Raw genomic sequence first — 72089 nt, 5'->3', positions numbered from 1 at the left:
GAGAACATCGTAAACTGGGCCTGAAAGTGACTTTAATGGTCATTATAATCTCCTCTCCTCATTTTACAGGTGATGAAACAGAGTTAGAGAAATCATGTGATTTGTCCATGGTTATACAGGTAATCCTGTGGCAAAACCGAATGTTGGAAATGGAATCATCTGACTTCTTGTCCAGTGCTTTCATTTCAATTCTGTCCCACTGAATAGAATTCAAAATCCACAAAGTTATATTTTGGGCAGTTAAGTGACATAGTAGATGGGGTCCTGGACCTAGAATCAGAAAGATTTGAGTTCAAATCTTGCCTCAGACTAGTTGTGTGACTCTAGGCAAACCACCAAGCTGACATCCACCTGAGCTTCTTCATATGTAAAATGAAGAATAATAATAGAACCAATCTCTCTGAGCTGAGAGGATAAAATGAATAAATATTTTCAAACATTAAAGTATTAGGTAAGTGCCACCCATTACTATAATTGTTATTATTGCTGTATACCTCAACTATGGAATAGGGTTTAAATGTAGTTCTTATTCTCAAGTAGTTTGAAATTATTTTCTGAGATTTCCTTTCTCCTTAACTTGATCCTAGATTTGGAGAAGGAGATTTGGGTCTGAATCCTCACCTTTGCCACCTATTAGCTGTGTGACCTTAAACAAATCACTTAGCCTCCATAAGTTTTTGTATACTGTGGTGTGCTTATAAGTCTTACAGTGCAATATAAACATGATTATGTTTTGCAAATTCAATATGAGTTAGGGAGTATGACACAGTAGTCAAGAAACCTAATGCAATTTTAGACTTTGAAAGAGGTCCAATGGTTTCCCAAACTAGGACGTTGATAAACCTCCTATATCCTATCTTGATCAGGTATCATCAGTTCAATTCAATTCAATTTTATTCAACAAACATTTGTTGTTTAGATAAAAGAAAGTTACTACCTAGCTCTGGCTTTAGTTTAGAAAAGCTTTTATGGTCATTTCCATATTTTTTAACAATATTTTATTTGGTCATTTCCAAACATTATTCATGGAGACAAAGATAATTTTCTTTTCCTCCCCCCCACCCCATAGCCGACTTGTGATTCCATTGGGTATCACATGTGTTCTTGATTCGAACCCATTATTAAAACCATATGGTTTTAATGGTATGGGACTTCAATTTGTTTTCATGGTATAAAATGAAAACAGACTTCTACAGATAAATCTTAGTGTATAGGAAGATCATTGGAAAGTCATTCCTTCTCAATGACTGGGAAACTTGCCAGTCTATAAAAGAATTTGACAGTAGTAGGGGCTTTACCAAGAAAATTGTAAGAGAGGAGAGAAAAGCCCCCCCAAAATAATTCCTCTTCCTTCTCCAGAATTCTCTCTCCTTCCTGCCCTTCCCTCGCTCAAGATGGTCTTCCAGCAGGCTGAATTTGCTCTCCTCTCTTACAAAACCTATATATTACCTATTGTGGAGTTAGTTGGATTCCTGATAAGAAGAAGCAAAGGAGTGACTGATTCAGAGAAGAGCTTAATCACCAGTTGCAGAGATCTAGATATTAGCTCAGGAGGTGATGGAGTTTTGTGAGAGAGCTTGAGAGTTTGCATCCACTAAAGAGCTGGAGGACTCGTCCAACTAACTGACCAAAAGAAAACTTGTTTCAAATGGAAGGAAAGGAGTAAAGTTCAATAAAGATCGCTTCTGCTTTATAGTCCAGCTGTGGAAGCCTCTTCTTCAGGAAGAGGGGCCTTCTCTAGGTACCAGAGTCTGGGATAGGCAGCCTGAATCATTTACAAGCTCAAGAGTCAGCCTTTAGCCTTGGAAGGTGTCTGTGTAATGAAGATCAACTCCAGTCATCCATAAGCTCAGAAGTGCCAAGCCTTTTCAACCAGAGTTCAAGCTTTAAGTGTGAGGCTTCCAGAAAAACAAGTGACTGCCCATTTAACCTGTGTCTGAGTTGATGTAACTTGTATGTAACCTCAATGTATGCTAAGAATAAATAAGGAGAAAAGCACTTATTAAGGTGCTTACCATGTATCAGATGCATGCTAACCACCAGGGGTAGAAATACATAAGCAAAAAGAATTCATGCCCTTAAGGAGTCTATAATCAAATTGGCAGAAACAGCACAAAGAGGGAAGAGATGGTCAGGTAGGAATATTTTAGTTTGACAAGTTATAGTACTGGTGAGTGGAGCCATAAAGGAGTAGACTGACACTCTCTTGATTGTCACATAAAATTATTGTTTGGGGGCAGCAAGGTGGATCTGTGGAGAGTGTGCCAGGTCTAGAACTGGGAGAACCTGAGTGCCAGGTCTAGAAATGGGAGAACCTGAGTGTCAGGTCTAGAAATAGGAGAACCTGAGTGCAATTAACCTCAGTCACTTTCTAGATGTGTGACCCTGGGCAAGTCACTTAAGCTCAGTTGCCTATACCTTACTGCGATTCTGCCTTGGATCTGATTATTTGTATCAATTGTAATATAGAAGATGAGAACAAAAAAAAAAGAAATAGAAAAGAAAGTGCTATTTTCAGAAGAAACAGACTAGCTGCTATTTATTGATCTGTTCATAGTCAATGATTTACCACAAGCAGTGGTATAACAGTTGGGCTACTCTGTGACTTTCTGAAAAAAATTAAAAAAAATTATTTGTATAATTAATATATAGAGGTGATGCAGTGGATAGAGTACTGGGCTTGGGAGTAAGGAAGATCTGTGTTCAAATCTAGTTTCAGATACTGGCTGTGTGACACTGGGTAAATCACTTTACCAAGTGTGCCCCATTTTTCTCATTTGTAAAAAGAGCTGGAGATGGAAACAGCAAAACACTCCAGATTCTTTGCCAAGAAAATGCCATGGGGTCACAAAGTCAGACATGACTGAGTAATTTTACTAAAGCTAATAATCATCTTCATTTAGTTTCTTTTAGTTCTCTGTGGTTTTTGAAGGTATCACTCCTTTTGTAAATGTATAATTTTCTTTTTTTTTTCCTGGTGTTCATACCTTTTTCCCCCCCATCTTATTGCTGTGCCTACCATTTTGATGACTATGCCCCCAAGAAAGGGGGAGTAATAGAATACATATGACTGAAAAATGACTAAACAACAAATGTAAAAACCCTTGCTTTAAAGCATCTCTAGACCTTGCACACTATCCACTGATCGACCTTGCTGCCTCCAAACAATACTTTCATGTGACAGTCAAGGGAGTTATGTCAGTCTACTCCTTTATGGCTCCACTCACCAGAACTACAACTTGTCAAACTAAAATATTCCTCTCTGATGACCTCTCCCCTCTCCGTGTTGTTTCTGTCTGTTAGATTACAGGTTCCTTACGAGCATGAATTGTTTTTGCTTATGTAGTTGTATCCTAGGTAGTTAGCCCTGCAACTGATACATGCTTCTCCTTCATGCACAATGGACTCATTGCTATGGGATGTGCCCAGAAGCATGTCCTAGGGTCATGACTATGCCAACCTGATTCTATCTGGCTTGAAATCTCTATTTGCTCAGAAATATTGATGAAATTAAGTAAACTGTTTTCAAGATATTATAACCTAAAATGGCTTGGGTTCAAATTGTGAGAACAGTAAGATACTAAGAGCCACAATAGAGTTGTCAAAAAGAATTTTTGTTGAATAGGATTTGTTAAAGATCTTGTGAAATGACTAGTCTATAAATGAACCTCCTGACACCACTGGCTCAATCTGGCTAGAGGCTTCCATGGGTCAATGAATGTCATTCTTTTTGATTCTAATCACTCTCATGTATAAAACCTACAAAGTAATTTTGTTAAAATGATGCTTTATTGTTTAGATTAATGTATAGACATGCTGGTATATAATGGTGGTCAGAGGGCTCAGAGGTAGGATTGTGTAGAAATTGTATTTTTTTCTGGACCCCCTGATCATTTCCCCACCTTCTAGTCAGTATATATGTTTTTAAGTCACCATTATAAAGGACCAACAGGAGGAACTATGATTGCAAAGGGGAACCTAGAAGTCATGTCCAAACTTTCCCAAAGATCAAAGGAGCAGAGTTTGCAAGTTGTATCATATAGTATTCAAAAATTGTATTCTGTTAATATGTGTTGAATCAACAAAAGCCATCTGGGCACTGCTGTCAAGATTTTTGTTCCTATGATATGTATGTACTAGACAAATTCGAGCCCTTCATAGTTCTAGATCAGTAGAACCCCCAAAAGGGCAGATAACTAAAGTTTTACAGATAACTTTGAGATAATTTGTTTATGTTAATGAACTAATTAGCCCCAAAGTGGCAGATAGCCATTGATCTGTTTCCAGAAAAACCCCTATAAAAATGAGACCTCAAATCCTTGCTCTTTAGCAGTCTTCCTTCTCTATCATGTTGTCTCCCTTCACTATTCCATCCCCTGTTCTCACTGTCTGCCTCTGTATCCCTCCCTGTTTTTCACCATTAATCTGTATTTTCTATGCTATTTGCCCTCATACCTTTTGTGATTATTAAAATTGGACTGCTGCCTGACTTCCCACTACCAATTGTGGTCTTTTCTGGTGAGTACCCAAAGAACTGGAATGCCTATCCCTATTTCATAATTTCATAAACTAATTGATCAATTCAGTCCATATATGCCCAACCACTTACTATAAATAAGGAGGTTGTATTGCCTGGCTGGGTTCTACCTACAGTCACTCTCTGGTGGAGGAGGTCCTGACAATCCCAGCGCTAGTAAGTACCAAAGTAAGAACTAATCTTCTTCTAATGCCTAGTTGGTGGTGTGGTGATAAATGTTTAACAACCAGGTATCTGAAAAAAAATATGAATGGAATGTTTTAAATTATGCATTATTTAGTGTTTTCTCCATCACTTTATGTCTAGACAATTGACAAAACAAATCAATCCCTGCTTTGGAGTATATTTTGATTTCTGAGATATGAATGCTCACACTGAAGACTTAACAGTTGATTCTCATGAGTCAGTTAGAGCTGGCTGGAGCTGGTTCTGACATACCTCTGCTCCTAGCTCAGTATATGTATTTTCTCAGTAGCACAGTAATTAGGGAAAAAGAGAGGAAAAGCAACAGAGGAGGGAGAGAAATGCTAATAGAGTGAGGAGAAATGGACCATGACTAAATGAGTTAACATATGTAAAGCACTTTGCAAACCTTAAAATATCTTAAAAATGCTAACTATAATTATTATTAACTACTTTATTGTACTATTCACCATAGTGAATTAAAGTGTTGGCAAAAGAACCATAGGCAAAGTTTTTATTTTTAACTCATATTTTCCATTAATGTCTGGAAGAAAGAACTGCCATGGATGAGGGTTTGCTTTTTTTTTTGTCAAGATATTAAATTCTGCCATTTGGAATGTTGGAGAGAACAGGACAATGATTTGGAATAGTGAAGCTAGGGAGCACCTGCTTATAAGTGCAAACTTGGTGACTGTCCTGTAACTCATTCTCCCAGAATCAGGATGGCTACATCTCTCTCTTATGGTTCTAGATTACCTTGAGGGGTTGGTGAGGTCTTTCCATAATTCTATATCTCCCACTGGTTATGTGCCCCCTACTATTAAATGCTAAAAAGGAGAACTCCGGGTTCATGGAATCACTGATTATCAATTAGCTTTTAGAAAAAGTTGTTTATGTGAAGGAGGCAGGTAGATGGATGGCTCAGTGGATAGAACGCTGGGTCTGGAGTTGTGAAAGACCTGGGTTCAAATCTGAAATTTTAAGATATAGTAATAACCAAAATACAAATAATTTTGCCCAACACCTTGGGTATAATACTCTTCTCTGACTTCTGTTTGGGGGGAATGAAGCTCAAATTTAGCTTAATTCCTACATAGTATTGATCCTACCAAGTTCACGTCGAAAGGCAGCAACCCATTTACATGAATTTCTGTCTGGGGGTGTCCCAGAAGTCATTGCTTCTTTTTTTTTTTTTAAACCCTTACCTTCCATCTTGGAGTCAATACTGTGTATTGGCTCCAAGGCAGAAGAGTGGTAAGGGCTAGGCAATGGGGGTCAAGTGACTTGCCCAGGGTCATACAACTAGGAAGTGGCTGAGACCAGATTTGAACCTAAGACCTCCTGTCTCTAGGCCTGGTTCTCAATCCACTAAGCTACCCAGCTGCCCCCAAGTCATTGCTTCTTATAGCAAATACCGAAGTAGGCAATGAGCCGGGGGCTATATTCTTAAGGTCCCATGCCTGCCTCATGACTCACACCTTTAATATTTCCAGATTCTACTTCTCATTTGGTTAATGTGGATAATGCCTCCACTGATACAGATTTCAAGCATGGCTGTTAAGCTAGTTCTTGAAGCCCAAACATAGTGTGATGCTTTTCTGAGCCTCTTCCAGGTAAGTAAAACTTGCTCCACACTTTTTTCTCCATTGGTGTGGCCTTCAAAGATGTCACTGTACAATTCATAGAGATACTTTATTTGAATTCTTATTGTCTATGAGGAATGTGATCTAAGATTTAGATGTGGAAATGAAAAAAAACTTACTGATTATGAAAACATCCAGAAATTATTTTTCTCCTTTATTCATTACTCAACTTGGCATATTTGCTGTCATTAGGCAAAGAAGAGTATGTTTATTTTCTTGACTCGAAGAGATTCTCTAGGCAGTTGTTCTGGATCACACTTGAATTTAACTCCATTTGACTTCTCATACACACCAGAACTTATTTATAGTGGCTGAGTATTTTAAAAAATGAGAGCATTCCTCAAATATTGGCTTCAACATATGACAACCTAGGCTGCTCTTTTCTTTTTTTTTTTCCAAGATGCTTTGTCCTTCCTATCATTCTCTTTATATAAAATAGATAATGGACTGCACCAATAATTTCACCTACATAGCAAACTTCCAAATAAGGAAATTTCTATTACCTATGTAGTAAGGAGCTTTTTCTGCAAACTATGATATTAGTTTTTGATTTTCAGTCATTTTTCAGTCATCCGAGTCTTAAGTTTGGTGTTTTCTTGGCAAAAATATTAGAGTAGTTTGCCATTTTCTTCTCCACCTCATTTTACATATGAGAAAATTGAGGCAAACAAAGTTGAGTGACTTGCCCAGGATCAAACAGTAAATATGTGTCTAAGAAAGGATTTGAACTTGGAAGATAAATCTTCCTGACTGGTACTCTATCCTCACTACCACTATTTGCCAAGAAATTTGCCATTCTCACATATATAATAGTGTAATATAATATTGTATTAAATATATAAGATGTATGCCATGCAGTCAAAATATATGTTTTAAGACCCCAAACATTATCTGTATGTCATATATCTATATTATATATGTTTATATATGTTTGTATATCTGTCTACTTTCTTTTTTTCTCCTTTGGAACTCACACTCATAAAATATAATAATATTGAATTTGTAAGAAAGTGTTAACATCTGAGACAGTTCTGATTTCTCTTCTAAATACTGAATTCTAAAGGCAAGTCAAGGAAACCTTCTGGTACAGCTTATTTGCCTCATTAGAGAGAGTTGATTTTAAAATAAGATTTCTTTTGGGGTAAGGTGACCTTAATGTCTACTTACCAACAGATAATTTAAAACATGGAGTCCAGAAATTGGAAATGGCCTACGAGTCTTAAACTATAATCTTGTTAAATACTTGAAGTCTAAGAAAGTCATTTAGAGCACTTAGCTGTTGCATACTTATTAAAAAAAATTCCCTAACATAGAGAGTCAATGTTGTGAACTAATAGTCAGAAAACCTGGCTCCTATTATCACTGTTACTTGTTGCCTTTTTGTCCTTGGAAGGGTCATTTAAGATTTTGGCTCTGGTTTCTTAACTGTAAAATGGTTATAATCATCTTGGTTAATCCTAGAGTGAAGCTCAAAGAAAATAATCCCTTCAAATGTAAATAAAGCAATGGAAAGATATTATTGCTTAGCACGATGGGTAGTCTGGAGAAGGATAAGGATCTGATAAAATGCAACAAAAAAAGCATTTTTTTTTCTAGTAACAGCAACTCTGGGGTCATGAGGATTAGTTCAGTAGGAGTTGAGAATATCTCAGACATTGCATGTTCACTCAACATTCATTTAATAAGTCCTTATTAAGTGCAAGGCATTATATTAAGTGTTGTTTTTGTAATTCATTTGTCTCATAATCCAATTTAGAGTTTTTCCAACAAAAATACTAGAGTGGTTTTCCATTTCGATCTCATTTTACAGATGAGGAACCTGAGGCAAACAGGGTTAAATGTCTTGCCCAGGGTCCACAGCTAGTAAATGTTTAAGACTGGATTTGAACTCAAGTGTTCCTGACTCCAGGCCCAGTGCTTTATCCACTGCACCACATAGCTGCTCTCTCATTCTAGGTGCTGAAGATAAAAAAGGTAAGAACATCAAATGCAAGTTGATCAGAGCAAGGTAAAGGAAATGGCAGGTGGTGAGATAATATGTTTAGGGTGATTTTAAATGGAATTTCTCTTTCTAATTCTTGTTGCTGAGATGTGTTAGAAATATATATATAAATGCTGATGACTTATGTGGGTTTATTTTGTATCCTGCAACTTTGCTAAAGTTGTTGATTATTTCCACTAGCTTATTGGTTGATTCTCTAGGATTCTTTAAGTAGACCATCATATCATCTTCAAAGCATGATAGCTTGGTCTCCTCCTTGCCTATTTTGATACTTTCAATTTCTTTTTCTTCTCTTATTGCTACTGCTAGTGTTTCTAGTACAATGTTAAATAATAGAGGTGATAATGGGCATCCTTGTTTCACTCCTGATCTTATTGGGAAGGCTTCTAGTTTATTGCTATTGCAGATGATGCTTGTTGATGGTTTTAGATAAAGACTATTATTTTTAGGAAAGACCCCTTTATTCCTATGCTTTATAGTGTTTTCAATAGCAATGAGTGTTGTATTTTGTCAAAGGCTTTTTCTGCATCTTTTGAGATAATCGTGTGCTTTTTGTCAGTTTGCTTGTTAATATGGTCAATTGTATGGATGGTTTTCCTAATATTGAATCATCTTAGCATTCCTGGCTTTGGAATCAGTACCATATTTGTGTCATAAAAGGAATTTGGTAGAATTCCTTCTTTGCTTATTCTGTCAAATAGTTTGTATAATACTGGGATTTGTTGTTCTTTGAATGTTTGATAGAATTCATTTGTGAATCCATCTGGTCCTGGAGATTTTTTCTTAGGGAGTTCTTTGATGGCTTGTTCAATTTCTTTTTCTGATATGGAGTTGTTTAGGTATTCTTTTTCTTCCTCTGTTAGTCTAAACAATTAATATTTTTGTAAATATTCATCCATGTCACCTAGATTGCCATATTTATTGCTGTATAATTGGTCATAATAATTTTTAATGATTGCCTTGATTTCCTCTTCATTAGAGGTGAGATCTCCCTTTTCATTGACCATTACTTTGTCTATTTTACTTGTTTTTCCAAAGTACCCGCTTCTAGTCTTATTTATTAAATTAATAGTTCTTTGACTTTCAATTTTATTAATTCCTCCTTTGATTTTTAGGATCTCTAATTTAGTCTTCTTCTGGGGATTTTTAATTTGTTCACTTTCTAGATTTTTAATTTGCATGCCCAAGTCATTGACCTCTGCCCTCCCTAATTTGTTAATATATATACTCAAGGATATAAATTCCCCCCTCAGTACTGCTTTGGCTGCATCCCATAGGTTTTGAAAGGATATCTCATCATTGTCATTTTCTTTAATGAAATTATTAATTGTTTCTATGATTTGTTCTTTAACTGATTTTGGAAAATTGTATTGTTTAGTTTCTAATTAATTTTTGATTTGCCTCTCCATGTACCCTTACTAATTTTTATTTTCATTGCATTGTGGCCTGAGTAGGCTGCATTTATTATCTCTGCTCTTTTGCACTTGTTTGTAATGTTTTTATGCCCTAGTATATGGTCAATCTTTGTGAACATACCATGTAATGTTGAAAAGAAGGTGTATTCCTTTTTGTCCCTAATTATTTTTCTCCACATATATACTAACTCTAATTTTTCTAAGATTTCATTCACTTCTCTTACCTCTTTCTTACTTATTTTTTGGTTTGATTTATCTAGTTCTGATAGAGGAAGGTTCAGGACTCCCACTAGAATAGTTTTTCTATTTCATCCTTGAGCTCCACTACCTTCTCCTTTAGAAATTTGGATGCTATGCCATTTGAGGTATACATGTTGAGCACTGATTTTCCTCATTTTCTATACTGCCTTTTATCAGGATATAATTAAATTCTCTATCTCTTTTGACTAGATCTATTTTTACTTTGGGTTTGTCAGATATCATGATTGAGACTCCTGCCTTCTTTTTATCAGTTGATGTTCAATAGATCTGGCTCCATCCTCTTACTTTTACCCTATGCTATGTCTACCTTCCTCATGTGTTCCTCTCATTGTGTGCTGGATCTATGGGTTTCGGCTTTCTCTGTCAGCCTTCACACTTGGAGCTTAGTAAGGCACTCAGAACAGTCTGTGGGGGCAGAGTATTGGAGTTTGACCTTTGTAACATTTAAAATAGTTGTCTGCCATAAACTGTAATAGTCAAAATAGTTAAGATATAAATTGTAGTAGATATAAGAGTGGGTGAGTAAATTGTGACCACAGAAAATATGTTTCACTACAGTATCTTGGTTTTAAATCAAATATAAGGTGGTCACCAGGGAAATATTCTTAATTATGAATATACCCAAGTCAACTGGGTTTTATAGAGAATTTAATTGATAATACAATGAGGAATTAAAGAAAAGAGAGAAAGAGAGAAAAATGAAATAAGTATGAAGGGCCTTAAGCCAACATGGCCTAGATCTGAGTCTTTAGAGAGAGAGATCAGTCAATCTTTTATCACTCACCACAAGATCTGTCTAAGCAAGGATTCTAGTGACAGAATCTCCTCAGAGAGAGTTCCAGCCAGAGTCCTCCTCAAAGAGCCTTCCAGCCAGAGACTGTTTCAAAGGGCCTCTCTCAAGAGCCTCCAGAGGGACAGAGTCCCCTCAGAGGAGCTCCAGCGAGACCTCCTTAGAGATTGTCCTCCAAGAGCTTCCCTTCTCCATAGCCTCTCTCAATAGTTTCTCCAAAAGGATTTACTTTCAAGAGATTCTGCTTTTTCTTATATAGGGGGTTTTCTCCTATGTCACCTCCCCTAAGTTCTTCCATCTACCAATCACTGTAGTCTAAAAACACTGCTGGGTCGACTAATCCCTTTAGTAAGTTTGTACCAGAAAAAACTTCTGAATAAATTTTCACCTCTTTGCTCCTGGCAAGTTTACAAGTTGCCTGATCTTTAATAGGTACTTAGCACCCCATTGTATTAATTCTAAAAATAGGCATGGCTTAAAGAACTTTTTGCCTCATTATAAGTATGGGTTAAAGTACTTTCATTGTTTAGCAAGGAGTTTTCTCCCCTAAAGCAGTCTTAAGTATGGGTGGAGTAGAGGTCCTCCCATTTCTGATCCAAGTAGAGTTCTCACTGTCCAAATGGGGAATGTTCCCAGTAGGGAATTGTTCCAATGGAGAATTCCCCAATGTGGAAATTTTTAACATTCACAAGTCTGAGAAATTTCAAGATTTACACCTTCCCTGCCCTCAGAATGCTTGATGAGATTAAGCCCAGCTGAGTTGAAGTTGAAGAGCTGGATGTGTTCTCAGGCCAAAACCTCTGGAAATGGGGGGAGCAATATGGAGTGTCTCTGCTGCTGCGACTAGGCTGATTCCTCTGTGCTTCTCCTCAAGCTGCCTCCCAGCTGCCTGTATTCAGAGCCCTGAGCCTGGCAAAGCTTTGCCCACAAGGTACTCCCTCCAGACTAGTACCCTTGCCTGCCCAGAGATTCCAGCCACTGCTGGAGGCTCAGTATTGTCAGTGGGGGAGGGTTCCTGGGACCTTCCTTCTTTCTTCCCCTTAAACTCGAGTATTCTCAAATTCAGGCTTTGGGGGGTAGGTGTACCTTTTAATTTAGTCTAGCAGGAGGGTTCCTTAGCTCTGTCCTGTTGTTAGATTTATTTTTCAGCCCCTAGGATCACTTGATATTTAATCTCTGAGGAAGGGTTTTCAGAGGTCTAAACTTTCACTGCCTCTTCAAGGACCATCTTGACTCCACTTCTCAAGACTTGTTATTTTCTATAAATGATTACTTCATCTTATGAGAGAAAGATTTCTTCATATAAATGCATTCAAACTCATCAAGAGGTACCTTTCCAGAGTGCTATTTACACGGGTTCTTAAAATTGTGATGTTTTTCCTGTGTTCTTATCAAAATAGTGACTGTCCATTTTTAGACTTGTAGCAGCCTTCATCATTAGTATATTTGGACTTATCATGGTGAAATGTTATGTGCACAGCATGTCCTGAAGTATCTTGATAACTAGGATGTATAATAAAGCTTCTAAGGTTTTGGAAGAATTAAATACATTTCAAATTTTTCTTTTGTCTTATGCTTTTTAGAATAGTTCAATACTCTACAAAAGCTTTTACCATCTACCTCTTTGTTATCAGTGATAAACACAGGAATCACCATCATGCTTATCATGGTGATTTATAATTTCAGTGCAAGTTACATCTGAACCTTCCTGAGAATTAGTTACAAGTCAAGTGAACAAATCAATAGATATTTTTAAAATATTTACTAAATGTTAGGTACTGTGCTAAATGCTAGGGCTGGGGGGGGGGCAGAGAAAGCCCCAAACTTCCCTCCTCCCAACAAGGAACAACCTTTACCTTCAAGCAACCACTGTCTAATAAGGAGACAAGATACAAATAACTATGTACAAATAAGATATAGAAGTGATAATTTGGAGATAATCAAAAGAGGAAAGGCACTAGCTTTATAAAAAGGATCAGAGAAAGGTGCAGCTAAGTGGCTTAGTAGATAGAGAGACAAGCTTGGAGAAGAGAGTTTCTAGCTTAATATTTAGCCTCAAATAACCATGTGACCCTGGGCAAGTCACTTAACCCCAATAGCCTAGCCATTCTTTGTTTTTTTGTTGTTGTTGTTGTTGAATCAATATTTAATATTAATTCTAAGACAAAAGGTAAAGGTTTGTTTTTTTTTAAGTTCAATACTTTTTTATTCTTCCTTGTCTATTCCATTGGTCTATTAAAAAACAACAACCCAGTACTGCATAATCTTGATGATTCCTACTTTGTAATATCTGTTGAATTCTAGAACCTCTACTCCCAACCTCTCTCCTATCTTTTTAATTATTCTTTTATTCTAGATCTTTTGTGCCTTCAAATGAATTTTATTATTTTTGCGGTCCAGAGGGTAGCTATCTTCCCTCTGATAATCTGGTTGCTGTAACAAAAATTTTTTGGATGCATTATTATTTTTATCATATTTGCATAGTTCAGTCATGAATACTGAAAACATCTCCAATTAGTTGTTTTTTCTTTTCTTTCTTTTTTTTTCCACTTTAAACATTATTTTATTTGGTCATTTCCAAACATTATTCATTGGAAACAAAGATCATTATCATTTCCTCTCCCCCAACCCCTTCCCACCACCTCTCCCATAGCCAACACACAATTCCCCTGGGTATCACATGTGTTCTTGGTTTGAACCCATTTCCATGTTGTTGGTATTTGCATTAGAGTGTTCATTTAGAATCTCTCCTCAGTCGTATCCCCTTCCCTCCTGTAATCAAGCAGTTGCTTTTCCTTGGTGTTTTTATTCCCATAGTTTATCCTCTGCTTGTGGATAGTGTTTTTTAGATCCCTGCAGATTGTTCAGGGACATTGCATTGACACTAATGGTGAAGTCCATCACCTTTGATTGTACCACAGTGTATCAGTCTCTGTGTATAATGTTTTCCTGGTTCTGCTTCTGTCTCTCTGCATCACTTCTTGGAGGTCGTTCCAGTCTCCATTGAATTCCTCTACTTTATTATTCCTTTTAGCACAATAGTATTCCATCACCAACATATACCACAATTTGTTCAGTCATTCCCAAATTGAAGGGCATCCCCTCATTTTCCAATTTTTGGCCACCACAAAGAGAGCCGCTATGAATATTCTTGAACAAGTCTTTTTCCTTATTATTTCTTTGGGGTACAAGCCCAGCAGTGCTATAGCTGGATCAAAGGGCGGAAAGTCTTTTATTACCCTTTGGGCATAGTTCCAAATTGCTCTCCAGAATGGTTGGATCAATTCACAACTCCAACAACAATGAATTAATGTCCCTACTTTGCCACATCCCCTCCAGCATTCATTACTTTCCTTTGCTGTCATGTTAGCCAATCTGCTAGGTGTGAGGAGATACCTCAGGGTTGTTTTGATTTGCCTCTCTCTGATTATAAGAGATGTAGAACACTTTTTTATGTGCTTATTAATAGTTTTGATTTCTTTGGCTGAGATCTGCCTGTTCATGTTCCTTGCCCATTTTTCAATTGGAGAATGGCTTGATTTTTTGTACAATGGATGTAGCTCTTTGTAAATTTGAGTAATTAAGCCTTTGTCAGAGGTTTTTATGAAGATTGTCTCCCAATTTGTTGCTTCCCTTCTGATTTTAGTTACATTGGTTTTGTTTGTACAAAAACTTTAATTTGATGTATTCCAGATTATTTATTTTGCATTTTGTGACTCTTTCTAAGTCTTGCTTGGTTTTAAAGCCTCTCCCTTCCCAAAGGTCTGACATGTATACTATTCTGTGTTAGCCTAATTTTCTTATAGTTTCCTTCTTTATGTTCAAGTCATTCACCCATTTTGAATTCATCTTGGTGTAGGGTGTGAGGTGTTGATCTAAACCTAATCTTTCCCACACTGTCCTCCAATTTTCCCAGCAGTTTTTATGAAATAGTGCATTTTTGTCCCAAAAGCTGGGACCTTTGGGTTTGTCATATACTGTCTTGCTAAGGTCAATTACCCTGAGCCTATTCCACTGATCCTCCTTTCTGTCTCTTGGGCAGTACCAAATTGTTTTGATGACTGCTGCTTTATAATATAGTCTGAGATCTGGGACTGCAAGGCCCCCTTTCTTTGTATTTTTTTCATTATTTCCTTGCATATCCTTGATCCTTTGTTCTTCCAAATGAACTTAGTTATGGTTTTTTTCTAGATCAGTAAAAAAAAAAAATTTGGAAGTTCCACGGGTATGGCACTAAATAGATAGATGAGTTTGGGTAGGATGGTCATTTTTATTATATTGGCTCATCCTACCCATGAGCAGTTAATGTTTTTCCAATTGTTCAAGTCTAGTTTTAGTTGTGTGGAGAGTGTTTTGTATTTGTGTTCATAAAGTTCCTGTGTTTGTCTCAGGAGATAGATTCCTAAGTATTTTATTTTGTCTAAGGTAATTTTGAATGGGATTTCTCTTTCTAGTTCTTGCTGCTGAGTTGTGTTGGAAATATATAGAAATGCTGATGACTTATGTGGGTTTATTTTGTATCCTGCAACTTTACTAAAATTGTTGGTTATTTTGATTAGCTTTTTGGTTGAATCTCTAGGATTCTTTAAGTAGACCATCATGTCATCCTCAAAGAGTGATAACTTGGTCTCCTCATTGCCAATTTTAATGCCTTCAATTTCTTTTTCTTCTCTTATTGCTACTGCTAGTGTTTCTGGTACAATGTCAAATAATAGAGGTGATAATGGGCATCCTTGTTTCACTCCTGATCTTATTGGGAGTGCATATAGTTTATCCCCATTGCAGATGATATTAGTTGATGATTTTAGATATATACTGTTTATTATTTTTGGGAACGGCCCTTCTATTCCTGTGCTTTCTAGTGTTTTTAATAGGAATGGGTGTTGTATTTTATCAAAGGCTTTTTCTGCATCTATTGAAATAATCATGTGATTTTGGTTGGTTTGCTTGTTGATGTGGTCAATTATGTGGATAGTTTTCCTAATATTGAACCAGCCCTGCATCCCTGGTATGAATCCTACTTGATCATGGTGAATGACTCTTCTGATCACTTGCTGGAGTCTTTTTGCTAGTATCCTATTTAAAATTTTTGCATCTATATTCATTAGGGAGATTGGCCTATAGTTTTCTTTCTCTGTTTTTGACTTGCCTGGTTTTGGAATCAGTACCATGTTTGTGTCGTAAAAGGAGTTTGGTAGAACTCCCTCTTTGCTTATTATGTCAAATAGTTTGTATAGTATTGGGATTAACTGTTCTCTGAATGTTTGATAGAATTCACTGGTGAATCCATCAGGCCCTGGGGATTTTTTCTTAGGAAGTTCTTTGATGGCTTGTTGGATTTCATTTTCTGATATGGGATTATTTAAGAATTCTATTTCCTCTTCTGTTAGTCTAGGCAGTTTGTGTTTTTGTATATATTCATCCATTTCTCCTAAATTGGTGTATTTATTGCCATATAGTTGGGCAAAGTAGTTTTTAATGATTGCCTTAATTTCCTCTTCGTTGGAGGAGATGTCCCCCTTTTCATCCTTGATGCAGTTAATTTGCCTTTCTTCTTTCTTTTTTTTAAATTAGATTGACCAGTACTTTGTCTATTTTGTCTGTTTTTTCAAATTACCAGCTTCTAGTCTTGTTTATTAGCTCAATAGTTCTATCACTTTCGATTTTATTAATTTCTCACTTAATTTTTAGGATCTCTAGTTTGGTTTTCTTCTGGGGGTTTTTAATTTGTTTGTTCTCAAGTTTTTTGATTTGCATTTCCAATTCACTGATCTCTGCCCTCCCTAATTTGTTAATATATGCACTCATGGATATGAATTTTCCTCTAAGTACTACTTTGGCTGCATCCCATAAGGTTTGAAAGGATGTCTCACTATTGTCAGTTTCCTCAATGAAATTATTAATGTTTCTATGATTTCTTCTCTAACTAACCGATTTTGGAGTATCATATTATTTAATTTCCAATTAATTTTTGATTTGGCTCTCCATGTACCCTTTCCCATCAATATTTTTATTGCTTTATGATCTGAAAAGGTTGAATTTATTATTTCTGCTTTTCTGCATTTGAGTGCCATATTTCTGTGACCTAGTGTATGATCTATTTTTGTGAATGTGCCATGTGGTGCTGAGAAGAAGGTGTATTCCTTTTTGTCCCTATTTATTTTTCTCCATATGTGTATTAACTCTAATTTTTCTAAGATTTCATTCACCTCTTTTACCTCTTTCTTATTTATTTTTTGGTTTGATTTATCTAAATTTGATAGTGGTTGGTTCAAGTCTCCCACTACTATGGTTTTACTGTCTATTTCCTCCTTCAATTCTCCTAGTTTCTCCATTAAAAATTTGGATGCTATACCATTTGGTGCATACATGTTGATTAGTGATATTTCCTCATTGTCTATACTCCCTTTTAACAGAATATATTAACCTTCCCTATCCCTTTTGATCAAGTCTATTTTTGCTTTGGCTTCGTCACATATCATGATTGCAATTCCTGCCTTCTTTCTATCAGTTGAAGCCCAAAATGTCTTATTCCATCCTTTAATTCTAATCTTGTGAGTATCAACCCATCTCATATGTGTTTCTTGAAGACAACAAATGGTAGGGTTTTGGTTTCTAACCCAATCTGCTATTTGTCTACATTTTCTGGGTGAGTTCATCCCATTCACGTTCAAAGTTATGATTGTCACTTGTGGATTCCCTGGCATTTTGATAACTTCCCCTAGTTCTGACCTTTCTTCTTTAGCTATATCCTTTTGAGCCAGTGATTTACTTTAGTTCAGTCCCCCTAGTCCCCTCCCTTGATATGCTTCCCTTTCTAGCCCCTCCCTTTTTATGCTCCCTTCCCCTCCCGCCACTCCTTCCCTCCCTTTTTATACTCCCTCCCCACTCCCCCTCCTTGATTTTCCTTTCTTTCTTAGCCTGTTGGATAAGATAGAACTCAGGATCCCACTGGATCTAGATGTTTTTCCCTCTCAGATTTGATTTCACTGAGAGTAAGGTTTAAGTAATACCACTTCACGCTCTCTTCTTCTCCATCTCATATGAGAGTTCTTCCCCTCCCCTTCCCATGTGTATCTTTGTATGGGAAAGATTATTCTTTTTAGTCCCCCCCCCCATTTCTTGAAGTAAATGTTAGTATTATCGACGATTCCCCCCCTCCCTTTTTCTTTCTTTGCCCACCTTTCACCAAATCTTCTTGATGCCCAAATTTTTCTCTATGCATGATTCTTCTAACTACTCTTATGATGCATACAATTCTTGAGTTAAACAATACATTTTCCCCACATATTAATATATATAATTTGTTATAAATGTAGTCCTTATAGAAGAGAGTTTGACTTAAAGAAAAAGATAAGATTTATCTCCTTTTCACTTTCTTTCATATTTACCTTTTCATGTTTCTCTTGCTTTCTGTGTTTTGATGTCAAATTTTCCACTAAGTTCTGGTCTTTTCTTAGCAAATGCTTGGAAATCTTCTATTTTGTTGAATGCCCATACTTTCCCCTGGAACTATATAGTCAGTTTTGCTGGGTAGTTGATTCTTGGTTGGAAACCCAGCTCTCTTGCCATTCTAAATATCGTGTTCCATGCTTTGCGGTCTCTTAGTGTGTTAGCTGCTAAGTCCTGTGTGATCCTTATGGGAGCCCCCCTATATCTGAAGCTCCTTTTCTTGGCTTCTTATAGGATTTTCTCCTTTTCTTGGTAGCTCTTGAATTTGGCGATTACATTCCTGGGGGTTGTCTTTTGGGGATTTAGTATAGAGGGTGTTCTATGAACCTTTTCTATTTCTATTTTGCCCCCTTGCTCCAGAACATGTGGGCAATTTTCTTTTTTAATCTCCTATAGAATAGCGTTGATTTTTTTTTTATCTCTGTTTTTTTGGGGAGACCAATAATTCTGAGGTTGTCTCTTCTTCCTCTCTTTTCCATGTCTGTGACCTTTTCAGTGAGATATTTCATGTTTTCTTCTAATTCATTAATTTTTTGGCTTTGCTTTATTGATTCTTGCTGTTTTGTAATCTCGTCTTCCATTTGCTTAATTCTGGTCGTTAGGGACTGGTTTTACTTTTCAGCTTTGTCTGCCCTTCTATTAGATGCTTCCAGCTCTTTCTCCAATTGTGAAGTCTTGTCTATCAGACTGCTGATGTCTTTCCCCCATTTTTCTTTCCAAAGGTTTCCATCTTTTGGGTAAGCTCCAGTTTGAGATCTTCCAGAGCTTGTGGATAGTTTCCATTTGGGGAGGCATGTTCTGATTTTGTTTGGATTTCATCCTCATTCTCTTCTTTTCCTTGGGTACTCCCTCCATTAGTTTTCAATAGTCACTTCCCCCCCCCCCCCCCTTTCTTCTTGGAGGCTTGATTTTGGGACATGTGAGCCATCCCTTTGGTGGTTTCATTCCACTTTCTTTTTTTGGTCTGGGGTCTGGGTGATGTGGGCAGGTTTTCTGTGAATTTAGGTTGCCTCAGACTAGTCCTTCCCAGCCTCCGAGGTTTCTTAGAGTACAGGCGCCTGTGCTCAGCGCGGCAGCCCCTTTGCTCAGTGCAGCCTCTTAGTAGGGCCACCCCTTTGCTCAGCACAGGATTTTCCCATGAAACCACCCTGAGAGATCATTTCCTTGCAGTCTTTATATCCCAAGGACCCTGGTGTGCCGCCCCCCCCCCCCAGACAGAGAAGCTCTTCACTCACTCACTGTCCCAGTGAGCACTCTGATAGCTTACTCTGGTTTGGTGGGGGTGGGGGGTAGGGGCGGCTCAGTTCAAGTTTTTGTGCGAGCTTTTCCTCCTCCTTATAGTGTGGAAATGTTCAAACCCCATGTACCTTCATTTCTGTGGAGTACTGGGGAATCCCTCCATTCTTCCAAAGGTGATTTTTATGCTCTTTTGAGGTAGTCTATTTTGTTCAGTGCCAGGGAGGGGAAGCGAGTCATGTCTAGATTGCAGCCATGTTTACCCAGAAGTAGTCAAGGTAAAGGTTTTAAAAAAGGATCAGAAATGACTTCTTATGGAAGGTAAAATTTTATCTTAGACTTGAAGAAACCTAGGAAAACCAGAAGGAGATAAGGAGAGAGAATTCTTGCATGAGAATTTACTCCATGCCATTTATAATCGTTAGCATTATAGTGTGGACAGAAAAATTAAATATGTGTATATATTCATGTCACTTTCCAACTCAAAAATCTTCAGTGCTTATCTCTGATAACTTCAAGACAAACACCTCAGCCTAAAATTTAAAGTATTCTATAATCTATCTCCCATACACATTTCTATTCCTATTTTATTTTGCTATTCTTTAGTGATGCTCTATCCTAGTTGAAATATATATACATATATCTATATAACATATATATATGTATATATATATATATATCTATATATAGAGAGAGAGTTAGTTAGTTAGTTAGTAAAGAAAAAAATTATACTACTGCAAGTTTTGCAGTGACTTTCTACACAATCTATTTCCCTCTTGACTGATATCCTTTCTGCTTGTTGCTTACAAGGGGCCAGAAATCTCTTACCCACACTAATTTTTCTATCTATTCTCCTTTTTGGGTGCTTCTTCTCCTTATTTTTTTCTTTCTTTTTTCTTTCTTTGTTTCTTTATTTCTTTCTTTCCTTCCTTCCTTCCTTCCTTCCTTCCTTCCTTCCTTCCTTCCTTCCTTCCTTCCTTCCTTCCTTCCTTCCTTCCTTCCTTCCTTCCTTCCTTCCTTCCTTCCTTCCTTCCTTCCTTCCTTCCTTCCTTCCTTCCTTCCTTCCTTCCTTCCTTCCTTCCTTCCTTCCTTCCTCCCTCCCTCCCTCCCTCCCTCCCTCCCTCCCTTCCTTCCTTCCTTCCTTCCTTCCTTCCTTCCTTCCTTCCTTCCTTCCTTCCTTCCTTCCTTCCTTCCTCCCTTCCTTTCTTGTCTTTTCTTCTTCTTCTTCTTCTTCTTCTTCTTCTTCTTCTTCTTCTTCTTCTTCTTCTTCTTCTTCTTCTTCTTCTTCTTCTTCTTCTTCTTCTTGTTCTTCTTCTTGTTCTTCTTCTTCTTCTTCTTCTTCTTCTTCTTCTTGTTCTTCTTGTTCTTCTTCTTCTTGTTCTTCTTCTTCTTCTTCTTGTTCTTCTTCTTCTTCTTGTTCTTCTTCTTGTTCTTCTTCTTGTTCTTCTTGTTCTTGTTCTTCTTCTTGTTCTTCTTGTTCTTGTTCTTCTTCTTCTTCTTCTTCTATTCTTCTTCTTCTTCTTTTCTTCTTCTTCTCTTCTTCTTCTTCTTCTTTTTCTTCTTCTTCTTCTTCTTCTTCTTCTTCTTCTTCTTCTTCTTCTTCTTCTTCTTCTTCTTCTTCTTCTTCTTCTTCTTCTTCTTCTTCTTCTTCTTCTTCTTCTTCTTCTTCCTCTTTCTCCTATCTTTCTCCCATTCTTCATTTGAATAATTTAATACCTTTTAATTTTTTCCTACAGCTAAGTCAAACGTTTTTTTTAATAAAATATCGACAAGATAGAAAAGAATGTGTCCTATCTATTTGTTAGTATATTTTGGGGACCAGAGACAATGAAGTCTTTCATAAAAAAGGATACCCAGATAGATAAAAATTTCTTATGTCATGAGGTCTGATTCTAAAGACCTCTTGTCTGGACTTATTGCAGTAGCTTTTGGACTGTGTTCTCTCCCTTTGTCAATCCATCCTCTATAGTTACTAAATTTATATTCCTGAAACATGGATCTAATCAAGTCACTTTCCAAACCAAAAATCTTCTGTCGTTATCTCTGATAATCTCAAGGTAAACACCTCAGCCTAAAATTGAAAGTATTCTAAAATCTATCTCCAATTCACATCTCCATTTCTATTTTATTTTGCTATCTTTTAGTGATGCTCTATCCTAGTTGAAATATCCTACTCCATGTTCCCTATGTACAAAATTCTTTCTCCCACCTCTCTGTCTTTATGAAAATAATTTTATATGTCTGGAATATATGCTTCTCTCATCTCTGCCTCCCAGAATTCCTAGACTATATAAAAACACTAGATTCTGCCCCCAAAATATAGTCTTTTCTTGCTTCTTCCAATCATTAGTACTATCTCCCTCTTGAAATTGTTGATATTACCTGGTACATATGTTATATTATGTTGAGTAATGTGTTTACATGTTGTATAAGCCCATTAGATGGTAAGCTCCATGAGGGCAGAGACTATCTCTTTTTTTGTCTTTGAATCTCTATTCCCTAGTAAAATGTCATTCATATAGTCACCAAATCAGAATTTGGTGAATTGAATTCAATCTCTATTACTATTCCAAGGAGAGGTCAAAATTATTACAGTGGATAGCAGTGTCCCTGGTAGTGATAGGAAGATATTCTCTCTCCTTAGCAGCAGAATCTTGAAAGTGATAGAGACCTGATTAAATACTGTTTCAAGTATTGAAATTGTGTTCAACAACCAGAAAGTAGAATAGATATCACCTCTATAAATGGCAAAGACAGCTAGGAGTGCCATGTCGTACGATAATAAAAATTCCTATGAGAATTGCAAGACAGAGTGGGAGAGATTAGGTTTGGATCAATATCTCACACCCTACACCAAGAAAAACTCAAAATGGGTGAATGACTTGAATATAAAGAAGGAAACTATAAGTAAATTATGTGAACACAGAATAGTATACATGTCAGACCTTTGGTAAAGGAAAGTTTTTAAAACTAAGCAAGATTTAGAAAGAGTCACAAAATGTAAAATAAACAATTTTGATTACATCAAATTAAAAAGGTTTTGTACAAACAAAACCAATGTAACTAAAATTAGAAGGGAAGCAACAAATTGGGAAACAATCTTCATAACAAAAACCTCTGACAAAGGTCTAATTACTCAAATTTACAAAAAGTTAAATCAATTGTACAAAAAAAATCAAGCCATTCTCCAATTGATAAATGGGCAAGGGACATGAATAGGCAATTTTCAATTAAAGAAATCAAAACTATTAATAAGCACATGAAAAAGTGTTCTACATCTCTTATAATCAGAGAGATGCAAATCAAAACAACTCTGAGGTATCACCTCACACCTAGCAGATTGGCTAACATGACAGCAAAGGAAAGTAATGAATCCTGGAGGGGATGTGGCAAAAGTGGGAACACTAATTCATTGTTGTTGGAGTTGTGAATTGATCCAACCATTCTGGAGGGCAATTTGGAACTGTGCCCAAAGGGCGCTAAAAGACTGTCTGCCCTTTGATCCAGCCATAGCATTGCTGGGTTTGTACCCCAAAGAGATAATAAGGAAAAAGACTTGTACAAGAGTATTCATAGCTGCACTCTTTGTGGTGGCCAAAAATTGGAAAATGAGGGGATGCCCTTAAATTGGGGAGTGGCTAAACAAATTGTGGTATATGTTGGTGATGGAATACTATTGTGCTCAAAGGAATAATAAAGTGGAGGAATTCCATGGAGACTGGAACGACCTCCAGGAATTGATGCAGAGTGAAAGGAGCAGAACCAGAAGAACATTGTACACAGAGACTGATACACTATGGTGCAATCGAATGTAATGGACTTCTCCAATAGTGGGAATGCAGTGATTCTGAACAACCTGGATGAATCTATGAGAAAGAACACTATCCACATTCAGAGGAAAAACTGTGGGAGTAAAACACCAAAGAAAAACAATTGCTTGATTACATGAGTCGAGGGGATATGATTGGGGATGGAGACTCTAAATGAACATCCTAGTGCAAACATCAGCAGCATGGAAATAGGTTCTGATCAAGGACACATGTAATACCCAGTGGAATTGCACATTGGCTACAGGAAGGGGGGAGGGAGGAAGGAATAGAATATGATTTTTGTAACCAAGTAATAATGTTTGAAATCAACCAAATAAAATAAAAAAACTTTTTTTTTAATCCCTATGAGAGGTTAGTCACTTAATGGGACTGGGATTTAGGCCCTTATGACTGGAATATGGGATCCAAAGAGGTCAGAGTAGGTTCCTTGGTGGTGGGAGTAATATCACCAGCAACAGTACCTCTATTTTCCTTGAGTAGGTGCATCCTTGCATATCTGGATACTTTGTAGTAATAGATGAGCTCCTCATCGGTGCCAACCGATGGTGCCATCCGAAGATGGAAAAGGCAAACCATATATGAGATGACATAAAGGGTTTACAAATGTAAATATTGCATGTGTTTCAGGTAAAATTAGAATAGACTGGGAGAAGAAAAGTATTAGAGACTGCTCCTTATCTTTCCCTCTGTCAAAAGTAGAACCAAAGGTTCAAAATATTCCATATTCATCATAATACTTTTTGTGATAGTTAAGAATTAGAAACAAAGTGGGTGTACATCAATTAGAAAATGGTTGAAAAAACTGCATAATTTGAGTGTAAATAAATATTATTATCCAGTTAGAAATGAGGAATTAAAAATATGGGAAGACATATAAACTGATACTGAAAGAAATGATAGAACAAAATGGAAACAAAAGGAACAATATACCCAATATCTACCATAAAATAAATTTAAAAATTTCACTAAAAGGAAGATAAACTTTAAGTAATAAAAAAAAATCAATAAATGATCCTGGAGAACAGATAATAAAGCATATTCCTCTTAGCAGAGAGGAGATAAACTAGGAATGTTGTACATGTATGTCAGACTTTGCGGGGAGCCATCAACTCCCCACTGTTTGACATGGTCACAGGTGGAAACTGGGGACTGCAAAGTGACCCCCAGGAAGAATGGAAACACTTACTCAAATCCCCGTGTGTGACTTCTCTCACTAACATCTCTTATTATTGGAATTGTTATGATTATTATTCTCTACTCAGCCCCAGGAAAACATAGATGAGAGCAAAATGCCTGCAGGGTTGTAATAGATGTCCCACTCTATACCCCTAGAATATTACCAAAAGATTCTACTTACAAAATCAACCTAAGGATTTCTATGTATCCATTTAGATCATAGATGGGACCCCCTTTCCCTAGGTATAAAAATCTTTAACAAAACTATACTCAGATTCTCTACCCCCATGCAAGCCAAGGATGACAAGCTTCCCTGACTCAGTATATTAATTGTCTTTCATTCAGAGGTTGGTATGTTCCACCTCACTGGATTATTTTGCTAACTCTGTAGGCAAGGTAAAATGTCTTGGAAACCTTAGTGAAACATTGGAAAACAAAAGCTTGATACTGGAAAAATACTTAAAACTGGTTTATGTTTTATTACCCTGTGACCCTGCTGACATGACAACGGTATTGTGTTGATTATCTCCTTAGAAATTTGATTGATTGTGTATTTGATTAAAATAACAAATAATCATTCTTGGCTTAACTGCATGGGTTAATGAGGAACTGACCTCTAGCTATGCTGCTTATGATGAGAAAAACATTTATCTTCTGTAAAAGCTTCGCGTTTCGTTGTTAGGATATATAGAACCAAAGTATGTCAAATAATCATAGAATGTAAATTAAACAATTTGTTAAAAGTTAATGTATGACTTACTCCATTACCTGTAAGGAAGTATGTATGTTGAAAAATGAAATTGTGTGCCAAGAACATATATAATCACTGAGGTTATAAAAATAAAGTCAAGCCTGAGCCAAGGTGGAATAGTTTATTGTGATACCTGACTGCAGGTTGAAATGTTAACTGCTTCCTGTCATCATTACACTGAAGCTGCCACACCTCCAAGGACTCCCATTCCCCACGGAAGGGCTGGACCCAAATACCATGATAAGACTTGGTCATTACTTACTTAATTTTTTTTATTATTTTATTACAAGGTAGAGTTTCATTTCTGATCTGGCAGGAGGGTATATTTGACTGATTTTAAAACAAACAGCATCAATAAAACAGGTAAAAAAAAAGAAAAACATTACAATATATTATCACTAAGTGATAACAAAATTATGAGCAATTTTGATAGTAAATAAATTGTGGTGTGGTCTCTCACTCTGAAAAATAGAATCTATCTAAGGTTTAAAATTTTGTTTGTAGTTCAACATCTTTCAAATGTATAGATTGCCTAGTTATTTCTTTGTCTTCATTTTCCTTCCTGTTAACGACCAGTTCTGTCACTGTAGTATTGCTTTCAGCTGACTGAATCTTCTTCCTTAAAATCAATACAATGAATGAGGCTGGAACATAGCTCACTCCTCGTAAGGTGGTTGACAATCCAAGATAGATAGTTCTGTGAAGAAATGTAAACTCATAAGATCTTAGGCAAGCAGGCAGTCAGGACACTGAATACCCACCCACTCTCAAACACTGAATTATTTATGCATGGGCATAAGATATTTTTGTTATCATTTTGGCAACTTTTCAGTGTTTTATAGGAGTTAGAGCTAGGAGTGATCTTAGAGAGCAACTAGACCACTTTACAAATGAAGAAACTGAGACCTGGGACCTGACCAAGGTTAAACTATTAGCAAGTATCAGAGCCCAGATTTCAACACAAGTCCTCTAACTTTCCTTCCTGTGCTCTATCCACTCTACTACAATGCTTCAATTAGTTCTTTTTTGTGTATAAGGCACAGTACTAGGTACTTGGTAAAATCACAAAGAAAATAAGTTATGATTCCTGCCCTAAAGTAGATTACAATCTAATAATTGCATGTAAAGACTATTAAATACTTGCACATATGGACACATATTTGTTCATAATTTATATATGATATACATACTTTTTTTGTGGTTCATTAAGGATACTTCAGAGGCAGCTAGGATAGAATGCTAGGGAAGTCTGGTATCAGGAAGACTCAAGTTCACATCCATCCTGACAACCCCAGGCAAGTCCCTTAACTTCTGTTTGCCTTAATCCATTGGAGAAGGAAATGGCAAACCATTCTGGTATTTTTGCCATGAAGATTCCATAGACAGCATGGTTCATGGGATCACAGATTACAAAGTATCTGAATGATGAAACAACAACAAGGATACTTCTCTGACCCCCAAGGAAAGATTAAATGTATTTGGATAGAAAAGGTGGGGTGTAGTAGTCAGGTCACTTATTTTTGAGTCAGAAGATCCAGATCTAATCCTGGCTCTATGTTTAATGTGACTCTGGGCAAGTCACTAACCTCCTAGCCTCTCTATAACACAAGGAAGTCTCTTCTAGCACTAAAGACCTATTATTTCATGAAGATTTATTATCTGAGAGACCAATGAGTGACCAGTCAAATGATTAAAAATTAGATACTAAACTATAAATAGATAGGTTTCTGTTGATGGCATTGGGATATTTGGACCAAGAGGAAATCCATGTGTCATATGTCCCAAGATAGATGAATAAAGTAGTCAGTATCATTATTCTCATCAATAGTTATTGACTACTAGAGTTTTGTAAAAATGAAGGGTCATTGGTGGTGTTCAAGCAGAGACTGCCCTACTCCTTGTCAGGGATATTGTTAAAAAAAAGTTCTCTCCAAGGGTGGGATTAAATGATCTCCTTCAGGTCATTAAGAAGTAACTAGGTAGCACAGTGCATAAAGTATGGGAATTTTACTTAAAAGGAGTTCAAATCCTGCCTCAGACACTTACCTTAATAGCTGTTTGATCCTGAGCAAATAACTTCAAGCTCTGAGTTTTCTTCTTTATAAAATGTGAATAATAAAAGAACTTACCTCCCAGGGTTGTTGTGAGGATCAAATCTCATTTCATACCTGGTACTATTACTCTGGGACCTCCTTAACTTTTCCATCATTCCCAGGCATCAGGTAATTCACTCCCCGCCCCCTTTCCCAAACCCTTTTCAGCTTTCCTTTGTACATTGCCTTCCCTTATTAAATTGTAAGCTCCTTAATGGCACAGACTTCTTGCTTTTTATTTTTTTATATTTATGCCCCTTGCACCCAACGCAGGGTGCATAATAGTCATTTGATAAATGTTTATTTTCATACTGACAAATGGGATATATGTATAGTGTATGTCACATATATTATATATATATAGTATAGCTTTTTGAAAACCTTAAAGTGAGATATAAATGATAGCTATTATTTAAACTCTAATTTCATGAGTATGAATATTATGACTATTTTCACAATATTTTACATATCTTCATTGCTCATGATTTGTATTGTAAGCTTATATATTTTATGAGCTAACATAATTAAAGATCTTTACAAATCTCTTATTATTTTGAAAAGAGAGAAAGAAAATGGCACCATGATAGGAAATACTTCATTTAAAGCAATTGAAAAAATGCCATAGGAAAATTGTAGTCACTTATAGGAAACTCTAGCTAGGACAAAAATAGTAGGATGAACAATTAATTTAGTGTGAGGACCTGGGTTCACATTCTGCTTCTTCTTCTTAGCGATCTGAGTATCTTTGAGTAAGTTATTTTACTTCTCTGGGTCCCAGTTTTCCCATCAATTAAAATGAGGAAGTTGAACTCGATGACTTCTAAAGTTCCATCCAGTATCAAATCCATAACCCCACAATTCTGTGTCCCCTTAATAAATAATCTTTTTGAGCTGTTGTCAAAATAATTCATGAGCTCATGTCCAACATCATATTATGCTGGACCTCTGCGAAGAGATCTAAGCTGATCCTCAGCCTTCAAGTACACAGACCTGACCCATAAATGAAGCCCTTCCAGCTAGTAAGACTTATTCCTATTTCTTCTTCTCTGGAAGAGCTTTTGGAACACACATGATCACTTTCAAGACCCAATAAAGCATTAGTGTAGGATTTTATTGAAGGTATAGCTCAGTAGAGTGTCTTTTACTTAGTAATCCAGTAAATAACAGTTACTGTTACCTGAAGTTGATGGAATCATATATCCTGCAGGCTCCTGACTTTCCACACCTCAAAGTTCCCCAGTGTAAACATGTGGAATCTATTAAAACTCCAAAATAAATGGGAGCTGGAATTCCAGCTAAGAAAAGAAAAAAAATTGATTAATAACGTCAAGTGCTTTCTTATAATATTACTTCTATTTGTTTTCTTCTTTTTCTTGTAGATTTATATCTCAAACAGAGGCAGCATGATGTAGTACAGAAAAGTAAAATACATGGCCAGCCTTAATGAGACCCACAATATTCCTAACCATGCAGAACCAGATTAAAGAGTACTTGTGAAATATTTTTTAAAAGTAAATAAAATACAATAAAGCATAGATAATAATATGTGGTTTTCTTAGTCAATATGCGATGTATACTGATTTTTATGTATTTCTATTTGAGTCTGACACCACCAGTAGGGTGGATAGGCAGTCCTGGTGTTAATAGTATAAATGCATTATTTGAATTTTTTTCCTGTGTGTTATTTTTCTTGCTTATTTTCCCTTTTTGGTCTTTACCTTTATACTTTAACAAATTTGATTATGTGCATATGCTAGTAGAAGTTAAAATGAAATTATAAATTAAAAATGATGCAACATCAATGTACAAAATGGATTTGCTGAAATTTTACCATGATGAAACTACATAATTTATATAACCTTTAGTTTTTGTTTCATCTGTATTTAGGATATTATATTGGAGAGGGCAACGAATGACCTATTTTACCAAGTATCCTTGTACACAACATGTGTAGACCCACACCAAGAGCTTTCTCTTTGGGCTTGATGCTCCTAGGAGGGGAGAAAAGAAAGAAAGAAAGTTGTACTGTCAATAGAAAATGGATTAGAAAAGACTCATTACAAAATCATTCTTCTCTGTTCAGACTACACATTTAAGAAACCTGTAAGGATGATTAGTATCAACCATTTCCTGTTTGCTCAGGGAGTGGTTATATTGTTTATGATCAGACTGCCATTTTTATTATTTTCATTCTCCTAGTTTTCACCTTTGTAATTGTGAAGTATCTTAAGAAAATAAATAAAACACAACAAAGCATAGATAATATTAATATGTGGTTTTCTTGGTCAATATTCAATGTATACTGATCTTTACGTATTTCTATTTGAGTTTGACACCACCAATAGAGTAGATAGGCAGTCTTGGTGTTAAAAGTATAAATGTATTATTTGAATTTTTTCCTGTTTGTTATTTTTCTTGCTTATTATTATTATTATTATCATCATCATTAGAGTCTGATCTTGTTAATGACACATCTCTCTCAACTATCCCTATCTCTCTATTCCCACTGCTGCCCACCCCCCATCCCACCCTACGTGATTTCTGATGATCACATTTGGAATATTACAATGACCTCAAAAATGTCATCTTGTATTGTACTGTCATCTTTTCTCACTCAAGCTTTCCATTTTTACCACTGTCAGGCTAATGTTATGCATGGGTGTGATCATATCACCTCCCTGGTCAAAGAATTTTAGGTCTCTATAACCCCTCCCTTCCACTAAAGTTAAAACTTCTTTGTCATTTAATTTCCACAATCTGGAACATCCTTATCTTTTTAACCTACTTTCAAATTACTTCCTTCTCTGCACTGTGTTCCTGCAGGTGGAGCTATAATTTTCAATCTGCCAAGCAAGATTCTTCATGTTTCTGTCCTATTTTTCAATTCCTTCTTCAAGATCTATTGGTATCTTTCCCCTCTTCCATACAACAGTTGTTTCCAGATACAAAACCATATAAAACCTCTCCAGGCATCAAAGGAAAAAAATCTAGCAGAACCAACTGACAACCACTGACTCTCTGAGAGTCACATTTTGAAGCTATAGTTTTCCATTCCTCTAATGAGAGAAGGGAGATATCTTGCACTTCACTTTTCTAGACTGTTGTTTTTATTTAAACTAGTCTCTGCATCTGGAATGTTCTAACTGTCCCACTTTTTACATGTTAGCTTATTTTTCTTAAAAATAAAATTTTGTTAATATCTTTTGTTTATACAGTGCCAGATATGTTCCCTCCTCATCCCATTTTCCCAGAGAGCTATTCCTTATAACAAAAGTTTTTAAAAAAATAAAAGAAAAAGAAAAAGAGGGGGAAAATCAATTCTGTAAAACTGATCAACATATTGAAAAAATGTTGTAGTGATAATATAGCTCCTGGTATATAAGAAGTCCTTAACAAAGGTTTTTTGATTGATTGATTTTCATTATTCCTATAGTACTTGATTTTATGCTTCTCAAATGCAATTATCACATATTTTCCTGCAATAAGTTTCTCCATTAATTTCCTATTCCTATACTAGACAGAACTGTATGAGGGCAGGATCTTCTTTTAATCATCCATTTATTGATCCGTGATAAATATGGTACTCTGTGTACTTAAAGGAATAATAAATATTTGTTCAATTGAAATTGTTTGAATCTTTGTAAAGGAAAAGGAATGCCAATCTGGCTGACTAGCACTAGACTTGACAGAGGAAGTTGTTTCAAAGATCAAAAGTTCTCTGTGATCAGAATAATAGAATTGTAGCAGCTTAAACTCTAGCAGAGTTAAAGAAAATAGTTTTCCTGAAGCCAACTGATAAGTTAAGGATGAAGAAATAAAAGACTGTTGAAAGAGCACTCAAGCAGCTACCTGACAACACTAACCAATGCATTGTGATTTCAAGCATAATAACATATTTAGATAGCTTATTGGAAAAAATATTTTTCTCTAAACGACCTTATGAAAGAGTTATTGGAAGGACTATTTTCTCTATTAGTGATTTGCATCTTGCTATAGTGATAGAAGAAAAAAGGTTACCAGTTCTACACTACACCGTGTGGCTGGTTATTGTTTTTGTTTTTAAATTAAATAAATCACCCTAATAATCTATGTGAACCTAGACTAGTTGACAGTCATAGAAGGATCTGGATAGAATATAGTCACACTGAAGTTATACAAATATGAAGTTGACTTGGGGAAATTGCCTTTGCCAGTAAGGAATGGAAGTTCCAAAACTACATTTTACCTGAGATAATTTTTCTGATTGGCTAGGTCTGATTGACTAAGGAGCTGATTGTCCTGAGGCTCTTGTAAATCTTGAAATTTCTCAGACTTTTGAATGTTAAAAATTTTCCCCAATGGGAAATTCTCAACTGGAACAATTCCCTACTGGGAACATTCCCCATTTTGACTGTGAGAACTCGCCAGGATCAGAAATGGGAGGACCTCTACTCCACCCGTACTTAAGACTGCTTTAGGGGAGAAAACTCCTTGCTAAACAATGAAAGTACTTGGACCCATGCTTATGATGAGGCAGGGAGTTCTTTGAGCCATGCCTGTTTTTAGAATTGATACAATGGGATGCTAGGTACCTATAAAGGTCCGGCAACTTGTAAACTTGCCAGGAGCAAAGAGGTAAAAACTTACTTAGAGGTTTTCTCTTGAGGGGATTAGTCGACTCAGCTGTGTTTTCTCTGGTTCAGACTTACTGAGGGGATTAGTCGACCCAGCAGTGTTTTTAGAATGGGTTGTCCTTTGGAAAACATCTACTGTGATTGGTAGATGTAAGGACTTAGGGGAAGTGACATAGGAGAAAACCCCCTATGTAAGAAAAAGCAGAATCTCTTGAAAAATAATCCTTTTGGAGGAGCTTGGATGAGGATTGCTTGGGAAGAATCTCTTGAGAGAGGCTCTGGAGAAGGGAAGCTCTTGGAGGACAATCTCTAAGGAGGTCTCGCTGGAGCTCCTCTGAGGGGACTCTGTCCCTCTCGAGGCTCTGGAGAGAGGCCCTTTGAAACAGTCTCTGGCTGGAAGGCTCTTTGAGGAGGACTCTGGCTGGAACTCTCTCTGATGAAGTCAGCTGAGATGGAGCTGGCCTGGTGTCACTAGAATCCTTGCTTAGACAGACCTTGTGGTGAGTGATAAAAGACTGACTGACTGATCTCTCTCTCTTAAAACTCAGGTCTAGGCCATGTTGGCTTAAGGCCCTTCATACTTATTTCCTTTCTCTCTCTCTCTCTTTTCTTTAATTCCACATTTGTATTAATTAAAATCTCTATAAAACCCAGTTGACTTGGGTATTTGAATAATTGGGAATATTTCCCTGGCGACCACCTTATATTTGATTTAAAACCAAGACACTGTAGTGAAACATATTTTCTACAGTCAAATTTACTCACCCACTCTTATATCTACAACAATTTATACCTCAGCTCTTTTAACTGCCACACTCTCCAGTATTAATTCTCCTAAATGATCTGCAGGAGAATATTTCCAGGTATGAGCAAGGGTTTTTCCCTTGGTGTTTTCCTTGCTATTATTCTATTTATTTAAGTGCTTTTGCTTCAAGTTAATGTGTCCTTGGGGTTGATCAAACAAAAAGAAGCATTAGATAGGGGTTAAATAGATGCTGACTCAAAGCATGACTTGAATCTTGGAATAATTTTTAGGGATTCATGTTTGAAAACGACTCAGATTTTGTTACAGAGGAGGAAACTGAGATTTGAAGAACTTTAATAAGTTATCTATGGTCATGCAACTAGAATGTGGTAGATCTAGGACTACAAAACCTCTGATTCCCAACCTCTTTCTACAAGACTTCCCCATTTCCCTTTCAGCAATGCTTCAGGCTCACTGATGTTTCTAATTCTCCTTAGAGGAAAGGAAGCCTTTTTTTTTTGTTCCACAAGGAATGATGATGTAAAATGCAAATACTCCTTAGAGAGGTAACACATGAACTTGCATACTAAAGTGTAAATGATGTGACATTTGATATTGGATCCTTTTGTTGCAGCAAGTTTTTATCTATCAAACTTTGAGTATCAGCTATACAAAAAAGGTTTTGATGATATTCACCTTGGAGATCAAACATGTCCCTTTCAACTCTAACTTTTATCAAACCTACATAGTCACTATACTTGAGGAGTTTACAGTTCAGTCATACTGGTGATAAGGCTTGTGATGAGGGCTAAAATGAGAGAGCACCATGGCAACCCTGGGTAAATACTGAATGGGAATGGTCCACATAGGAAGAGGAAAGGAGAGTCCAGAGGCATTGAATCCCAACTGTCTGCATTCCATTTCCCCCTAGGGCTGACTCTGATGTTTTTATGCATTGAAATTGAGAACATCAGAACTATGGATAAAATAGAAAGTGGGAAAATCCCAATTATTGTTAGAGTTGAAGATATCGCTTCTTTACTACCTCTTTGTGTTATGAATACCAGACTCAATCAGAAACCTCAGCCAGTACCTTGATATATACTAGTGATGGCCAAAAGGGTTCATGACACAAAAAAGTGAAGAACTTCTGCTTCACAAGAATCATTTCTGTCTTGCTGATTAACTACTTCACTTAAGGCCTTTATTCTCTCTAATTTATTATGTCCTTTGAGTTCATCACTTTGATTAGACAACTAGCTATTGATGGATAAACTCCAGAAGAAAAGTGATTCTTAATGAATAAAGATTCCTCAGTTTTACTTTCTTAGGTCCATTTGGTAATTAAAAGCTCTTCTAATTTATGAAGAATTGGCTGGCTCCAGAAAGAGGAAATTCTAAATGAATGGGCCAAGAAAGTAATCAACTAAGGTGACTTTAATAACCAAGATAGTCAGTACTGAAACAGCAACAACAAATTATCCTTTTGCAAAGGGGCCCTAGACAAGTCTCTTTACATGACTTTATGTAACTTTTGGTGCCTATATATAGGTATCTCATCTCTCTTTAAGATATGTGACTCCTTAAATGCAAGAGCTGGTGGTGTGGTGATAGTGCCAAGTCTAGAATCAGAAAGACCTAAGTTTAAATATGCCCTTAAACACTTACTAGCTGTGTGACTCTGGGCAAGTCACTGAAATCTTTTGATCTCGGTTTTCTCATATATATATAATGAACTAGAGAAGGAAATGGCAAACCACTCTATCTTTGCCAAGAAAACTCTAAATGGGATCACGAATAGTCATTCATGACTGAACAACAGTACGTATGCACAGTGGGGTGGTTGGAGAGACTTGAGACTAGAAGAAGGAGGGAGAATTTAGCCTTTTATTTTAATAGCAATGAAGGGGAAAATGCACTGAATTTGAATCTAAATATCATGGTTCAAGTTTTGGCTCTGCTATTTATTAGCTATGTAACTTGGACCAAACATTTTATATTTTAACCTCAGTTTCCTTCTCTGTAAAAGAAGAGGACTAGAGGAGATGGACTTTAAGATCCCTCTTAGCTTTAAAATTCTATACTCCTAGGCAGAAATGAAGTGTACCCCATCATCACACTGCCTTATTATCCCCTTATGATAAATAAAAGATACTAGAAAGTGAATCTTGCAAGGAAGACGTCCACAGATCCAGGGGCCATGTATTGTTCCTCCTCCTTTCATGGCCTAAAACTTACACAAACTAGATTAATTATTGGCAAAAACATCAAAGTAAAATCTATCAACATGTGTGACTGAAAAGATACACCCCTTGGCCAGAGGAAGCAATATAGCTTACATAATAAACAAATGTAAAGTTGCAGTTTCATATGCAACAAATCTAAACTTCAAGTAAATGATGGGATGGACACCAAAAAAACAAAATAAAATAAAATAAAAATTAAGCCATACTCAGAGTGCTAGTTCTGAATCAGGTTTCATCAGCTTCCTTGAGGAGGCCAAAAAGCACCTATAATTCAAGAGAGGAGCAGCAGATGGCAGTAACACCAAATGAGTTTCAGAACAACTTTGTTGTTCTTGTTGCTAGGTAGGTGGGTCCTTTGACTTCCCTTTTTAATGAACAGAGTATGTAAGTTTTCAACCCTCTCACCCACTTATTACAAATGACATAGAAAGAAAAGATTTCTCAGTCCCCTTTTAAATGGTTTACTATAGGTTTCTAAGCTGTTGTTTAATTCCATTAACTTTATCATCATACTTCCACTGGGAAATTGGTTTTGTTGGGGCCTTCGAGAGTCAGTGACTACGACTTATTTGTGAATGATGCAAAGAAGATGGAAAGATGTACTTTTTACTCTGAAAATATGATCAGATTTGTTTAAGCAATGGCAATAGTACTGTGCTTTTTGTTTTGTTCATGTTGTCCCTTTTCCATCATTTGTCAAGACATCTCCAGAAACAGATTTTACAACTTGGTCCTGCTCATATTGGGTTGAGAAAGGATGTTCTTTATCTATTTGTTCTGGTAAAGCAAGGGAAAGGAGTGGTAGAATGGTAGGTTAAGGAAAATGAGCAATCAGTTCTTTAAATTCTTTTTTAATCTGACCAACACATTGCTATTTTTCTTGGCCATGGTCGTCAACAAGTCAACCAAGTTACATTTAAAGCATGGACTATATTAGAACTCTGTATCATTTTAATCACTGTGGGATATACAAAAGAAATAGAAGAGAAAGTGTTACCCTCAAGGATTACCAATATACTTGCACAAGAGAACAGGTAACTTTTAAAAATAATGAGCAATTCAAATTGATGATCCTCAATATTAAAAAAGAAAATCTTCCTACCTTAGAAAGACCATGTATCCAGGTATTGCAGCTAAAGAATAAATGAAACTGCTAAGTGCTGACAATATCAGAAAGTACTGAAGCATCAGGGAACAGGCTGAACTACTGCCACATAGTCCAAGAAAGGCTGAAGTATTTCTTGAAGATTTGATGCAACTACAGTTTTGGAAGCTCTGTCAAAAAAAAACAGAAAAGAAATAATTTATCATTTACTATTAATGACAATGAAAAAAGCCTCATTAGCCCTTTAGAAAAAAAATTGAACTAAAAAATCAAATATTTATCACTAAAAAAACTAGATCAAGATGAGGGATATTAATCAAGAGACTATTTTTCCTAAGGCCTTGCTTGCTCTTTCAGGCATTAGGAATAAAGCAAAACAAATTATTTTCTTTATAAGACATCCTGTGAACATGTTCAGAATATACTTGTACTGTATCAACTATTTTAAAAGCAAATTTTGATGGACACACATATGTATGTATCTCCTAGATCAATTATGTCTAACTATATGAATTTCTATCTATTGATCTATTGATATATCTATCTAAACTCCTAGACAGATTCTGAAAATGATTTAAGATGATGCAAAGCATTTTGGAATATAATGAAATAAATTAACAAAGATCATACTTCTTTCCATTTTACCTTAAAATGCTTAAATATATCTATATCTATATATTAGACACACACATATATGCACATATATCTGGAAAAGCAAGCATTTGTGAAGTCTTTCTCACAATAGTAATTTTCTTACCATAAAATATGCTTTTATTTTAAAAATATAATTAATTTTTTAATTGTTTCCCAATGTGGCAATCATATTTACTAGAGTAGATTACAGATTTTTTTTCTGAACATAGGTTCTGAGTCCATACTTAGCATTGCTTATATAATCACAACTTTGGTTGGAAAAACAACAACAAAATGTCAGGCAATTTTATTGCCTCACAATGATAATGAATTCATATGTCAAAAGGAAAATACATAAAAAGAATTGATCCATGTGATTAGACTTTGATTTCCTTACTTTACTTTGGTTATTTAAATATTCCAGAGTTCAGTATTCAAGGCTATTTTTTGGAGTGGGGATTATCTGGATAATTATCTAAATGCCACCCTTTGTTTTTCTAGGGTCATGTTGGTAAAGGTGTGGCATCCATGTCCTAGTGTGCAGATGGATACTGCTCTGTTCCCCCTCTCCACTGTGCCTGAGAACATTTTTTGCATGCTTTGTCCCTCTATCCAGCCACCCATTGTGAGCACTTCCTCTCTCCACTCCCTGGAATAATGAGGGGGGCTCATAGGCAGCTTGAAGGTGCAGTTTGGGTATCCAGTCTCTAAAAGATTTGCCAACACCATACTAGGGCATATTTGATTTTAACTACTGAAGAACTGTTTTGATATCAGCACAGTAAAGACTAGGAAGCAAAAAAGCAAATCAAATATTTAGAGACCAGTTATTTCCCCCTGCAAATGTATATACGGCATTAATTTAAATTTTAAGGAAAATTTAGAAATTGTAATTTTTGATACTCAAATGATACCTAGGCTGTTTTCAGTTGTAAAATGCCAGTTAAGTTCACAACTTTCATAAAGAATTTCTGTGTATTACCATATTCACTCCTGTTCCATGGTATGTCTCACAACCAGCAAGACAAGCTGACATATAAGACAAATTATTATCTCCACACACAGGATCCCATATCTTATCTTGGCAATTGCAGTCAATGTTGCAGTCAGCCAGTACATTTCTTTCCATATACACATCCTGTTGTGTTCTGTAAATGATTTTAAATGATACAAAGTATTTTAGAATGTTATGAAAAAAATTTAATGAAGGTTATACTTCTTTTCCTTTCCCCTTAAAATGCTTAAAGCAAGTATTTATGCCAGGACATAAAATACATGAATAATAATATCTAACAGTACATATTACTTGATATTCTGTCACTGCATGAAGGGCAGAGTTGGTGGGAGCTTGGAAGATAGTCTCCATTCTCATCCATTGGAAAATTCTCCTAGTCTCTAATGGGGAAAATGGGTTATAAGGACATAATGGAGGTGCTCACTACTTTACATGTCAGCTTCTTCCCAACATCATCCTTTCCTATTGGAGATTTTTCCTTGAAGGAAATATGGATCTGCGTACATGTTCTCTTGAAGCTAAAGACCAGAGGACTAAGAATCTTTTTTCTCTCCAGGTTGCTAAAACAAAGCATTGAGTTAATTAATCTCAACCAATAAAGAGCATCTTATATATAAATGGGTTTTAAATCACTAATTGCATTAATAACTTAATAATTTATAAAAACAATTTCCTTTCAGCAGCCTGATAAGAGTATCGTTATTAATAGTTTACAAATGAGATATTTAGACTCAGATTGGTTAAATGGTCAGCCAGGTAACATGGATATTTTCAGAGACAGTGCCTGAAACTATCTTCTAATTCATCAGTGTTCTTCTGATTATATAATATGGTGTCACTTAAAAATATTAATGTGTCACAGTAAAGGTATTGTTAACTATTTCCAGCATATTTATATGCTCCAAGGGTATAGACTGGATCTAAACTGAGAGAGTCAGAAGGTGGAAGATCCTATACCCACATTGGTGAACCTATGGCACATGTGCCAGAGGGGCTGCTCCCTTTGCCCTCTCCATGTGCTCCTGAGGACATTTCTCTTATCACCTGTCCCTCTGCCCAGAAGCCCAATGAGAGTGCTTCCTCCTTCCCCATCTGGGGTAAGGCCAGTGGCTTACATGCAGTGTGAGGGTTGCAGTTTGGGTACTTAAGAGGTCCACCATCACTGCCCTATAGTCTTGAAAAATGGAATGGAGATCATAAGGTGAGTCAGAACTCAGAAAAAGTGTACAGCTGGCACATATGAAAGTCACATGATTATCTCAAATATATATGAGTTTATGTCATGGATTCATCAACACATAGAGTATGAAATCTGGAAAAGAAGTTTTCATAGAATCAAACTAAAAGAGGATTCAGAGTGAGAAGAGAACTTGCATATTTTATACAACCAAACTTTCCATTTTGGAGAAAGAAAAACAGGCACAGGTAAAACTGCTCATTTATACACTATATTCTCCATACTTAGTTTAAGCGGCAAAGTCTAAACTACCTCCAGGTTTCCTGAATGTAAGTCCAGTGGTCTTCCTAACATGATATTCTTCCCCTTTCAAATCAATATTTAGCATCTATCATTTATCAATCATTGTGCAGAGTGGGGATACTAAATAGAATTATAATTTTATTTAATTTATAGCTACACAATCCCAAATGGATTCATGTGAATATTATATAACACATTGCTCTGACACACCAGTTGATCTGCAACCTAATCAATGTAGCTAGTCCTAGTGAAGCTGATTATAAACTGACATGGGGCCCAGCCACCATTCTGGGAATCTTCCTCTTCATTCTCTTCATATAAGGGTGATAGTAAGAGGCAAAACATGTAGGGAAGTAGTGACAAGGAGATATATTTTTGAATCATGTAAGCTGTCCCTCAGTTTTCACTAGATCTTAGCACATTGTTAATCCATCTTTTTTTTTATCATGTTTCCTTGATAACAGCCTTTCTATAATTTCCCCTTCACAATTCCTTGGTTGAAATTTAATATAACCTCTTCATATGCACTATGCCTTTAAGTTATCCTCAGTTTTAATTCTTTGGAAACTATTTTGTTCCATGACTTTTAGCCATACAACCTCTCTAGAAAATTGCTGACATTTTTTAAAGAGGGTTTTTGTTTTAGGGAGAAGTTTAAGCCATTAAAAGGTGGTGGGTTCCTTCTCCTTGGAGACCTTTGTCCAGAATTAGGATGACCACTTACTAGGTATGTTATAGTGGGGATTCCTTTGGGATATTCATTGAACTAGATAGCTTCTGAGATCCATTCTAATTCCCAAATTCTGTGGTTCTATGAAACAAATGTTGCTGCTCAGATATGAACAGCTAAAAGACAGAAGTTATTTTCTATGAAATCCTTCAAATTCACAACTTCAAAAAAGAAAGAAATCATGCAATAGGTAAAATAGTCATAGGTTGTTCTAAAACATGTGGTTAGTTTCCAGACCTGTTGCCTGGCACAAGACAAAAAGCTCTTGAGAACATAAAGACTTAGAGATGTCACTTAGTGCCTAAACTCTTCCTGACCCCATTTGGCTGCATATGCCTGCCACAAGAAGCTTATGATCAGGAGCCTGGGCATAGTGATCCTTGGTGGCTACGGTTCACTAAACCCTTTCCTGCCTCTATAAGAACTGACAGATTCTGATTTGCTTCAACCACATGAAGAAAAAGGAAGAAAAGAAAAAGGTTACTATAAATGTGCCAGCTATATAAGTGGCAGAAGAACTATAGACTAGCAGGGAACTACAATACATGGCCTGATGGAAAGTGGGCTGAAAATCCTTTGGTGTCAGTCAACTTTATACCAGAGATAATTCAAGACAGAGAATTCTATATTTCCATTACAAGAAGGCTAAGGCAGCCTTGGGAAATCTGACAGGTGAAAGAGTCAAGGAATGAGTAGCAAGAAGGCCTAAATAAAAGCAGATAAATAAATAGAAGATATTGAATCCTGAAGAAAGAATGAGTAAAACTCTATAGAGAAAAATATAGACAGTGAACCAATATTGTCTGATGAAACTGAGAGAACTCGACTTGCAAGAGCTCATAGAACAACAGCAAGAAATTTCAGAATGGTTCAAAAGAGGAATCAAATTCATGATTCAGAAATATATCTCCTTGTCACTACTTCCCTACATGTTTTGACTCTCCTTACTAGAATGCAAATTCCTTGAGGTCAGGGACTGTCTCCACTTTTGTTTTTGTAGCACCAGTGTTTATCACCGTGACTGGCACAAATGCTACTAAGTGTTTCTTCATTCATTCATTTAGAAGAAAAGAAATTGGGAATGAATATAAGAAATTAGAGCTCTAAATGTAGAACTTAAAAATGCAATGCAGAGTAGATAACATTGAATCCAGGATGGAGAATGTTTCCAAAGAAGCACAAACTGTGAGAAGGAAAGAATAACAAATCTGGAATACAGAAATGCTGAATCAAGCAAATTTGGCAGAATAAAAACAAAAGAATGATATTAAAAGAACATATGAATTCTATATAAGCCAAAGCAATTGATTGTGCACAAAGATACTTAAGAAGCATAGAATAAACCTGTCTGGAATGTGATAAAGTTTTTTAAAAAGTCACATGGAAAATAACACATGATTACCATGTAGGACATTTGAATTTAGACAACAAAGCATCAACTGAGATGCTCCCCAGAATAAAACAATATGAGCTTTAAAGCTCATTGCAGTTAAATATCACATTTTAATGACAAATCTTGTAAGTGGACAATTGTAAAAACCTTCATTAGAACAAGTTAAAAAAAAGGACTATTTCACAATTCCTTGGCAGAGAAGGTATATAACTATGATGGGAAACAAGAACTTCAATTTGTGACTTCAATTTGGGGAGCACTTGTGTAAAGGGAGGCCTCTTTGGGCAGCATCATTTCTCAGGAGAAGAAATGTGGGAGCTTCTAGATCCCTAAAATTGATGTGAAGAGGGAAGCATAGAGCCAGAAGTGGAATGACATGACCTATGAGATGGATTTATTTTATGATCATGGCAAGTATTGGAGCTGGTCTTCATAATAAAGAATACAAGATAACTCCTATTATGCAACATTATTTCCATCTAATGTTACTTCCTTTGTGAATTTAGATTTTCTAAAAGGAAGGTTTTAGTAATGTATTTAGATGCAAAATAACAGCGCTGCCCCCCCCCCCATACCCTCTCACTACATTTATATATAGCAATAACAAAATCCTGGAAGAAATAACATAAAGGGAAATTCCCCTCAAAATATCTAAAAAATGCATAAAATATCTGACAGATATTCTATCAAAGTACATAAAGACTCATATAGATATAATTATATAACATTCTTTAAGGAAATAAAAAATTAAATAATGGCAATATATTGAATGCTTACGTCTTAGCAGTGTCCATAGAATAAACATGACAGTATTCTGAATTGTTAATATCAAATAATATTAGAGACATTATATATGTGTCCATATGCCCTGGGCACATAGAATGAAGGAAAGTCCTATGATACTTCATGCTGTGTATATATGAAGAGAGTCGTGACTCTTGATTGGCTGATAAGTCTTTGAGTTATACTTCCTTAGTAAGGCCATTTTCTCTTTAATCGGGCTGAGATTTTTATCTTGATCCCAAGTTGAAAATCTCATACTTTCTTCTATATTCTTTCATCTCTAGACTTCAATTTTTGCTTTCTTTTTGCTTTGATAAATGTTTTTGCTTTCTATTTGAGATTATCTTTTGTGTGGCAAATTACCTCCCATCTCCAAAGAGGATCATGCTCCTAGACTATAAACATCTAATTACAATAGAAAATATGAATCTAGTCCAATGTTTCTCTTTGAGGAAAAAAAGAGCAAAGGATTGAGAAAGAAAGAGCAAAGCCACAGTTGTCCTGAAATCTGCTTGCACACGTGTGTGTGTGTGTGTTGTATTGTGTGCTTGACAACTTATTTTGTCAACTTTAAATTACTAGGACTGATAGAAGGAGTCAAAGAATAGTTTATTCTAAAAAAGATGATCCTGAAATCATAGATTTATGGGATTATAAAATAATTGAGATTATCTAGATCAATAATTCATTTTACAGATTAACTAAATGAGATGCTCCAAGTTACACCACTAGTAAGTAAGTCATGGAACTTACTTATCTTCTGACTCATAGCTGAGAGCCCCAGATTTTGGAATGCAGTCATATATACACAGAAGAACAAATACATTTTCTCTAAGTCCTTGATCCCAACCCCTACCCTATTTCATTTATTGCTAAGCACCTAGACCCATCTATTTAAACATGGTAGTAGTGAATAGATGGATTGAAAAGGATATAGAAAAAGGCCTGTGGTAAAAGTAGGAAATCCAAAAAGAAAGTAATCTTTTCCTGAATACAAAAGGAACATTCAATTTCCATATATGGGGGTAAATTATGCTCCAAACTTAAATTGGTATTTTTAGGGGAAAATGTCAGAATGAAGTGAACATACCCTTCATAGGAGACAGTTAGGCCAGCAATCGGAGAATTATCACATATTGTTAAAAAACATAACATGTTCAAAAAGTAGTCCAATAAAGAGATGCAAAATGCTATGTAAGCTGCTTGTTTCATATTTATCTTGAATTTCTTCATAATGAAACCACCAGCTAAATATCCAAAGCATATTGGAGGCAAATTATAAATACCTATAAAAACAAGTAATATTGAAATTTACAAACAGAATTAGATGAAAGGAGTACATCAATAACTTTCTAATCACTGAAGTTTTTCTGCTTGCTCCAGGTAATTAACATTTTAAGTTTAGCAAAAAATTATGGATTATTGATCTTTATTTCACCACCTTGATACCTATCCCAGACAGGTATGACTTAAAAAATGTAGTTTATATGATTTTTTAAAAAACATATTTTTGGCAAACCTGGAGGATTTATACAATAATATTAGGTTTTAAGCATCCTGTGGACAAGAAATCCTATCCTGCACTACTTTTGTACCCCTATTCCTATCCCAAATAGCTCCCAAAAAATGTTGAGTAGCATAGGTACCAAACATATATTTGCTGACTGGAAGAATGGTAAGGCAATTGAGATTAAGTGACTTGCCCAGGGTCACATTGTTAAGAAGTATCTAACACCAAATTTGAACCCAGGTCCTCTCAACTCCAGGCCTGATGTATCTAGTGAGAGTCATTTAGCTTCCCCTGATTTCTTAAAATGGTTCAGAATTTCAGGGGATAGTCAATTTCATTCATCTCCAGTGTGGAAAATAGACAGGGAAACATTGAAACAGGACTAAAATTATAGACTGTATCACGTATCATATCTTCACCTACTTAAGTGAATTTGGATTTGAAATGGATTTTTGATATGGTTTCCAGAGCTAAGGATCTTCTTTAAGAAACTCATTTTAGTTACACTAAAATTTGCCTATATAGACCACGAGGTAGAAGAGGGTTCCTTTTCATTTCAGCTATCATGAGTTTGTGGAAAAAGAAAGATCACTGTGAAATTGGTCACGGTTTTAAAAAATCTGAACAAGTGTTCATGTAATTTTATTGAACTGGATTTTTTGTTCAGTGTGAATGAGGCTAGGGATGTAGATTCCTCATATGGCCTAATTAGGATATGTGTATCTGTGTGTTTGTGTGTGTATATACTAGCATGTACGTATGCTACCTGTGCCACATGTATATGTGTGTGGAGGAAGGGGTGTAGATTAAGGGAGAAAGTAAATTAGGAACTTTTATATGGATGTCATGAAAATACAGATATAGGATAATTTAAGAGAATACTAGTTTGGTTGTCAGTACAAAAAATGGGAATTGTACAGGATTATATTGTCTACTGAAAACAGCATAGCCTTAGGACTTTCAGGTTATTCTATCTTTCTGTTATTTTAGCATTTTATTCACAGCTTTCCTTTTGTGCCACCCTAACCTCTTCATTAAGGGAGTTCAACATTTTTGTTGATCATTCTTCTAACAAATCACAAAATTAATTAGCCTCTCCCAAGTCCAAAAAGCTTTTTTAATCCCCTTTAGCCACATACAAGCATTGTTGCACCTCATATTCTCTTAGACTTGTACTACATTTATACTTTGAAATTTTGGAATTCTGCTTTCCAATAATAGTCTCATCTTCTGCCCCCACTCCCTCTTTTATTTACATTAAAGCTTACTTTTTGCCCTAATGATATTTAGTGCTTTGACTTATCTGTATTCTCAGTCTGTCTTCTATTCTTACTTCATTTGCTCCCCTAAACTCAGCCTTAATCACATGGCTAATTACTTGTGTCACTATCTCCTTCCTTGGGACTCCAGGGCAATGATGGGGCTCAGTGGATAAAAAGAGGGTCCTAGAGACAAGAAGTCTTGGTTTCAAAATTGACCTCTAATACTTCGTGAGCATTCTGGGCAACTCACTAAACTGAAATTGGCCAGCCTTTACTGCTCTTCTGCCTTGGAACCAATGCTTAATATCAAATTCTAAGACAGAAGGTAAGAATGAAAAAAACAAAACAAAACACTGTTTCCTTGAACGTTAACCACTCCAAACTTGTTCATTCCTAGTTTACCTACATCATCCAATTTCTTTGTTTGGTCTTGCTCCAGTGCTACTGAATAATGAAAGAGAAATCAATTAAAGTGAGTTCACATCACTTATTATACATTTATATTATGTAAACTCAGAAAGGCTGTCACTATTATTTGACAATCCTTAAATGTGACCACTGTTGACTTTCTATCTTATTCTCTGGAGCATTTTTCAAATTTTCTCTTTTCTTCTTCCTCATTCCATCTTTCCCTTCCCAAAAATTTTAGGAGATGGCCCATTTCATGCCAAAGACTGAAGCAATGTGAAAGAAAGTCTTTTAGTCTTCCTTTTCCATTCTTCAAAACATCTCAACACTCTCACTCATTTTCTTTTCCTTCCTCTGGCACACAATATATGTTGTACCTACTCTTACTAAGGCTAATGTCTCTTGTCATGAATTCCATTTTCTCCTGCTTACTCTAGATCCTTGTTCCAGAAAATATGCCACTTATCACAGACCTTCAACTCTTCATTTTTCACCTGTTCCATTTCATTTGTTTTAGAAGCACACCTATCCCCAGCAATTGTTAGAACTCATCCACTGACCCATTTCTTGTGATCTAACTACCACATCTCTCTCCTTCCTTTCACTACTAAACTACCCTCAAAGTTTTCTACATCCAATTTCTCCATTCCCTTTCTATTCTCAATATTCCTTTCTATCTCCCTCCTGCTCCTGCCATGCTCCTGAAAATTCTTCCAAAGGTCACCAATTATCTTTTTTTCCACCCTTATCTCTTCTGCTTCATTTGACACTATTTGACAACTCCCCTACTACTATGTTGCCTTCTTTCCTTGAATAAAGTAAGTTTGTACTCTTCTGATTTTCTTTCTAACTCAGTCTCTTTTCTGGATTTTCTCCTTGCCTAACAATGGTTCATGCAGGACTTTTTTTCTTCTCATCTTACTCTTTACCATTTCCCTTGGCAAACTCATTCACTCTCATGTTTTTAATGACTACTTCCCTAAAGATAACTATCAAATGCACATTTTTCAACTCTGATGTCCTTAAGGAGTTCCTGTCTTGCTTTTCTTACTCTGCAAAGGTCATCTTTATTTCAGTGACTAAATGGTACCTCAAAGTCAGCAAGTCCAGAATTAATCTCATTAATTTACCCCTCAAAACTCTTCTTTCTTCTCTATTTGTGGATGTGATCATTTACTTGGTATCCACTATTCAAAACTTTGAAGTTGTGAATCTTCCCTCTCCTTTAGCATTCATTTGTAAGCAATTACCAAGTCTTATCAACTTTATAACATCTCTCAAATCAATTATCTCCTCTCTATTCTTACTGCCACCATCTTAATTAATACATTTCCTTGTTATCACTTATCTAAGGTATCTAAAAAAAAAAACAGAAAAAAAACCCCTTTATAACCGGTCTTCTCTAATTATCTTTTTCCCTTTAAAAACAACAACAACAACAACAACAACAAAACAAACACCTTCACCTTCTGTTTTAGAATCATTACTAAGTGTCAGTTTCAAGGAAGATGAGCAATTAGGGCCAGGCAATTGAGGTTAAAAATGAGCTACCCAGGGTCATATAGCTAGGAAGTGTCTGAGGATAGATTTGAATCTAGGACAATCTTACTCTTTTTGCATCCCTCTCTCTGTCCTTTATTCTATAGCCAGAATAATCTTTATACAATATAAAAATCTGGGAATGCCTCTCTTTTGCTCAAAAACCATTAGTCTATCTATTGTCTACTGATGAACATTTATACTCCTTTGTCTGGTATTGTAAGCCTTTTGCAATTTGACACCCTCATTTCTTTCCATTTTTACTTCATAATACTCTTTTCTGTGTGTTCTCTGAGGCTCCTTTTAGACTAGGTTACTTTCTTTATTTAAAATATATCCTATCTTTTGGCCCATTATGTCTTTGTTTATCCTGTTTTTATGCCTGGAATATTTTCCATTCATTCCTCTCTTCATCTGTTGAATTTTAATCTTTAAAACTTTAAAACTCAATGCCACATCCTCCATTAAACTTTCCTGTTTCATCCATTAGTAAAGATGTTTCCCCTAAAATCAAAACTCTGCTTAAGCCTCCTTAATATGTTGTTTATACATTATGTTCTATAGCTATCTAGGGTTTTGAGTTATCTGTCTTCTAGGTATTAAACTTCATAAAGTCAAGGATCAATTCTTGTTTATACACTGTAGCTCTTTCACCACCTAGCCAAGATCTCTATATGTCATAGCAGTAAGGTTTTTAAAATTGTTTTCATGAACAAATATTAATGAAAACAATAAGACAGTAAATAAGAAACTAGGTAAGAGAAACTCCTAATTAAAACCAGGAGAGGCTTTTGGGGTTTGGGGCATAAGGGCTTAAAACTAAAAACAAAGGGTGAACCTGCAAATCAAAAAGGAAGACTGATCAGTTTGAAAAATAGGATTGAAAGTTTGGGTCTTTCTACAGGACCAAACAGTTTAAAGTGCATCTAAAAGTATGTAGTCCATGTCTATTCAGTTTAAGCACAGGAGACAGAAATTCGCTGACACTGTGGGATAGTGTAAGGCCTAATGGGCCTGGAGAAATTTTTGCTCAGGCATTTATTAGCTGTATGATCTTGAGCAAGTAAAGTAACCTCTTGTGATCTTGAGCAAGTAAAGTAACCTCTTGGAGCTTTAGCTTCCTCAGCTATGAAATGAAGAGGATGAGCTTGATGACCCCTATGTTCTCCCCTACTTTAAAATTTGTATTCTCTGAAATCAATCACAGGAGGATTATTTGGGCAGTGGCATAAAAGGGGGAAATGAAGGGAGATGGAGGAGGAAGGAAGACCTATTAAATACAGAAGTACACAGTGTCCCAAAAGTCTTAGTGCAGTTTTCAGCTAAAGTCAGGGGGACTCTTATTTAGTAATTTTCCTTTGAACATCAAAGCTTAAAATGGCACTAAAGTTTTTGTGACACTGTACTTGTAAAAGACCCACTAAGTGCAAAGTGGGAGAAATGAATAAGAATAAGCTATAAAAGAGTATTATGAAGTAAAAAGTAGGGAGAGTTCAGTTCTGATCAGGTATATCAGGATCTTCCTAGGCAAGATGTATTTTAGCAAGACTTTCAAGGATGGACAGGATGTCATAGGATCATGCATTTAGAAGGGACCTCAGAGATGATTCAGTCCAACTTCTTACTTACTTAGGGAGGGTTGGTTTGATTCAATGTTCTTAGCTCCCTGCCTTTTGCCTCAGTCATTCCTACAGCCATCTCACTCATTTCCAGAAGAGTAAATTAGGTCACAAAAGTAGGAAGAAAATAGTTTTGTATTCCAACTGTTTGAACTCATGTTGCATTGATGAAATCTTATTTACAACGGAATAATAGAGGAGAGATAAAGTAGAAAGCCTATTTATCCTAGGATAAAGCTTTTGGAGGCTTCACCTCCTCTTAGCTTCCCATTCACTTACCTGGTACAGGGAAAATGTAGTGTACCAGAGGTGAAAGAAGCCCATAAGCCTTCCATCTGGGGATTTTCTGAGCCTATTTTATTATATTACACATATTTTATAGTAAAAAAAAAAACTGCTTATATTGCATATAAAAGTTGACATACCCATTAGGAAGATTGCGTCTGAGGCAGATACACCATATTGCTGTTCCATATATTTTGGCAGAAAAGAGAACATAATGACAAAAGCATTGAACTGCAATATACTTGTGACCAAGAACAATACATAAATTCGATTGCAAAAAAGACTTTTCATTAGTGGCAAGAAATCTGAAAAGAAAAAAAAAATCACAACAGCTTATGGACTATCTGCTTCTTTTAGAACATGATTAGTTTCTGTGAAATAGTAAATATAAGATTAGGAGATTTAAACAATCTTTTTGTTTGTTTCAGGATTCACATCCCTTTCTGATTATCCTTTTCTCTCCTCCTCATCTCTTGAAATCTAATACTAATGGAACAGGTATTGTGTCAGGTATGAGTAAAAAGGCAAAAACTCAACAGACCTTCAAGCTATTACATGATTATAAAATTTCCTGTGCACTAACTGTGCTTTAGAAATATTACAGTACCATATAAAATAATATGTTATAAAAGAAGGCAAATCTTCAGAGGAACTTGAGAGGAATAAAAACACTATTCTTGCTTTCTAAGCATAGATTTTAATGCTATTAATTTGCTCAACACAGTGTTAGGTAAAACAAAGGATCAGTTATATTCTTATGGAATAGTTTGATCCATTGCTGAGCCCACAAAAGAAGGATGACTTTATTGACCTGTAAAAGAAATATGGTCTTGGGTAAGAAGGCTCCATGAGGAGCAAAAATAGAAATTTCAGGGATATCTACCAGTTCTTCATAAATTCCTTTCATCTGCCATGTTTCATGTTGATTCATATAGTTTAAGAGCTATAGATTCAAACTTCATCTCTCTCTTTTCGTAGTGTGGGTTGGTTTTTGGTATGCTGGTGCATTTGTGACCCAACTCAATCTAAATTCTGGTGTTCTTTTTGGAATGTCACTTCCAACACACTCTTTTCTCTAGGATTCTTTCTTTTTATCCTCTGTCAGTAAAGACCTCCATTAGAGGAGAGATGTAGAAATGCTACAGGGTCCAAATGAAAACACCCTGGGTAATGATCGACTTTGATATGTAGGTCATAGATTGAGAGGTGGAAATCTAATCCTATTCCTTCATTTTACGGTTCAGAAAAATGAGGCCCACAAAGGTGAAATAACTTGCCCTAGGTCACAGAAGTAGATAATAAGGAGCATTACAAGAATTGAACCTAGATTTCCTGTTTGCAAATCCAGTATTCCTTCCGTTACAGTATGTTCTTCTCTTTGTTAGGCATTATGCAATATGAGGAGTCAGTTGAAGGAACTGAGGATATTTATCATGGAAAAAAACATATTTAATATTGGAAGTTCCACTGTATAGGAAAGGAATTAAATTCTATAGATTCACAATTGCTGTTGTTCAGTTGTAGTAGTTATGTCTGACTAGGACCCCATTTGGGGATTTTTTGGCAAAAGTAGTGGCGTGGTTTGCCATTTCCTTCTCCAACACATTTTACAGATTAGGAACTGAGGCCAAAGAGTTAAATGACTTTTCCAGGGTACAGAGCTAGTAAGTGTTTGAAGCCTGATTTAAACTCAAATTCTTCTGATTCCAGACTTTGTGCTCTTAGAGTTTCAATGAGCTTATCTCATCCCTGATCTAGTTATCAAATCTTTATTCATTCCAATTTAATTGTAAATGGACAACAATCATCATAGATTCATGTGACAGGACTGTTGCTTCCAGACCTGGTGAACTAGATGTAGTGTTGGCCTGAAAAGAAAATATGGGAGTCACCAGGAATGTTGATGCTCCAGAATTAAGGGACAGTGTTCAGTCACATGGAAATGTTGATTTATCAAAGAGATTGAAACAAGTTAATGTACCCATAGGAAAGTATAAAATAAAATCTCTCTTGGATAGGGGAAATTATTGAAAACAAATGGCCATTTTGTCGCTGTATACAATTCCTCTGAGAATTGTGTTAACACTGATCCACTCCTTGTTGACCTTTCCACTGCTATGATTTCCATATGTTCAATTTTTTTTTTTGTGGGACCTGAGGTTTCTTTGGCATAGGAAATTTACCCTACCAATGAAGACTGACTTCTGTATGCATAAAAATTATTACTTGTTGGCACTGAGAGGTTAAATGACTTGTCTACAGTCACACACAAGGATTTGAACCCAGTTTTTCCTGACTTCCAGATGGGCTCTCTGTCCTCTCTGAGTTTTGTGACTTAAGTACAGACCTTTGTTTCCCTTTTCTAAGGTGACTTAAACCATGTTCTCCTTTTCCCCAGGAGCATATTCCCTTCAGGCTCTGTGGATTGTCCTAGATAAGTAATACTCCTCAGCATTTTTTTCCATTTTGGGACCAATGGATTCAAGGAAAGCAGTATTGACATATACACAATAATTAGACTAATGATCAGAGGAGTTCACCTCTTTGGGACTAATGCAATTGTTCCAGGCCATCTAACTTACTTTTGGGAAATGGGCTAAAATAACTGAAAATAGGACTTCTTTAGAGTATATTAGCAGTATAATTTTGTAAAGAGAAGCCAATCTGGTGGAGCATAAGACTACAGTATAAAAATTTCAATCTGCATGAGGACCTACATGCAGGGTGCCATCAGACCATGACACCTTGACGAAGTCACTTGTAGCAGCCAAGAGGTCTCGGAGTGGCTCTTTGGCAAAATGGAATTGCCCACTCAGCCCCCTTTATATGACTTCTCTTATCTACATCCTTCAATATTGGAGTTGATGTGCTTCTTGTTCTCTCCCTAACCTTAGAAGGAATAATATAAGAGCAAAATACTTGCACTCTATTTCCCCAAAATACCACCAAAATAGCAGACTCTCAAATCCAAACCCAAAAGACCATCATGGGTTAACTTTTACTTAGGTACATAATTCCCAGCGAGCCTGGAATCTTCTCTACTCCCCTACACAGAAACTTATTCTCCTAAAGCTAACAGAAAAATCAATCATAAAGGCCCATAAAAAATGTACAAGTACACCAAGCTTCACCATGCCTTGATTTCACCAACCAGAAACCCCCCTTGGTAGAAACTCCCTGCTAACCCTGAGAGGTGATCAGCCCAACCATTAATCTGAATTGTGTTCTCAATGCCTCTTTGATCTCTCAACCCCAGTGCTATGATTGTTGGATTGTCTTTAAGAATTTCTGATTGAGTATTTCTTTTTATTAAAGGTAAGTAAATTTCCTTGATTGTAAGCCTAGACTCCTCGCAGGTCAATGAGAAAATTAAGCCACCTTTGATGAAATCATTTATCTTATGTGGAATCTTTATTCTGTCAAGAATCTGTAATCACAATACAAGAATATAGAATGATCTCAAAATGTTAATGACATTATTTGTTAAAAGTTAATGTATCACTTTTTCAATTATCTTTACTCAAACATGTGTGCTAAAAATTGAATCTGTATGCCAAGAAAATGGGCATAAGAATAAACACCAAGCCTGGGCATGGCAGATCAGCCACCAGATGCAAAGATTGTCCCTGGCTGATTTACATGCACAGCTGTCTACTGTATTTTTTTTTTTTAATTCTACCATTCATTCACCTGCCGAGAACCCTGGAGCCACGAGTGGGGCTGGACCCGGCTTGCGGCACCTACAGAGCTTGCAAAATACTTTGCAATCTCTTAACTTATTAATCTTCTAAAATCTGTTACTACATTACTGAGTACAAAGTATAGCTTCAGCTACTTAATAATTGTATAATATTGTACAAATCACTGAACTTTTCTGGACTCTAGTTTTGTCATCTGTAAAAGAAGTAGCTATGTGACTGACCATGGGCATACCCTTTATATCTTATATCTCTGTTTCTTTATTTGTAAAATGATAGAGGTTAAGTGATTGTTGGAAGTCCCTTCCAGCCTGTTATCCTATGATTTTGATTGGGGCAACATTTTTTTTTAGATATATGCCTGTTGCATCCCCTTGCTCCACATACATGACTATTGCAGTCCATTTTAATTGCTCTCCATGTTTATGCAAAACAAAAACCAATATTTCCAAAATGAATACTTTTATGAGTAATCCTCAGGCTCAGATTCATTAGTTTTGTAAGAGAAGATTTGTGATTTTGAAAAGAGAAGCAGACCTGAAAAGCTGGAGCAGGGGATGGGCAGGAAGGAGCTGGAACTTTGGAAAGGAGCTGAATCTGATCAGTTGGAGGGGACTTCTATCTGGGAACCCTACCAAAGAATTTGGACCCTGGTGGATCTCCAACCCAGCACCCTCTCTCTCTGTGAATCCTGACCCAAACACACCAAGAAGATAATCAAATGAATAGGACTTCAGCTAGAAGCTGAATTTCCTCCAAGTCCCTTAGAGTCCTGAAACTTTGTGACATTTGCCAGAGCAGTCAAGAAGTCAGGGCTTCTTCACATCTGACCCCAAAGGGATCAGGTTAGCCAAGCCTGATCTGATAGACTTTTGGGGGGGAAGGGTGTCAGTCAGTTAGGGACCCCTTTACTCCCCCTTTCCTTTGTCTCATTCCCAAACTCTTCTGCCCTACTCTTTGTCTTGTTCCCTCAGAATAAACCATTTTAGTAAGATCAAGTGACTGACTCCATCATCTCTAAAGGGAAAGTTGAAGTTGATGGGAGGGAAGTGGCCTTCCTCTCCTCAGGGGGAAAGAGGTTAATCGTATCAAACCTAGCTAGCCAAGATTTGTGAGGGAATAGAGGTTAAGGTCCTGAAGGCAGTCATAGTGGGGTTTGTCAGGGAGAGTTGAGGGAAGACATTCCATCCTCTCTCTCTCTCTTTGAATTCACAACATCTTCCTCCTCACTCAAATCCTGCCTTAATAAGAGAAGACTCCATATTTCCCTTATCTTATATTACAGTTTTCAATGTCACTTTTGGGGGATTACTTATGATTTACAGTTGTGTTTTTACACTAACATCAATTATTATCCTTTATATTTTTAATGATTCTTTTTCTTACTGACCTGTTGCATAATTTATCCTGTGTTACCAATCAAAATAAATATTTTATGAAACATTAAAAAATAGGCAGCTAGATGGATCAGTGAATAGTGTGCCAGATCTGGAATCAGGAAGATCTAAGTTCAAATCGGAACTCGGACTCTAGCCGTGTGACCCTGGGAAAGTAAATTAACCCTGCTGGCCTCAGTTTCTTTATCTGTAAAATGAGCTGGAGAAGGAAATGACAAATCCCTAAAAGTCCAAAAGTTTTGATCTGCTTTGGTAGAAGTTTCATCATCTGAAGAATTAGCTATCAATGAAACCAAAAATCCAGTACAAAAAAAGATTTGTTCACTAAAAAGAATCAGGCTCATAAACATCACTAATGACAATTAGACCCTCAAAAATTATTTAAAGATAAATTATATTAGGTTTAAGCTGACATTAGGCATAAACTATAGACAAAAAGTAAGGAGTCAATTTTAAATACTTAAAACATTTTTTGTTAACTTACCTATAGTGATGTCTCCCTTTTCTGCCTTGGTTTCATTTCTCTCATCTTCTTCTATAATATCCATATTAGTTTCTAATCCTACCTTCGGGAGAGATTTGGGTAGAAAGAGAAATGGAACTCCAGAGAGCACATTTGCTCCTGCACATATTAATAAACCGAGCCACCATGCTCCAACCCATCTTGTATCAGCAGGAGTTATGATCAGATCATCTGGGAATTAATAAATATAGTTTAAATCAACTCTGAATTCCATAGTTTACATTGGTTGGGAGATCTTGAGAACTAATTATAAAAGAATTGTTTAGAAAGTACTCATGAAACTCAACTTTACCTTGCAATTTTTAGCCTTACATTTAAGCAATGCAATATAGAAACAATATAATTCCTTTATTTGTTGCTGTTATTTTTTAGTTGCTTCCTATTCTTTGCGACTCTATTTAGGGGTTTCTTGGCAAAGATACTGGAGTAGTTTGCCATTTCCTTCTTCAATCTCTTTATATCCCCTCTCAAATAAAATGCTATATTTAAAGGCATTTCAGGATGTGGAATAGACATGAAGTTCACAAGATGATCAAGCGTGGAGAGTTTGATCTCTGCATCATTGGGGAATAGTCACATTAAAGGGATTTGAGAGTCATATGAATATTTGAGTAAGAATTTAAAAATATTTATTTCTTAATGTTTAATTGAAGTCGAAAAGTCTATTTCATTAGCACCAAATGTATCTCTAGTTAAAAATAAAGAGAATGGACCTAAACATATTTTAAGAAAAAAAAAAACAAAATGCATATAGCATTGAGGAATTTTGTTTTTTTCTTTTGAAAGGAGAAAATATATTAAATATTCAATCACAAAAGACATTAGTTTTATTCATCAATCTAAGAAAAATATCTTAATTTTTTAGTACTAATTAGCAGTCCCTCCATTTACCTCTAATTTTCAGATTCAACTCCAGCATGATGAAATCTCTCATTTGGGTAAAAATAATTTTTCTCTCTGTTATTTTAACTTATGCATTTAAGCATAAAGTCAAATAGGACAGACAGTTTGGTTTTTGTTGGCTTAAAATTTAATCACTTAACAATGGTTTAAAAGTGAAGGTGAACATAAAGAACAGCTACTAGAATTTTCTGAGCCTGGCTCAGAGAGAAATTGAAGTGTTACCATGAATAGGTAATCCATAATGTTATTCACCTCCTCCCTGTAAAGGGATGCCAGCATCTCTTCCTAACTCCTGCATGAGTTGCAATACTGACTTTTCTCAGTTGCTATGATCTAATCATCCTGACACACTCAGCTTTGGAAGGTTTTCTCTGTTCCCCTCACAACTTAAGTTCCTCTCAGTCAGCCTCTCCCCAGTGCCTTCTCTTTCATATCTTCTTGTTTGTGATAGCTTCTTGTTTTTCCTCTCCATAAATGCCCAGAACTCCAGTGTCTGAGGCAAGGATAATAGTTGGGAATTTGAGTAATAGCCCATCTATTGGAATGCGTGTATAACCCAGCAGAAGTGCTTGTCAGCTCTGGGAGGGGGAGGTAAGAAGGGAGGGAGACAATATGAATCATGTCACCATGGAAAAATATTCTAAATCAATAAATACATTTTTAAAAATTAAGAAAGTGAATAGCCCATCTATTGGGACAGGTGAATTCCCTCTCCTTAGTTTCTTTCTCTTACAGGTGTGGCCAAGGGCAAGCTCTGAATAGATTTCTCCAATATCTAGATTACATAATTCAACATTTGAAATACAACAGTTCACTTTTAAAATTAAAAATGTATTATGTAATTAAATTCTAATATAATGCTACTTTTTTGTGGTGATGGGGGAACTAGGTGCCCCATGGGCACACTCACAACATCTCTTTTGAATGGCTTTGATTTTATATATGTTGTTGATGGCCTAACTCCCAGATATCTACTATGGCCATTGGAGAATTCATCCCAGCTTCCTTTTGGTATAGAATGATGGCCTCAGGACTTTTTAACAGGAGACAATAAACAAAGACACTGAGAAGGCAGATAAACTGAAGTGTAGTTTTCAATGTTTTATAAGAACCCTTTTCTGAAGAACATCCCAGGAAACAGAATCCTAAAGTATATCACAGTGAAGCATTATGCTTTGATTGATCAAGATGCTGAATTATCTTAGTGAAATTTGATATCAAGAATGTTGCAGGAAAATGCTTCTTGCTGGGACTTACCAGAGAGAGAGAGAGAGAGAAAGAGTGAGAGAGAGAGAGAGAGAGAGAGAGAGAGAGAAAGGGAGAGGGAGAGGGAGGAAAGGACATGGGAGATGTAATAAAAGGATACTGGAGGGGATACTCTGGAGTTTCAGTTGATCAATCCTGTATGGCTAATGGATCAAGATCTTGCTTACCCTCCTCCCTCAAATACCTGCCATTTTCCACCCTCTTCCTCCTACTTCCTTTCTCCCTACCCCCCCACCCCCCTCTTAGTTAATCACCTTCTAAGTAAGTCAAGGTGAACTATGAGGTTTAGAGAAGATACTCTTTCTCTCTTTCTCAAGTAAGCAGGTTTATTGGGGAAGACAGGACAAGCATAGATGATGAGGTAAGAGGGATGGGGGTTTCCTTAATCTATGCAAGGAGTTAGGAGGGTATTGGGAATATGGCAATCAGTCACTATCAGAGACAGTCAGAGATAAGAGGACAAATATTTTTTTTTCTTTCTTCTTTTAACCAGACAGCCAGATAATCTCAGCTTGATTAATTAAAGTCCAGAGACACCATTAGCTCTTCAGGTTCAGCCACCACCCTCAGACACACAAAACTTTTCCCCCTTCTCTCTCAGAAACCAAGAGAGTCTCTCAGCCTTGGTCAGAAGCTAAGAGGGGTCAAGTCAGAAGCCTCTCAGCCTGGCTCAGAAACAAGACTCCCTGTTCAGCCTGGCTTGGCTCCAACTGCTTCTCCTGGGAACATTCCAAATGGAATGTTACTTTTGATTGAAAGATGATGTCCTTTGCATGCATTGCAAATTCTCTCTTTTATAGGGATGAGGAATATTATGGAAAACATCTAACAATACATGAGATTTTTATTAGCAACTTCAGAGTTGGATTGGGTTTAGTAGGGAGCATGCTGGTTCTTTCCTTAAAGTAGGCCATAGATTGAATAGAAAATAAAGCCATGTCAAATGTTTGAATTAGGAAATATCCAAGTGGCTCAGTAGCTCCCAAGGCCATGATTATAGAAGTAAAAGGAAGTGAGAGTTAACACACACTTTGGGGACATCTTATATTTCTATAAATACACAGGTATATAAACACACAAACACATATTACCTGTATTTACAGATCCAACGTCTACATACATTTTCACACAGAATGATCCTAACAAAAAGCCAATCAAAGGACCAATGATAGATCCTGTTTCCAAGCACCCTAAAAGCAAAAAGGATACATGAACTTTCTGTGGACTTATACACATGCAAAACATATGGTTATTATAATACATTTAGGTAATACTCCAAGGATTAAAAAAAAAAGCTAAATATATGTCTTCTCACTTTTCTTTGGAATCAACATTTTATATTATAGTTATATTTGTATGTGACATATCCCCTATTAAATGATAATGTATATGAGACCAGAAATTGGATTCTCTACATTTTCTATGCCCGCCATTGTGTGGCACAATGCTTTGTGCACAGAATGTGTAGTAAATGTTTGAGTATTTAATTTTCTTGTGTATTTATCTAACTAGTAAATTTATTTCTATAATATATGCTTATAAAGTAAGGAGATTTTTCTCTTTAATCTCTCACAAAACTAGTCTCATGACCTTATAGTCTAGCAATATGTTGTGAAAATTTTATTTATTAGAGAGTACTGCCTTTTTGTGGGGCCAAGTTATGAACAAACTATTCTTATAATGAAATTCTTTCCAATACTTTACATAACTAGACCCTTCTAATTGGGCCCACTAAATCAATGAGTCAGTTGTTATTTATCAATATGCCAGGAAGTTCTAAAGATAGCAGCCAATCCCATTATATACTCAATTCTTTAATTTTCTCAGTTCTGTAACAATATTTGACTAGATGACCATTAATGTTTCTTCAGTCCTATCATGGTATAATTCTTCAAATTTTAGTTTTCAGTCTATTTTCAGACATTATTTTTCTCTCAGTCTAACAGGCCTTCAGAATCATCCTTTTTTGGATTTGTGTAACAACCTACTTATCAGTCTCTGCAACCATGGCTACCTTCACAACCAAAGTGAGCTATTGGAGTATGACTTTTATGGAGGAATAATGATAAAAATAGTATTGGAGAAAAGTATCCAAGTAGTATATGTAGACTAGAGAGGAGGAACCATTAGGAACAGAGAATCCAACAAGAAGGCATTTATGGAAATCCAGAAATCAGGTGACTATGAAACTTTTGAGAATCTGGACAAAAGAAGTGGCAGTTAAAATTGTATGGAAGGACATTATGGAATTGGCAGATATGATAACTGTTTGGCCATGGAAAGGGCAATAAAAGAAAAGGACAAGTAAGAAGTAGTTTCAATAATAATTTTGGTTAGGCTGCTAAGTATGAACTATTACTGTCTGTGACAATAATAGAAAGATGGGAAATAATTGTTTTTAACTCAGTCTCTCCCCACTCCCAACAACTAGCATTAGGAGTTTAAATATTCTGGGTTAGCAAGATGGTTAAGTGGATAGAGAGCCATACCTAGGGATGGGAAGACCTGAGTTCAAATCCGCCCTCAGATACTTCCCAGTTGTGTGACCCTGGGCAAGGCAATTAACACCATTGGCTAGTCTTTACTATTCTTTTGCTTTAGAACCAATACATAGTATTTATTCTAAGATGGAAGGTAAGGGTTTTTTTTTTTTATTATAGATGTTCTGTAAGCAATTATAGGTCCAGTTGAGACAACATAAAGTTTATAGGTAAGGTAGGTACATGTAGGTTTTTGAGTCAATGGTGTGGAAGCAGACTAACTGTCCTCATGTTCTCCTTTTAAAAATATTTAGAAAGCATCTTTAAAATTAATCTAGCCTATAGCCTACATACTAATCTGAAAGAGAAACCTTATAAAATTTCTTTATCTATCAATTCTAAAAACATTGTCTTGCTCCCTTCTCCAAATCAGCTCAGGAGAAACTCTTCTCTGATGTACTAAAGCTGGTGATTGGACCGAGGCAAGGAACCCTTGACTGATCCACCACACCAGATTAGGGCACTGATCAGAAGTAAGAGTATCTTTGATTACTTCAGATCATGGAAATTTCATTTGTATTCATCTTCAATAAGATAGAAATGATTATCTTTAAAGGGGGCAGTCAAAGAAGGGCTGAATGATTTTAGGATATTGATTCTCTAGCAGTATGCTAGTCCTGACTATTGTTGCATTTGATGAAACAAATTGCTAAATGAGCTCTTCTCTAAACTCTAGAATCTTAGTCAATATTGACTGACATAAAAATTGGAATTTCAAAATAACTTGTATAGAGAAATGTCTGAGGGCATCAGGGAACTTTTTGTCAAGCTGGATATTCCTTTTTCTCTAAGCAGGAAAATGCTTAGGCTTGTGCAGGCTTAAAGGGAGAAAGTATAAACTAAATAATAAATAATAAAATTTTCATAAAACAAGGAAAAGATTTAGAAGTTACTTTAAAAATTCAGCAAAACAACATACAACTGATTTTTCAAACTTACCAATATATAAAGGAGAATTTTCAGTTTTGACAAAGTCTTCTATATAGGAAATACCCAAGGGCTTGATGGGAGTTTCACCAATTCCACGTATTATATTTCCTGCTAGGACATACAGCCACATTGATGATTTGACTTCATTTGTGCATTCTGAAAATCAAAAGGAAACAAAGGAGAATCTACATTAGAATTTCTGAAATTAAGGATTTTGAAGTAACTATGCTTCTTCTAAATTCTAAGTTTTATAAGCAAAATATTTCAGGATTTATTCTACATGACCACAAGACTGTAATTACTGATATTCCAATGAAAGGAGTGGGCCACTGGGGTATAGAATCTAGAACTAGAAAAAAAAATATTATAAATATTTTATCATAAGATCATATGTTTAGAACTGGAAGGGACCTTAGACACTATATAACTCAATCACATCAATTTCCAGATGAGAAATTAAAGGTCATCTCTAGTTCTTTTTATCTCTGTCACTATGTCCATGTATACATTTACATCTATATCTAAGTCTATTTACTTATTCATCCATTTCTATATTTGTGTCTGTGTCTATAGATAGAGATGTAGATGAATACAAGTAGAGAGATGATAGACAGATTACCTATATGTATACACACACACACATATATGTATATATAGTAAATAAAAGAAATAGGTTTCGAACTCAGAACCCCCTATTCCAAAAACAGTCCTCTTTCCACAGAAGCACCATGTCTGGTATGTTTGTTGAAAATGAAAAAAATTTCTCAGGAGTCCAAGGAAGGAAAGAACTGGCCCACCCTAACCACTCATAAGTGATGGAATACTTTTAGGAAACAATGTTATGGAGAATTATGGGCAGGGCAACAGTTTTTATTTATTTTTTTTTTCATTCTTGATGTTGTTTATCATTTGTAACAAAGTCAAGGGTTGCATGGCACTGGAAGACTTTGATTAGATTATCCTGTCTCTCCTTCTACTCCTCACTCCACCCACCTTCTAGCTCTGTGACTCCAGCCAAGATGCTTAACTTCTTGTTAGTTATTCCAGTTCTTAGTTCTTAGTTAGCATTCCAGATAATTGTTTAAGGTCATAATTTGTAAAGAAGTTAGTCATCTGCACAGCTAGAGGAAATGATTCACAGGGAGCTCCACATCCTGAAAACTGTTATGTTTTTCAGCAAAATTTTTTTTTTAAGCTGTTCCCAAAACTCCATGACCCCATTTGGGGTTTTCTTGGCAAAGGTAATAGAGGGGCTTGCCCTTTCCTTCCCCAGCTCATTTTACAAATGAGGAACTGAATAAAAGAGGGTTAAATGACTTGCCCAGAGTCACACAGCTAGTGCCTGAAGCTAGATTTGAACTAATGAAGACTACTCTTCCAGATTCCAAACCCAGTGCTCTAATTCACTATGCCATCTACCTGCCCTGCTGAGGATCATAGGTTTCGTAAAAAAGTAATAATAATTAAAAACATTATTATTGTCATTTTAACTTAAAAATAATTTACAAACATCATTACTATGATTGTAATAGTCTCTCTACAAAGATTACAATTCTGTAGATGAAAATGTGCTAACTGAATTGTAGCTCAATGTTGTAGCTCTAGAACTATAATTAGTTTGTCACTAGTCTTTACTGATTATTGGGAAACAATAGTAGATACAGAGCATCTTCCCTCATAATTTGGGTTGATTCTATTTCACTACTTCCAATGAGACCAACAGAAGACGGTTGGGGGGGGGGGGTTAAGACTGAACTGAACGTTCAAAGGAAAGCAAAAAGTTAAATGATAACTCATTTTTTTCATGCTCAGAAACCTGCTTTTTTTTTTTCTGTCTGGAATCTTCTAGGGTACATAATTTCAAAGTACAACTAGCCCACATGATTCCTTGAGATGCCTTCCAGGTCCTAAATAATACTTAGGTTAGACAGAATAAAAACAGCTCCAGGATTGTGGGAGGTCTCAGATCTACTCTAGGGTGAATAAATTCATTTCTGATCCAAGACAAAGGCAAATCTTTAACTTTAAAGTGAACCTAAAACTTAGAAGTGACCAAAGAAATGTTTTATGAGGAACTACCTCCCAAGCTAACCTAGAAACCAGCTCAAGGTGGGAGGGGGGGCATGAGACTGCCATTCATCAATTTTTTAAAAGTGATGTCAGAGCAGCCTCCTTTGCTCAGAGTACTATAGTTGAAAAGTGAGTCCTCAGTCATTAGAAGCTCTTGCCTCTATACAATGGAAGTGATATTTCTAAGCCAATAGGATCATGATGGCTTCAGTTACTTCTGCTTTAAGCATAGACTATGAAGGGGCAGAGGCCAACATTCATGCTAGCTGGAGGTGGTCATGGTCTTGGTCTTGGAGTCAGGAAAACATTGATTAGATTTTCCCATCTCTCCTTTCACTCCTCAGACTTCCACATACTCTCTCTCTCTCTGACTCCAGCCAAGTTGCTTAACCTCTTCATGTTCTGGATAACTCTTTAAGGATATAATTTATAGAGAAGTTAATACTCTGCACAGCAAGAAGAAATGCTTCACAAGAGAAGCAGCAGGAAGAAAAAAAAGTCAAATAGGACATCCTGTACCTTTCTGATTTCTCCTGTTGTGGCAAAGAAAGAATAAAAATAAAATCCTGTGAATCTTTGAATCCTTGTCTCTTAGACAACATTAACTCATCTATTTCTATAACAACATGAATTGAATCGCTAGTCATTATGACTATTTGTCCAAGCATCTAAAGAATCTTTACTCCTTATCCTAACCATACCATGTTCTTCATAAAAAAGCTTTGACCTTAATTTATTTATTAAAAACAAACAAACAAACTTTACCTTCCTCCTTAGAATCAATACTATGTCTTGGTTTCAAGACAGAAGAATGGTAAGGGCCAGGCAACGGGGGTTAAGTGACTTGCCCAGGGTCACACAGCTAGGAAATGTCTGAATTCAGATTTGAACCCAGGACCTCCTGCTAGGCATCACTCTCAATCCACTGAGCCACCCAGCTTCCCCCTTGGGTCATATTTAGAACAAGTTTAGGGAGTAGACAAAATTGCTCAATTCATTCATGATTAAAGTATTAATAATTAATATATCTTCAATAGTTGTTTCTCTCTTTCTCCCAGAAGAAAAGATATCTTTTGTTCATTTGCCATGGATGGAATCCCTAATTACATTGGTGAAGGCAATTCTCAGGGAGGATACTGCTTCTGTCAATGCAGATCAGCACCCTCCCTACAACTTTTATGGTTCTAAACTGTTGCCTGGGGGCACAGAGAGGTTAAGTAATTTTCTCAGGATCACAAAGCCAGTATGTATCAGAGACAAAACTTGAAACCAGGTCTTCCTGAAGTTAAAGTTGCCCCCTTGCTACACTGGGTTGCTTCTGCAAATTGGCCTCAGTCACCAAACAACACATCTTAATTCAAGACATCTTAATTCATTCAAAGGGTCTAAAGAATCAGAAAGTTGTAAAGACAATGATCAGTGAACACAGAAAATGGGGCACAAGAAAAATAGAACACCTGATGGCTCTTCTGTTGGTGTAAAAATCTGGGTTTCCTTTCGCATGCACAGGAAATTGTTTGAAGAAAAGTTGGATGTCTTTGAAACTGTTGTCTCGTATTCATATCTATTTGAAAAAAAAAAGATCCTAATGAAGACACTATGAACATTGATCAGATTACTAATTTCATTATTAATTGAAGAAGGTAACCTTTTGACCAATGTAAATGTATATTCATCCTTTTAACTTTCACTACATGAGTTTCTGGATTATTTGCATTGTGAATTATCTACAGAATTTTTAATGTTTTACTTTATGGAATTACCCAGTATCCTTCTAGATTACTTTACCTATTATTATGTTTTTTTTTAATTGAATAGAAAAGAGTAAAATGGGGTGTAAGTAGCACTAACTAGGAAGTTAAATCCATCAGGAAGAAAGAAAAAATGATGCATTCTGTGTAGAACTACTAGAACTGTTAAGAACTACCTAGTTTCCAATATTTTAGAAAAAGCAAAAGAATTTATGCCTTTGATAAAATAAAATCATTAATCTCATAAGGGAAAATGAAGTCTAAGCATCATTCTACAAATGAGGAAATTGGATGACCATGAAAGCTGAAGAGAGTGGTCCAGAGTCATATTGCAAGACAGTCAAAGAGAAGTGATTCCTTCTGCATCTCCTTCCAGCACTTTCTCCACTGTAAAATACTGCTTCTTCTAAAAGAACCAGAAACTTCATTTCTTGCATTTAAAAAATACATCAGGCATTGAAATACTTACGGGTCCATTAGGAAATGAGGTAATGACTGCAAAAAGCACCCAAAGCCCATGGTCATGCAGCCAATAGCAATCAACATAGGCCTATGCATTTTTGTTCCAAAGTAACTCACAAATACCATCAGCAAGAGATTCCCTAGAAAAGAGAACACTTGTTTCAGTTTCTAAAAGCAAAGTGTGAATTAAAATTAGAGACTCAGTTTGGGAAAACCTTTGGGAAATGTAGGACTCTGAAACAACATGATGCCCAGGGAGACCTCTGAAATAATGATGAATAATCTCAGTCATCAAGAACTGATAATGTTTTTTACTATATACTAGCCATTGTGCTAGGGGCTGGGGAATGAAAGGCAAAACAGTCTCTGCCCTCAACAAGCCTATATTTGAATTGGGGAAATGACAGAGTAGAGTGCCTGGGACATAATATGTTTATTGATTGATTGATTTACAAATATTTTTATAAATTATTGTTATATTCATTGTTTGAAATATTGGTTGATTGGCTAAATATGTAGGTTCATGGAAAATATACACAGAATAAATGGAAAGTAATCTCAGAGAGAGCACACTAGTGACTAGGACAACTAGGAAAGTCTTCTTGTAGAAGATTTTTGAATAGGGACTTGAAGTAAGCTAAGGGTAGTGGTGGTAGAACTAGCAGACCTTAGTTTTAGTCTTGGCTCTGATACCATCTAGATGATGATCTGATAAACAGTTTAATCTCTCTTATATAATCTCTTTCTTTTGTATGCCATGAACATAAATGCAAAACAAAAGGGGTTTCCAGCTACTCCACTGCATTGTTGTTAGGGCTAAACAAGATATAGTTTGATTTCCAATTACTTTTATGCAAATTCATTTTTTAAAAATACCAGATTGATTTCTAATGAGGGGTCCTCTGTCAAGGTAGCCCTCAAACTCTTAGCCATTTTATTCTGGGTCCTCCAGATTATAGTCCTTGCTCAATAACTACTTTCCTCCCCTTTCAAATAATGCACCTATTCATCCTTAAAGGCAGCTGGGTAGAACAGTGTATAGAGCTCTGAGTGTGGAGTCAGGAAGATCTGAGTTCAAATTTGGCCTCAAACACTTACTAGTTATGTGGCCTTGGGTAAATCATTTAACTATCTGTCTTAATTATGACATGGGCATAAAAATAGCACTTACCTCCCAGAGTAGTTTTGAGGATCAAATAAGATAATATTTGTAAAGCACTTAGCATAATGCTTGTCACCTTCTAAGTCCATGTTGGTAAAACTATGGCATACATGCTGGACCATGTTGGAGGGGCCAGTTCCCTTCCTCTTCTCCATGTGCACCTGAGGACATTTCTCACATGACCTGCCCCTCTGTCCAACAGCTTAATGGAGGTACTTCTTCCCTCTCCTGCCTGGGGTAAGGTGGGGGTCTCACATGTGGTATGAAAGCTGTAGTTTCTGCACTCAGTCTCTAAGGTCTCTAAAAGGTTTGCCATCACTGTTCTCAGTACTTAATACATGCTTATTTTCTTCCCTGCTTCTCTACTTAAGCAGTGGCAGGCCAACCTTTTCCCAACTAAAAGGACCAGAATAACCTGAGAAATAATCAGATTTGACAATGAAAGATAAAAAAGAGAGAGAGATATCATCATGAACTCATAGATATAAACTTTTTGAGGGCTAGAACTATGTCTTTTCCATGTTTGCATTCTCCATGGGTCCTGGCATAGAATATTATCGTAGTGTTAATTTATGTATACTTATTGAATAGATATGAAGGTATCTAAAGTGGAATGGGGCTTCTTCAAAGAGCAATGAGTTCTCATAACTGTAGATATTCTAGTGGAGGTAAACTTGTGACTTTTTAAGGATCTAGCACCAGAGAATCTCTGAACTGGGAGGCACCTCAGAAACCCAAGTCTGAGTCTTATCTTGAACAAAAATTATCACTAAAATGTACACAACATGTGATCAGTGAGCTTTTGAATGATGAACCCCTAAGAAGGAAGAAGCTACTGTGTCTTGAGGAAGTCCATTTTACTTTTGCATATCTCAAATTGTTAGGAATGTTTTCTCATAACAAATCTAAAGTAACCTCTTTCCACTTATTACTCTTGGTTATGCAATGAAGGACAAAAGGGAGACAGTATAGAATAATGGAAAAGGAATAGGATTTGGAGTCAGTTTTTCTTAAAAGCATGTGAGTTATAATCTCACCAAATTATGAAAGACAGCTTGGTAATATCCATATCAGATTATGAGAAAGAAAATTCCATTGTGGCTAGATTACCAGTCTCAAATTTCAAGAAGATTTGGGTTCAAGTCCTACCTCTAACATATATTGGTTATAAGAACCTGGGTAATTCACTTACATTTTTTTGTATCCAAGGTAACTTTTGGGCATTTGTCATTCTTTCATGTACCTTTAATCTTTTATTCACCACCAGTTCTTTTCCATCTGCATTTTAACCCACTTAAGTTCCCTAAACTCCCCCAAAATGTTTTAACCCATCCATCTACCATCTCATTTCTCACCTTTTCATCACTATTAAACTTCTCAAAAAAAGTTGTCTATGCTCAAAGCCACAATTTCATTACCCATTGTCTCCTCAGTGCCTCCAATATGACTTCTGTCTTCAACATTCTACTGAAATCAATCTTTTCTAAGGTCACAAAATACCTAATAACCAATCTTTACTCTCTTTAACTTCTTTGCAGCATTCAACACTGATGAATGGTTGGTTACCTTTCTCTATTAGCTCCCTACAGCAATGAGATAATAGATATGGGTTTCATTCTCCCTAAAATACATAATGCATTATAACATTACTTTAAATATAAATTATCTCATTCTATACAGCCTTGATACATTGTGGGAAAGGGGGTCTAGATTTGTGATTTCATGAGGATAGAGAATAGTCTGTCTACTTGCATAGGCTCAGAGACCTAACTGGGCAATAAGAAATTGTGACTAATCCAGAGTACTAGATCCAGTATATACTGAATGCAAGATTTATACCAAGGTTTCCTTGTCTCTGTTTTCAGTTCTCTAGCCTCTTTGCTAAAGCTGGTTCTTTTTTATATGAAAGCAATGATGAAGATTTTTTAAAAATGGATTAATGTCATGGCATCTAAAATATCTAAATAAACAATTACAAAATAGAGATCTTAGCCCATTCTTTGCAAGTTTTGATACTTCTGGAGCATTCTGACCAAGTCAAGTCAACTGGTACATTTAATACATTGCTTTGAAAAAAATCCCTGATTTACTTAGAGAGAACAATCACCTTCAACTCACTTCCCTAAACATATCTAAAGGTAGACATATAACAAAGAGCCAGAGGTACTGTAAATAAATAATCAATGTAAATAAATAATAATTAACACCATAAACACAAATAATTACCAATTTCAAAACTTCCATTAATAAGTCCAACCAGAGATGTTGAGAGGTTAAATTGTCTCTCTAATTGTGTGAGGATGGAATTAATAAAAGATCCAGATAATGTTTTGGAAACAAATGCACATAGCAATGCCAGCAGAAATATCTAGGGAGAAAAGAATAAGGGAGAGATAAGTATCACTTTCATTGTAAACAGTAACAAATGTTTTCATTTTTTAATGTAATGGATTTTACATTTTAGTTATAAGTAAAGTGGATTTCATTGGAATGAGTGAATCCTACTTTTCCAGTGATGTAATTTTGGATGTGCTCTGCTTTCTTTTGATGTTCATATTTTATTGGAAAAGGGAAGCCACTTTGGATGTATATATTTCTCCTGAACCATCATATAAATAAGTCATTCAAAGCAGTAATTCTCATGCCTTTCTATCTGGTGCCTTAAAATAAAAGCTAGAGAACAAACACATCCCTCATTAGAGTATAAACTCCTTTGGAACAGATAGTTTCATTCATTATATTTGTATCACCCACACTTAGCATGGTGCCTAGCATATGTTGTTGTTGAGTTGTTCAGCCATATCCAACTCTTTGTGACTCCATTTCAGGGTTTCTTGGCAAAGATATCAAAGTGGGTTGCCATTTCCTTCTCCAACTCATTTTATAAATGAGAAAACTGAGGCAAACAGGGTTAAGAGACTTAGCTAGGCTTACATAGTTAATAAGTGTATAAGGCCAGATTTAAACTCAGGAAAATGAGTGTTCCTGGCTCCAGGGCCAGCATTCTATCCACTACACCAACTATAGTAGGTGCCAAATAAATGCTTATTTATTAACTGATTACTCCCTGAGGAGAGAGGCATGACATATGATGAAAATGGGAGGCAGAACATGAAGCAACAGAGAACACTAAGCACTGAAAAAAATCCTAGAGAAAGTAAACACAGAAAGACTGAGCACAGACATGGGAGAGTTCTAGCATCAAAGCCTCTTGATCAAATGATCTGAATTTTGTCTTGCTCTTTTCTTCACCAGCTGATGGTCATATGAGGTAGGAAGAACACTTATCATCTCTGATTAGTAATAGCAAAGATAGACTCCAATAGGAGTTCTCCAATAGGAAAATATTATTAATAATAACTAGTATTTATATAGCACTTACTGTGTACCACTCATTTTGAAACTTGAGCCTTGTAAGCAAGCGAACAAGCCAATCTGCCCACAATTCATATTCATGTTTAATAAGTCTGTAAACCCAGGGATCTGGTTAATCAAATCATGCCATTAATGACTTGTTGCTCTTGTTGATGTATCATATATTCTCCTTGACAAAATTATTGGGTAATATGGTTACAAACTACTGAGAGCACCATCAATCCATGTGAATTTCTCCAAATGTTATTAGTGACATGTGCCTAGTGAGGAGAAATCTATATTTTCCCAATACATCTGCTGCTATGGTTCATGCGATGAGAAGTCCCTGGAAATTCATTAGGCCTTAAAGCTAGTAGTAGTACTACTTATCCTTAGTAATTTGGCTTCATGTTCTCAGTTAACCAAAAAATGATAACCTGACATTAAAAAAAATCATATAATGATTTAATTCTCTGCTTTGTCCCAGCTCAGAAATATTTGTTTATATTATTGGACCAAAGGAGGCATTTTGGCATAGAATTAATAGTATAATATTGAATTTAAGATTACTTTCAAAGAATAGATAGATTCTTTCTGAAGACTTACCAAAACTCAAAATGGTTTAAAAATTTCTTAAAATATTATATATTTATACATTTATATATTATATGTAAATCATATATAGATATAAATTCTATATTGTACATCAATAGAGTACATAGATTCTATATAATTATAGATATATAATATATGTATCTATATCTATCTCTTCACATACAACATGGAGTGATAAGAAAACTTCCCACTTCTGATGTAATTGTTTATACAATTAGGGAAAATTATTTTCTTCCCTAAGTTATCTGAATATTCATCTTAATTCTCCACTTCTCTTTGCATGTGTAGATATTTCTTACTTACACTTGAATGGTAGCAAACAATCATTATAGAAGAAGGATACTGCTAACAGTGTCAAGGTGGAAACCACATCTACTTAATGGCTGTCAAGAATTCAGACAAATATATGGATAATGTCAGTAAAAAGAAAAGGAAACTTGAACTAAATTGAACTAAATATAGTTGGGAATGGGGACTGGGGGATGGGAAGTGTCTGCAAAGTCAAAAACTGAGGGCTGCTGTAAAAACAGAAACATCACAGTCATTTTGATGGCAAGAAATAATATATTGGCAATTCTGGACAAAGAACTTATGCTGAAGTATTGTGGAGAATTGTAAACATATGAACAATATGCTCCTGTCCCATATTGCCATTCTTAAAAAAATTAAAAACACAAACACAAACAAAAATAAACCCTACAATGGAACAAAATGTGTACCTGATATTCTGAAGTGCAACAGCCAAAAAATGAGATAAAAAATTGAATATTTTCTACAGAATAACGACCCTCTCACAAAATGATTCATTTACATCTGATTAAAAAAATTTCCCATACCTTTCAGATGGTTTCCCACTCCAACTATTTTTGACAGAAATCCTTGCTAGAGAAGCACACAGAGACACTCAAGTTTACTAAGTAACTTCTTGTTCCTTTGAAACAACCTATTCTCAAAAAAAAAGAAATGAAAAGAAAAAAGAAACAACCTATTCTCTACGGATCAAATAGTTTGTAGCTACTACTAGATAACCAACTAGATAAAAGCAATTTCACAGGTACTATCTAAATTACCAAACACATATTTAGATTTACATCAAATAGATTCCATACCTTTATCTTGGAGATACATTTTAATTGGTGGGTTGCAATCTGTGTGTTGGTTTCTCTCATGTTCTTCCAAGTGCACTTGAATTTTTTTTTTATTTCTTAACAGTTCTTGACATTGACCTTTTAAAAACAAGTAAAAAACAATTTAAACTAAAAGACATTCAAAGATATTCATTCTAGAAATTCTCAGATTGGATCATTTGATTTAAATCATTTGAATATACTAAAAATACTTACAGTAGTTTTAATGCAATTCTAGATAATGATACTGTTATGAAAAACTTGTTCACATAAACTTTTCTATTGAAAAATAATCAAGTTAAAGGCAGTGCTGATTATTTTTTAATGATATAAAGAATATTAAGTAATTTGCCAGAACCCAGTTAAAAAAAAAACAACTCTAAACCTAAAGGTTTTAAAAGTTAAAACTTTATCTAAAGGAAGCTCTTGATATCTCCAACTAAAACAAACAGAACTGAGAGTGAACTTCATGGACAAAGATTTGAAAAAAAAAAAGTTAACCAAATAAAACAACACTCTGTTCTTAAGAACTAAAGATATTAAACTTTTGAGTGTGTGTGTGTGTGTGTGTTTTTCTGAAAGCTGCATCAATAGCCTTAGTAAGCCTCCACAATCTGTATTTGGTTAGTATCCAATTCAAGTTCTTTGAGTTCCAGGGCTTCTTTGGAGTCTGAGGAGGGGAAATGAATTCTGTGGAACTTCTGATACAAGGAAATAATGGAACATGGAATGTTAGTAATCAGCCTAGGCTGAGTAAAACTGTAAAGTTTAGATCCAAGAAAAAAAAAATACTTTCAAATTGCAAGTCAGGAGAAAGGGATTATGGGAAGGTCAGATTATACTGGAGGGAAATAATGGCACAAAAAAGAGAATGGGGAGGGAAGGGGAAAGAGCCTGCTATCAATGAAAAAGAAGTGTCCAAAAGGAACATAAAAAAGAACTACTTTCAAGAGATTTAAGTCATTCACATCGTTTGTTCTGAAATATCTTTTGTGTCTACAACTATATTTATTCTGCACAGTAGCTTAGCTTTGAAAGAATGAGCACATGAAAACATAAGTGTGTGTGCATACACTATAATGAAAATCCTAGCAGTGTTCAGTACAACAGGTCCCTCTTCAAAGTCTATGTCTATGAATCTAGGGCAGAGGAATGGGTCAAAGCCAATATTTTTCCCTTTGCCAATATTTCTTTGAACAGTTCTTTTGAAAGGAGCCAAGATACTAACTTAACAGAACACAGTTTTAATTTATCTAAATGTGCCCAGTGCAACCTATTGAAAGGGTGATTCAGAAGAATTTTAGTATAATCAACCTTAACTGCTTTTGCTCTTTGAATTTCATTACTCCTGAATTCCAGTCCTTACATGAATCAATTTTAGTTAATTCACTAAATACTTACTAAGTCCTTACTCATTCCTTCCTTCTTTCCTTCAATTGCTCAATATACATTTGTAAGATGGCTTTGTGAAAGTGCAAGGCACTTTTAAATGCTGGGGAGCTATAAAGATAAATAAAGAGCTTATAATCTTGGAAGGACACACTAATTATACCTTA

At 35.9% G+C, this 72089-nt stretch overlaps 1 protein-coding gene across 2 annotated transcripts; it reads right to left on the bottom strand.

Moving 5' to 3' along the window:
• Positions 1-25530: 25530 nt before the first annotated feature.
• Positions 25531-71283, bottom strand: SLCO1A2 (solute carrier organic anion transporter family member 1A2). Of its 2 annotated transcripts, none has more exons than XM_007503538.3 (15): positions 70750-71283; positions 70516-70632; positions 67664-67805; positions 64283-64415; positions 63520-63626; positions 60002-60148; positions 57614-57712; positions 54315-54524; positions 48876-49040; positions 43203-43398; positions 37694-37859; positions 36076-36248; positions 29296-29360; positions 28547-28664; positions 25531-25973 (listed from the first exon to the last, which is right to left on the bottom strand). In XM_007503538.3, exons 2-15 carry the CDS (start codon positions 70573-70575, stop codon positions 25763-25765), a joined length of 1992 nt encoding a protein of 663 aa, XP_007503600.1. In that variant the 5' UTR covers positions 70576-70632; positions 70750-71283; the 3' UTR covers positions 25531-25762. The 2 variants fall into 2 exon arrangements, with proteins under 2 accessions (XP_007503600.1, XP_007503602.1); XM_007503540.2 differs by lacking the exon at positions 70750-71283 and adding an exon at positions 70243-70349.
• Between the last annotated feature and the right edge of the window lie 806 nt (positions 71284-72089).

The sequence above is a fragment of the Monodelphis domestica genome, chromosome 5 (genome assembly GCF_027887165.1).
Source record: "Monodelphis domestica isolate mMonDom1 chromosome 5, mMonDom1.pri, whole genome shotgun sequence".
In the NCBI taxonomy this organism is placed as follows: Eukaryota; Metazoa; Chordata; class Mammalia; order Didelphimorphia; family Didelphidae; genus Monodelphis; species Monodelphis domestica.
Note: the sequence above shows the minus strand (reverse complement) of the source record. Positions and strands in the feature narration are given on the sequence as shown.

What these genes read in the sequence shown, in the direction of transcription:
- SLCO1A2 (XM_007503538.3), bottom strand. Translation starts at nt 70,575, where the DNA reads ATGAGAGAAACCAACACACAGATTGCAACCCACCAATTAAAATGTATC. An exon ending in TAATGGAAGTTTTGAAATTG is followed by an intron (nt 64,416 to 67,663) that starts GTAATTATTTGT and finishes TCTCTTTTCTAG; the next exon opens with GGAATCTCTTGCTGATGGTA. An exon ending in CGTTGGATCTGTAAATACAG is followed by an intron (nt 54,525 to 57,613) that starts GTAATATGTGTT and finishes ATTAATTCCCAG; the next exon opens with ATGATCTGATCATAACTCCT.